General features: G+C 53.1%; 11 non-coding genes across 11 annotated transcripts; 7 read left to right on the top strand and 4 right to left on the bottom strand.

Moving 5' to 3' along the window:
• Positions 1-18,510: 18,510 nt before the first annotated feature.
• On the top strand, positions 18,511-18,675 carry LOC120389516. The gene has a single exon (XR_005590988.1). It is a non-coding gene; the product is annotated as a U1 spliceosomal RNA (small nuclear RNA).
• A 10,381-nt stretch (positions 18,676-29,056) lies between these two features.
• TRNAN-GUU lies at positions 29,057-29,130 on the top strand. The gene has a single exon. It is a non-coding gene; the product is annotated as a tRNA-Asn (tRNA).
• Positions 29,131-29,893: 763 nt separating this feature from the next.
• On the bottom strand, positions 29,894-29,965 carry TRNAI-UAU. Its single transcript has one exon. It is a non-coding gene; the product is annotated as a tRNA-Ile (tRNA).
• Positions 29,966-37,039: 7,074 nt separating this feature from the next.
• Positions 37,040-37,179, bottom strand: LOC120389446. The gene has a single exon (XR_005590924.1). It is a non-coding gene; the product is annotated as a U4 spliceosomal RNA (small nuclear RNA).
• Positions 37,180-42,136: 4,957 nt separating this feature from the next.
• On the top strand, positions 42,137-42,218 carry TRNAS-UGA. The gene has a single exon. It is a non-coding gene; the product is annotated as a tRNA-Ser (tRNA).
• A 3,028-nt stretch (positions 42,219-45,246) lies between these two features.
• On the top strand, positions 45,247-45,319 carry TRNAR-CCU. Its single transcript has one exon. It is a non-coding gene; the product is annotated as a tRNA-Arg (tRNA).
• A 2,320-nt stretch (positions 45,320-47,639) lies between these two features.
• On the top strand, positions 47,640-47,711 carry TRNAQ-UUG. The gene has a single exon. It is a non-coding gene; the product is annotated as a tRNA-Gln (tRNA).
• Positions 47,712-59,825: 12,114 nt separating this feature from the next.
• TRNAS-UGA lies at positions 59,826-59,907 on the bottom strand. The gene has a single exon. It is a non-coding gene; the product is annotated as a tRNA-Ser (tRNA).
• Positions 59,908-63,040: 3,133 nt separating this feature from the next.
• Positions 63,041-63,122, bottom strand: TRNAS-AGA. The gene has a single exon. It is a non-coding gene; the product is annotated as a tRNA-Ser (tRNA).
• A 1,389-nt stretch (positions 63,123-64,511) lies between these two features.
• On the top strand, positions 64,512-64,583 carry TRNAC-GCA. Its single transcript has one exon. It is a non-coding gene; the product is annotated as a tRNA-Cys (tRNA).
• Positions 64,584-65,955: 1,372 nt separating this feature from the next.
• Positions 65,956-66,027, top strand: TRNAE-UUC. The gene has a single exon. It is a non-coding gene; the product is annotated as a tRNA-Glu (tRNA).
• The last annotated feature ends 3,823 nt before the right edge of the window (positions 66,028-69,850 follow it).

Raw genomic sequence — 69,850 nt, 5'->3', positions numbered from 1 at the left:
GCACATAGTGTTGCTCCTCGCTCCCCCCACCCTCTGTGGGGCCACGGAGGAGCACTGGGGCAGGGAGAGCAGTGAGCACCTTTGCACTGGCACACGGTGCCCTTTGACCCCTGGAGCCCTGGGCGGCTGCCGGGGGGCCCCACCCCTAAGGCCGGCCAGGCTCCCCAGCACGAACAGCAGAGACACAGGGAGACTGGCCACCCACTGAGCAGAGGTAGCCTGGGCGGCTCATAATGGAGGCTCGGGGGGCTCAGCCTCCCCAAACCTTGCGTCGCCCAGGGGGCAGTGGGGCCCATGACTAGGGGCCCTGGCCAAACTGGGCCCCCTGGAAAACTCTCTCCCATGTCGGCCCCAGGAGTGGAGGAGCTCCCACTCCCTGCTACGGCCCGGGGGCTGCAGCAGGGGCACAGAGCATCTCTGGTCTCGGGGCCACAGCAGGGCAGGGGTAAAGGAGTGACAGGGTGGGGCCAGTGGGGGAAGGGGTGGAACAGAGGTGACAGTGGGTGGGGCTGTGGGTGGAAGGGGTGGAAGGGGGCAGAGCCACAGACAGTAACGGGGGGTCATGGTTCCAGTGCTGGGGCCCCGCACTTGTTCTCCCTTCCCTGGGCTTTGGCATCACTAGCCCCTGCTTAGCGAGTAGGGTTCAGTGGTCCCCAAAATGTGGGGCATGACTCCTAGGGGGACACAGAGGAACATTCATGGGGGCACCTCAGGGCCTGAGCCAGCCCCCATGGAGGGAGCAGCGCTCAGCCCCACTCTGTCCCAGCTCTTCCCCAACCCCACCCTCAGCCTGGGCCTCTGGCTCCCTCCTTGGCCTCGACCCCCTTACCCCTGTCTGCACCTCTCTCCCCAGCAAGCAACAGCCCCACTCCCAGCCCCAGCCTCGACCCACTTACCACTTACCCGTTTCTCAACCGTGGCTTCTGAAGGTATGATGCTGCCCCGCGCAGGAACGTGCTGCGCCGCTTCACCCCTTCCCCCCCCCCCCTGCACAAAGCGGCTGGTCGGGGCGGGGGCCGGGGGGGAAGCTCCTGCCGCCGAAATGCCCCACCCCCGGCACAGGGCAGGTCTGTGCGGGGCGGGTCCGGGCCGGGTCTGGCTCTGTCCGGGGACTCGATCCCTGTGTCCACCCCGCGGGGATGTTCCCGGCGCCCCTTGTTCGCTGGGGCTGTAACCCACCCCCCCTGCATCTGGGTGTGAGTGGGTCTGGGTGGGTCCGCCGGGCCCAGGCACCGGCCGCGTGTCACCCCCCGACTCCCGCTGCCCCCAGCCCCGCCCCCTCCCCGGGGGAGCCCGGCTGTAAACACCCGCAGACAGACTTGGCCTTCCCGCAAAGCCCTGCCCTGCCCCCCGCCTTCCCGGGCCCGGCGCCCCCCAACCCCCCAAGGGGGGGGGCGGGCCCCCCCCCCCGGGGGCCGGGCCCCCCCCCGCGCGGGGGCACCAGCGCTGTGCCGGGTCGTGATGGGAAATTGTCCAAGCTGGCCCAGGAGAGACGTGTGTGTCCCTGCTGTCCCCTGCTGGTGGGGCTGAGCCCTGCTCTGTGTGTGAGGTGGCTTTGCAGGATTTTGTATCCTGCAGCAAGTGACACACACACACACACACATTGACGCACAAAGGGACTCACACAATCCCAAGAACACTCACACACAACACACCCAGAGGGGCATGCTAGCCCAACCCCCAGAGAGAGAAACAATCACACCCCACAGCCGCACTCACAATCACAAACACACACACCAGAATATTCGCAATCGTGCACAGAGACACAACTGCACACAGTTCACGCCCACTGCTCCCAACACAAGGACCTCCTGCCCCACACAGCCTGTGCCGAGGCCTGTGGAACTCACTGCCACTGGACAGCTACCCATGAGAATGATCCCCTCCTGCTGGACCATCTGCTTGGCCCCCCAATCCCTCTCGGGACGTGTGTGGCGTGGCTGGGGATTGTGCAATGGCCCAGCACCAGGCAATGCAGAACAGACACCACACACCCTGCTCAGCCTCACCTGAGCTGCTCTCCAGGTGCATTGGAGCCCAGCACCCCACACCGTGGCACTCCTGCCCCACAGGGGGTGAGCTGCAGCCTCTGCCAGACTTCACAGAGGGGAGAAGGGTCAGGCCAGCCCTTGTAAGATGGGGAAATCACCATCAGGGTCGATGGTATGGGGGCTGTGACATACAGAGAAACGGTTGTCACGCCAGCAGAGGGCAGCAGAGCATGCGCACACACACACAATTGCAAACATACACAAACACATGCATGAATCCAGCCACACACACACAATTGCTAATATACACAAACACCCGCACAAATCCAGCCAACACCAACACAAGCCTGGGAGCTAGGGGAGGAGAGCAGGTTGGGGCTAGGTCACTCCACGTGACCTAATGGATAAGGCATCTGACTTCAGATCAGACAATTGAGGGGTCAAGTCCCTTCGTGGTTGTGCTTGTGCAGTTTTACCTTTGTGCTGCAAGTCCTGCTCCCTTCAGGGCTGGAACCTCTTCTTGGCTGCTCAGGCCAATGCTCTGGCTTCAGCTAGAGCCCCGGGAAGGAGTTGGGGGTGGGTGTCACAAAGGCTGGGGCATGAGCCTCAGGTGCTTCCAGTCTCGCCTTTGCCATTCCTGACTTGCCAAAGAAAATGGGCGGCTGCCCGGGCTAGAGTGTGGAGCAGTTTCCCTCTTCCAAGTGTGCGCCTGTCCCTGTGCTGGAGGGGGGTTGCTACATAGCGCCTTGGGAGCCTGGGTGTTTCTCTGCTTCTTGCCAGCTGGGGAAAAGCCTCTTGGGGTAAAATCTCCTGCCCCACTGCCAAAGTGAGCACCTTGAGTGGGAACGGTAAGAGGCCCCACCAGGGGGTCTGGCCCTGCTTTCCTACCATCTTCTGATGTTGGCCACAGAGTATCAGCAGCCGCCCTGCATGCTGGTCAGTGGGTGGCCTTCAGTGGGTGTTTGTCATGGCAGGGAGCAGGCTGGCTGGGTGTTTTTGTGCCTGTCTGAAGGCCACACATAGGCATGGTCCTGCCCTCCTCTGGCCCTGCCCTCAGTTGCTCTGTGGCTTTTAAGCCTTCCCTTGGAGCTGTCAGCACCAGCCGCCTCTGCTCCAGGTGCCCAGAGGAGGAGAGGTGCTGGGCTCCAGCCGGGGAAGCCTGGCCCCGGCCCTGCTTCCTTTAAATGCCATATGGGCAAGAGGAAGAGTGTGGCAGCTGCAGGGACCAAAGTTGTGGGCATCAGGTGAAGCAGCGAGAAACCCAACATCAGGTCAACCCGCAGGAATCTCTAGCCAGACGGTTAAGTTCTAGGACCCCACGCTCTAGCGGCCCAGCTGGACCAAAAACCCATCTCCAGTGGGCACCAGTGACCCAGAAGGAGGAGAAAAGAAAACCACTCTAGTTCAGCCAGGGAGAGGGTAACAAAGCACATTGAGCTACAAGGCTTTGCAGCAAACCAACATACCTGCCAAAGGTCCCACTGAGATTTGAACTCAGATTCAAAGTCCTGAGTGCTGCCCATTACACCATGGGACCTGCTGCTGTTTTGTTTTCTAGACCCCTGTGACTCTTGGCTGCTTTGCACTCTGCACTTATTGCTTCGCACCATCAGTTTCCTCTCGCAGGACTCTGTCTCCTCCTCCAGCGACTGTGGTCCTGCACTACCGGATCCGTGGGTCCTGCCCTGTGTCCCCGCATCCCCCTGCTTTGTCTCCATTCCCTGCAGGCCGCAAAAATGTCCGGGGAGGCCGCCCCTCCCTTCACTCGATGCTCCCACTCATATCGGCCAGCTGCAGCCTCATCTCCTGGAACTCAGTCAGCTGTCGCTTGATCCGGTTGTACAGTCACAAGCTGACTGGCTCCCCTGCCTGGATGCTCTTGTGGAAATCCCACAGGCGACACTGCAGGACTTGGCACTGTTGGTTGCTTTAATGTTGTGGTGTTTCCCCAGCCATCGGAACAAAGCCGCCAACTCCTCCCTCACCGACTCCCAACAATCCCCCTGGTGGCCATAGAACCCTCTGATGCTTTCCCGTTCTGCCAACACCGCCAGGCCTCACCCCCCTGCCCCTTTATCTTGCAAGCTCTGGATGTTCAGCTTCAATATCCTCTGCCCTGGGTCAGGGACAGGGGTGGCTCCAGGCACCAGTGCAGCAAGGTCAGTGGGTGAGGTGAGTTAATTAACTCTTTCTGGCCCTGTCACCTTTCAATGAAATATTATATTACACTCATAACATCACAGGAGGTCAGGAATGGGATGGCAAGGGCTGCGGGTCAGGAGTGAGGAACACCAGCAGAGCTGGAGGGAGTGCAGGGGGCTGTGGATCAGGAGTGAGGGGCACTGTCAGAACTGGAGGGAGAACAGGGGGCTGCGGGTTGGGAGTGAGGGGCACCAGCAGAACTGTGAGTCTGGAGGTCAGAACTGGGATAGCAGGGGCTGCGCGTCAGGAGTGAGGGGCACCAGCTGAGCTGTGAATCTAGAGGTCAGCACTGGATAGCAGGGGCTGCGGGTCGGGAGTGAGGAGCACCAGCAGAGCTGTGAGTCTGGAGTTCAGGACTGGGATGGCAGGGGCTGCGGGTTGGGAGTGAGGGGCACCAGCAGAGCTGTGAATCTGGAGGTCAGGACTGGGATAGCAGGGGCTGCGGGTTGGGAGTGAGGGGCACCAGCAGAGCTGTGAGTCTGGAGGTCAGGACTGGGAAGGCAGGGCCTGCGGGTCGGGAGTGAGGGGCACAGTCAGAGCTGGAGGGAGCGCGGGGGCTGCGCGTCCGGAGTGAGGGGCACCGTCAGAGCTGGAGGGAGCGCAGGGGGCTGCGGGTCGGGAGTGAGGGGCACCAGCAGAACTGTGAGTCTGGAGGTCAGGACTGGGATGGCAGGGGCTGCGGGTTGGGAGTGAGGGGCACCGGTAGAGCTGGGGGGAACCCAGGGGGCTGCGGGTCGGGAGTGAGGGGCACCGTCAGAGCTGTGAATCTGGAGGTCAGGACTGGGATAGCAGGGGCTGCGGGTCGGGAGTGAGGGGTGTCACAGAGTCCCCGGACGATGCTCTGGAACTGCTCCCCACAAAGCCAGGCAGGACTCTGGGGGGCCTCCTCTCCCTTGGTCTTCAGGGCAAGAAGTTCACACGGCTTCACCTCCTGGGTCTCTCCTTGGAGCATTCATCTGGGGAAGCCAGAGGGTCCTGCCCCCCAACTTTGCAGTCAGACGTGACTCTCAGCCAGCCAGTAACACAGAGGTTTATTTAGATGATAGGAACACAGTCCAAAACAGGTCTTGCTAGTACAGACAACAGGACCCCCTTTAGTTAGGTCCATCTGGGTTCCCAGGGAGGCCACAGCACCATTGGGAGGCCCGAGCCCCATGGGGGCTTCCCTCCATTTCCCAGCCAGCTTCCAAAACTGCCAACCCCCATCCAGCCCCTCCTCTCTGGGCTTTGTCTCCTTCCCAGGCCAGGAGGTCACCTGACCACTTTGTTCTCCCCCACCTTTAGCATCCCCTTGCAGGGGGGAAGGGCCTGGCCATTAGTTACCATGGAGACTTCATCACATGACCCACTCTAGACGAAGTGAGGCAGAGTTTGGAACAGCCCACTGAGCCCGGCAGTTTTCTCAAAGTATCTGCTGTCGTAAACCGCATGTCGTGTGGACGTGCGAACCCCAAAGGTATCAAACATGAAAGAAACATAAGGCCAGTTACGGGGAAGTTTCCATGGCCAGGCCTGAGGGTTAAGCAGCTGGGCTCTAACAGTAAAATAACTGGTTGCAAAAATCAATCGTCCTGCATCCATCACCATTTTAAATTCTGACCTCTCCTGCCCGATGTGTCTTTGTTTAGCAACCAAGCGAACTGGGGAACTCTGTGGCTGTTACCCTCTAACTCAGTAGAGGGTTACACATCTTGACTCAAGCAATTTTCCTCTTGAAAAAAATTATTTTAAAGTTTATCAAAATAAATTCCATTTGAAATAGAAATAATTACAGTCTACACTGGGGCTCTATTTTCATACATGCTATTTCTCTCCCATGTTCCCCCACTCTAATTCCTTTGGAGTGAGGTTTTACTTTCAAGATTAGCCACCATTGCCGATATAGTAGGGGGGGGCAGGGAGAGAACTAGAAGAAAACCTGAATTATATTGTAACACTGAAAGTTATCACATAATCAGCCTCTTACTTTACACTAATTAACTTCATGTTTCATTTCATTGTCGCTGGTAACAATTTATTCAAAGATTATAAAATATAAACCTATAGGGCAGTTTTCTCTTAATTCCCATTTCCAGCCAGTGAGCTTTGTGTGAAATCACATTCTGCAATAACCTAGGAGCCTTCCATTTCTGTGAGTTCATTTCACCCTGGGTCTTCTCCCATAAGTGTGGGTGGAAGGGCTCTCATGCTAGTGGGTAGGTTGCATCATGAGAAAACCACCTGTGCTCTATTTCCACACTTTCTAATCTTTCAAAGTAGCAGGAGGTGGAGAAGTGATACAAATGCTTAAGACTTAATAGCAAAACTAAGAGACCAAACCACGGAGTCAGGAGTCAGCATTCATGTATCCTGCGGTCTGAACTCGGAATCTGATACATTCCCTCATTGGCCACCATCATTTGCCCAGCATGGAACTGCTTCTTGTCCAGCAAGTCAGCCAGATTGGGACCCACAGGCATGGAATGGCTCTGAAGGAATCAGCTGTTTCTCTCTGTGCTTCATGAAACTTTGGATCCAAATGGTAAAAGACAGTTGTTCCCAATGTAATCATGGCATCCTTTAGGAGTGTGACCAATGCCACTTAACTAGGGAGCAGTGTTCTAAAAATAGTTTACCTGGGCCACAGGTCACCATAGCTTCCATCTCTAGGGTGAAAATAAATATCTGCAGTTTCTCCCTGAGTTCTTGTTGAATCTTTGACCTTTCTTGGAGTAATTTTACACGTCTCTGGTGTAGAATTCTTCACCAACCACACAACGTATTAATAGTGATAGTGAGGTACAACTCCCCCAACTATGCCCTTTCATTTCTTTAATCTGGTGGCACAGATTTAAATTAGGGACTAAATTCAGGTGCGGCTTAGAATCCTTGTAAAACACCAAATGTCAGGTAGCTATTGAAAACAGGACTCTTTCTGCAGCTATGCCACATTCAACACGGATTTCATTTTCTGCATATTTGCAGCATCTCCTAGGGGTGAGCAGAACAGAAAGATCACTTCCATTTTCCCCATCCCCACCTAGACAGGAATTGCATTTCCCAAATAATAGGCAACACGCACCTGATTAGGAAGGCGATATCTTCAGGAGTCACCTCCTGCAGGGCCCAGGCCACAACGGCTTTGGGGGCCAAATGCAGGGGTATTTTGCTTAGTTCCAAGCCATTTGCTAGGGACTCCTCTTCCCAGCCCTTTAGAAAAAATATTGACCTAACCAAGTGAACAACAGGGGGATTGGGATGCTGATGGGGAATAAAGAACAGGGAGCTGCAAAAGGCAGAAGCAGGCAACTCATATAGGGGAGCTGAGAGACCACGGTGAACATGGTGCAAATGTCACTCTGTAGGAATTCGCAATTGTGATTTTTTAAAAAACAATCTTTGCCCAGCCGGAATCAAGGCATTTCTTACAATTCTCTCATATGTGGATTTTCTTATGTCTAACAAGGTTTGAGCTCCGATTGAAACTTTTCCCACACTCAGAGCACGTGTAGGACGTCTCTCCACTGTGGATTCTCTGATGAGAGAGGAGGGCTGAGATATAACTGAAGCATTCCCCACACTCAGAGCATGTGTAGGGCACCTCCCCTGTGTGGATTCTCTGATGTGTGATCAGGGCAGAGCTCTGCTTAAAACTCTTCCCACACTCAGAGCATATGTAGGACTTCTCTCCCCTGTGGATTCTCTGATGTGTGAGAAGGTCTGAGCTCCCATTGAAGCTTTTCCCACACTCATGCCATGTGTAGCGTGTCTCTTCCAAGTTGATGCTCTCGCGTGTAATAAGGTCTGAGAGGCTACTGAAGTTTTCCTCTGGCCTGTGCTTAGTCTCACAGGTTTTTGTTCTTTCTGGGAGCGCACAACACCTGGAAACATTCCCTTTGGGTCTTCCTGATAACGTCCCATGTGGTTCTACTTGCTCAGCATCTTCCTGCTGGGGTGTCTCCTCATTCTCACTTGCCATCCCACCACCTGATGGGAGACAGAGAGAATCCAGACACAGGTCACTCCCTGTGCCGGAGAGAAAAGGAATCTCAGAGACAGGAATGGAAAAAGGTGTGAACAAACCAAAATATGTGTGGGAGAGATCAAACCTATCAGGAGCTGATTTTCCCCAAACCCTTCCCCAGAGCAGCGAGAGGAAGGGATCCGTTCTGGGTCTGCATCTCACCAGAACTCTCAGGGGAAAGTGAGATTGGGGAGGGACCTGCTGCCAACTGTCAGTCAGGATAGGTGGGAAGCCATGAGTGACATCTGCCTAATGATTCCACATCTGCAGGGAACAGTTCTGAACTTGGAGCGCTTACAACTTGGAGAGTCTTTGTAGGGCATCCCAAATGTTTCCTGTATTCACAGACAGTTGTTGAGATGGTTCACCCAATTCCTCACCTGTGCACACAGCTCTCGGGAGCACTTTTTTCTAGAGCCATAGAGGTCTGAGACCCACGGCTGTTCCCCTCATTCCAGCTGCGAGATCACATCAGGTTTGGAAACTGGAAACCCTGGGAAGGGAAAGAAAACAAGGAAGGTCCATGGAATTTGTGGGATACTTGTCACAAGGAATATTCCATGGTTTTAACCCCAGCTCAATTTTAAGATGTAACACCCCACGGCCGGCTTCCTTGGCTCAAAGTGGCAGAAGAGTTATTATTATAACTCATATTCATGACCTTAGTGCCTAAGAGCCAATGAACCGTGGGCCCCTGTTGTGCTGGGCACAGCACAAACCCAGAATAGAAGATGGCCCAGGCCCTGAAGAATTTACAGTCTAACTAGACAAGACAGACACAGATGAGGGAAGAGGTGGAACCCGCCAGCAGAGTGAACTATGTGAAGGCAGAGGGACAGATCTGATGAACACAGGTATAGATCTTGAGACTATCGTATTTAATGTTATGACTAGGGCCAGTGTTTTCCGGAAATTGCTGCTATTACTGCATTTCCCCCTGAAACTACTCTTCATTTCTGGAATCACCCTTCGTATCCAGAATAGCTGAACAGAAGGTGGTTGGGGATGCAGGGTCACAAACCCCACATTTCTGCCTGGAGACCCCTGACTCCTCCCCAGGGCACAGGGCAGAGGCTGGGGGCTGGCTGCTTTTGAGACTTGCTGCCAATTTCTTCCCTCCTCATACAAGTCTGGGCTCAGAAAAAACACTGGAGCTTCCCCTTGGGAGACGGGGCACTTGGCAGTGGGACGCTGGGCACCCTCATCGTGCTGCAGCGCAGACGGTGCTCACACCTGCTCTCGGCTGCGTCCACAGCACCTCTCCCCTGCTCCTCTCCCCTGCACACAGCTGGTTCATGTCCCGTCTCCCCAGCACACAGCCGGCTCTAGGCTCTCAATGCCCAGTGTCTGGGTCCCACCTTCCCCACACAGCTGGCTCCTGTCCCCTGCCCACAATGCATTTTCATGTTGTAAAGGATTATATATTGCTCATGCTTGTCAATTACTCTGTTTTCGCTGCCAGCAAACACTGGCCCTACTTATGACTGTTATCTGTATCTTTGAGCCAGCCCTTGAAAGCACGAATACTTCACAGACTGTGGTGCTGAGATGGGCCAGATGATACCGGGGAGGCTGAGGGATGGGGGGGATGGGTTTCCTGTGCAATCTGGTGTCACTAAGGCTGGATCTCAAGGCTGGTTATGCAGAACTCCATCTTCTGAAGCTTTGCCCAGCACAAAAAGGGGAAGTGACTGATTTTACCTCTTTCGGGAGACTGAATATGACAGACTTTTTGGAGAGAAACAGTTGAGTTTGAGCTGACTGAGAAGGGCCTTTTTGGGCTACAAACTGCCATGACCTGAGAACCCAGACGTAAGCTTTTAAAGAAGGTTTTTAATACACTTTGGAAATGATCGGGGATTCCCAAGAGGACTGATGGTAAAGAAACATTTTGATGCTTTTCTTGCTTTATATCTTTTCCCCATAAGGCACAATGCCACTGTCATGGATCCACAGGATCGGTGCAATGCCCTGGCTTTTAAACTGTCCTTGGGAGGTGCCCCTTGAGTACACTACACCCCCAAGGGCTCCCACTCTTCCACAAGGACAGGCCATGTAGCTTCAGCACCTGAGACTGAGCCTCTGGCTTCAACACTCCTATTTCAACCTGTGAGCTCTGCCAGCAGGTCCAGCCGAACGACACTCCTGTTCAGAGACTGTTCCTCAGTCAATGCACAGAGCAAGTTTGTGCTGTGACACTGGGCAGACTTTTAAAACATAGCAGGGTTCATTAGTCAACTGAAATACAGCACTGAACGTCTTTAGATTAGCACAGAGAAGCAAAGACGACGATACAGTCCATACTGGCCAATGCCCTTGAGCCAGGCTGCTGTAGAAAACAGTTTGGTTTCCTTTCACTGAGCCTGTCCGTTTGTCTTCGCTCCGGTAGAGCTCCCTGCATCTGCAAACCCAGTTCTTCCTGCTCCCAAGCACATCATGAGTCCATGTGTGCTTCACTCAGCCAAGGGGAGATCCTCCCATGGACAGGTGACAATTAGTCCCTTGTCTCTGTCGGGTATTCCATTGATGTAGGTTGGTCCCAGCCAGTCCTTAATGACCCATTCATATCACCCCGTGACAGCTCCGTGACAAAACACCTCATGTCTCCTGCTCTTTATAATCATGGCAATACCAACCACAGAGGGAAACTGAGGTGTGTATTGGCATCACCAAAATTCCTGCCTCTCTCTCACACACACACACACACACACACACACACACTGCTCACAGCCCTTGGAGAGAAAGCAAAGCACAGGAACTGGATGTTAGTCCAGTGAACACAGTGCAGGACAAGCTGCAATTCTCACACCCTGGTCAAACAGGAGAGGCATGTGGGTCCCCACCCACAGAGAGGGGCTGGCTAGAGGCCTGATACCCGAGAGGCCATTGCTTGAGCACCACATGGAGGCAGGTCAAAGGCTTCGCTACCCTAGAACTGTGACATCGCAAAAGCACATTTTGGGGAATTAGGAAATCTAGTGACTCAGGTGTAATGGGAGGGAGAATTAAACTCCCCCAGTGTGTGGAGAAGGCTGGGGAATTAAACACTAAAATTCAGGAGCAACAGCCCCTAATTCTTCTGAAAAGAAGGAAGTTTGGGGTGGGCTTTAGCAATTAGGTTGCAACACATTCATAGATTGGAATTATTAATTAATAAGTGATGTAAATCATGAGTATTAATGCTTGATGCTTATGGACTTCCCAAAGGCCACGTATGGGTTGGGGCAGCTATTGACATTATTGTAATCAGAGAAAAGGAGCAGATATGGTATATAGCCATCCTAAGGAAGTGGATAAAATACCTCTCCTTGTTGCCAGGTTTTCATTTTGTCGGGTCCCTGAGACAGTGTAAACTGAAGCAGGCTCCCTTCTGATGGGCTCCCTTGCCCGTCGATCTTTCTTTCCAATGGTGTCCGTATCTTGTAAGTATGCACAGTGCAAAACCCTCTTTACTGTACTTACCTTAGTTTAATCGCTACGTGTATTGAGCCTGGCCTATGATTTCAGTTATAACTGTCTGGATTAAATCATGTTTCTGCGTTTCACCAAATTCCATCTTCTCAATTAACTCTGAGTAGCCCTATACAAGGGCAAGTTGTGCCCCAACCTGTAACCTTATAAGTGTAGAAACTGTCCAGGCTACACCACCGCCCTGTGACATCATCAGCCAAGCGCCCATTGGTGCCTGGGAGGTGGCCCTGGTGTGGGAGGGAGGATGCAGCAAGGACTCAGGGTCGGAGGCCGGGGTCACTGTGCATTGAGATGGGGAGGGGGGTAATGAGCGGGAGAGGGAGGTCAAGAGTTATAATAATAATAATAATATTGGGGGGGATGTTTAATGAAGTGAAACTGAACAGAAAGAAAACTGGAGTGGAGGCTCTAAAGCAACAAGGCTTGGGTAGGGATTTGGGGTTAAAGGTCTGGGATCCCCCAGGGCTCTGGATCCCCAAACCTCTCCTCCCTCCCACTGACCCACCCAGCCCACTTCCCGGGTGCCCTTCCCCCACACTCCCCTCCGCTTCTTCCCATTACTCTCAGCTGGCACCACCTCCCGGCACCTTGGGAACTTCTTGTGTTCCCTCCTCCTCTCTCACAACCTCCTCCCTCCCTGCTGCTTCTTAGCTCTAACCCTGCACACACCCGCCCCATGTCCTGGCACCCCAGAATTATCTACTCCCCCCCTTCTCCTCCCCTCCCACGGCTTTGTTCTCCCTTCACCCGTGGGCTCCAGAATGGCAACTTTATACACTCTCGTATCAAAAGAGGAGCTCACCTGACTGTCACACAAGCCAGGCATGAGTCATACACCTATTAACTCAATTTAGAATTCTACAGGTGGCATATTTTCCTCCTAAAATGAGGTAACGGCATGAAAGCTACAGTGATTAATGTAGTTATTAAGGTATCCTATAAGGATACATTAAGTACAATTTTCAAATGACTGTTGGCACCAAAAAGGCAAATGTCCAAAAATTATTTTAGTGGGTGGGAGATAAGGCAAAAAAAGGGGGGGAAGGGAACTTGTCAAAACTTGTATGACAATTAAAGGTATAAAGTTATCACTACTCAGGTTTTTTAGAGCCCCCACAGCTTCTAATAACCCAGGGGACAGGACTCCTCACCACCGTCTCATAGTTCTCCTGCATGACATCCCTGTAGAGGGCTCTCTGAGTGGGGTCCAGCAGAGCCCATTCCTCTCTGGTGAAATACACAGCCACCTCCTCGAAGGTCATCGGCCCCTGAAGGAGAAAGAGTCCAACACTCAGTACCTGCTGCCCCTGTCACAACCCCACCACTCATGGGGGAGAGGAGCCAATCAAAGGGAAGCTCTGGCTGGCTCACAGGCAGGAGTCCCACCTCCACCCTGCTCAGAGCAGCCAGGAAACGCCAGGGGGAGGGGACGAAGCGAGAGCCCCTTGTCTCTCTCAGCAGATCCATCACCCCCTACTAGCCACAGACGCACACAGGGGATGGAGCCCCTAGCAGGGCGCAGGGAGAGCTCGCTGGCAGGGAGCCCAGCGCTGTTCTCATTGTGAAGAGCAGGACAGGACCAGACTCAGTGGGGGGCAGACGACATGACGGTCCGGGGGGGCCTTGCTGAGGGGTGTCCTGTCTCTCCTCCCCCCACTTCTCTTCAGCTGTCTGCCCCTGCACCTGTTCCTGCAGCCCTGCCCCGCCCCCCCTTGGAGCTGCCCCGGCCAAGCTGCTCCCAGGAGCCTCCCGTGTGCTGTGTGTGTGTGTGGGGGGGGGGTTGCTGATGTCAGGGTGGCCCCACCCTCCTGCCTCTGCCCAGTCTCTGCTGAGCTGAGCCGGGGGGGACAAGATTCTGTGCTGCTGCCTCTGGGTCAGGAGTGGGAGCTGCTGGCCCCTGCTGCCGTGTGAACGAGCCTTCGGACTAGTGAGTGCCACTGTGCTTGAAGTGACAGCGGGTGTGTCTCACCCCCGCCCCCCCACACTCACCCCACAATAGACACTTCAATTACTGTTATTACTTCTTTTTACTTCCTGTCAAAATGTGCAAAGTGCACATAGTCTCTGTAATTTTATTCTTTCACATTCGGTCAGGATGACAGTGCTGGTATTTTAGCTTTCTAACTGGTCTGTGCATTTCAAAATTTTATTTCCATCTTATGCTTAAATTCAATTCTTTGAGTAATGAGTTCTAAAATGCCTCAGCTGTCCTGGCTGGAGTAATTATCATTATTACTGTTATTACCGTATTGTGCTTTGTCATTCATTATTTAAAATGGTACAGTCAAACAACAGACTCTACATTTTGCATGTACTTATCTTAGCAGGGCTTGTTAAAAAAAAATAGCTAAACTCAAAACTTTAGACACTGTGCAGATGAAGATCACTTATCTGCAGATTGTATTTTTAAATCTGTCTGTAAAGTAAAGTAAAATGTCTATGAAGATAAATACAGTTCCAAGTATGATACTAATAGCAATGATGGAGTGAAATGTTAGTGAGTCACCTACATGAGAGTGACCAGTTAACACAAATGCCAAAATAACTAGAGAAATAAATTCCCTATTCGTAAAAAAGAGAAAAAAACTTTAATCCCCTATGTAAACTAAGTAAATATGTTTTCAGTGGAATGAAAAACAATTGACTAAAATAGAGGAGATAATGGCAGTAACATGGAGCGTGTCTGTTAGAGAAAGTAAGCAGATTTTATTTATTTTTATTTATCTCTACTAAAGATGCGGTAAAAAGCATCAACCTTGTGTTTCTGATACCTGCATTAAAGCTCCAGAACTGATACCTCAAGGCTTGGGATAGGGAATATCTTGCTGTATTGTCTCCTGATTGTTCTAAATTTACTTTTAAATTTAATATGTGGCTGTATTAAGATTATGGGAAAAGAGGTACCAAGTGGTAACAGGGTGAACAATTAGCAGGAAGATTAATTTTAAATAAAAATTTTTTTGTAAAGGCACCTCTGTTTCCAAATGTGCCTTAACCACAGGATACAGGTTGTGTGTCAATGCTAATGAGGTATAATCAGAATCTCATTATAAAAAGGGGGTGCCCAGAGCAGGAAAATTGAGCTCCCTATGGGAAATTCCAGCAGGAACCATCCCTCTACTGATGATCAATCCATGAGAGACACCTCAGACCCTAATACTATTGAACAGGATGTGAGTAGAACTAGAGTTGTAACTTTTGCACAGCTCTTCATAGAATGTCTATATGCCTTGGGTATTCATAACCTTAACTGTAACCTCAATAAAACTTGTAAAACCGACTAGACCTTGTACCTGTGAATGTCTGTGTGGTCACTCCCCTTGGTCTGTGTGTGTTCCTAGAGACTGTGCATTTGAAGCAAGTAGCAGAGGCGACTTTCACTCTGTTAAGCTTGAAACTGTCGCCACCAGAGCCGACCCCGCGGCGGTGTAATGCCATATTACAAACTGCACTTTAAATAAAAGGCTGCACAATACACCACACACCAGGCCACCCTCACTTCTGCGCTGCTGCTGGCGGTGGCATGGCCTTCAGAGCTGGGCGCTCGGCCAGCACCCGCCGCTATCAGGCCGCCCTGCCGGTGCTGAATTTGTGCCATGGCTGAGCTCTGGCACCTCTTTCAATACAAATTAAGCCCTAGAGGGAGGCACCGGGGCCTGGACGTGACGGTGGGGAGCCCATGGGGGCCAGGGGGGATGGGGGGCACCAAAATACAAGTTCACCCAGGGCGCCATTTTCTCTCAGGCCAGCCCTGGAGCTGGGTATGGGGGAGGGGCACATCCCCTCAGGCCGTGGTTCTCAAGCAGGGGTCCCTGGACCTCTGGGGGGCTGCGAGCTGGTTTCAGGGGCTCCTCCAAGCAGGACCAGTGTTAGACTCGCTTGGGCCCAGGGCAGAAAGCCCAAACCTCCCTGCCTGGGGCCATGAGCCCGGCCACCAGGGGCTGAAACCAAAGCTGAAGCAATTAGCTCTGTGGGGGGGCCTGTCACATGGGGCCCCAGGCAATACCCCTGTTTGCTACCCCCTCACACCAGCCCTGGCTTTTCTGTGCAGAAAACCAGGAGTATGCAGGGCAGTGGGGGTTTTATAACATGTTGAGGGGCCTCAGAAAGAAAACAGTTGAGAACCCCTGACTAAGCCTCATTGGTGGGTGCCCCTCTACATCTCACAGCCGCCGCTGGTTAGTCAGGTGAGGCTCCAGCCCTGGGATTCTGCTCCCTTTACCTAGCCCCACCTAGGTGTGTTCTTTGCACTTCCACAAATCAGAGCATTTCCACCTTCTAACCTCATGGGTCTGTTCCTAGAATGGAAGCCACATATTACCCAGATCCCAACAGGTTTGCTACACCCTGGCTTCCTCCCATTCTCCACCCTGTGAATTTCCTGCCCCGCACCAACCTCTAAACCAGACTGCCCAAGCCTCCCTCCTCCTGTGTATCTGCTGTCACTCTCCCTCCTGCAGGAACCCACCAATAACCCCCAATAATCCCTACCTGAACAGGATCCTCTGCAGCCATTTCCCTTCCCTGTCCCATGGGAGGATGGGATGAACCGGAGCGAGACGTGGGCGTCATTCTGCAGCCTGGCAGGATGAGAAGGGCAGTTGTGGATGTTTCAGAACTGGCTTTAGTTCCTTTCACATCACAATTCCCCCAGGCCCTTTCCCTGCAGACAGACATCCTAGACTCTGCCTTGCTGGGAAATGCTCGATCTCTTTATTACAGTGCAGACCTGACCCCTCCTGCCAGGGGTAAATCCACAGACGTTTTTCAGCCTCCGCACTAATAAAGTCTCTGAACAAAATGCTAGAAAGGAGCAGAACCAAAGGGGCTGGGCAGGCTCCATAGGGGACACCGGTTCCTCCTTCCCCACCGGTGCCCCAGCCATGCCCTGTGGCTGGCAGAGAACGGCCACCCCATCTCCACCCCACAGGGAGCTGTGTCTCAGGGCTCCCCCAAACAGCACCCAGGAACCCCCATCCCTTTTGGGGAATGACTCAGGGCAACAATTTCCCACCCAAACAAAGACGAATTGCTGCTAATGAAATGGGGGGTGGGGGGAAGCCCCCCAAATATGAGGAGAATTTAAATTGACATTTGAAAATTATAGAAAAAAAATCAGGAAAAATAAGAGACTAGAGAGTCAACAATTTTAGGAAAAACGAGGGAATCTCCTTGGGTTTGACGGTCCTGTGTGGTGAGGGGAGAGAAAAGGGGGAGAACCAGAGAGACTTGTTACCAGTGCTGGGGAGGGAAGTGGCAGAGACAGGAGAAGGAGGCAGGTATCTCCCCCCCCCCCCAACTCACACACACTCTCCCCCTGGACTTTCCCGGCTGCACAGAGACCGTTCAACCCCCACCTGCCCCACTGCCCTTCCCCCGCCTGCAGCTCCGGCTTCTCCCCTCCCGCCCCGCCAGCCGCACCCCGGGGAGCACCGGGCCCCAGGCTCTGTCCCCACCTGGAGCCCAGCGGGGCCGGGGGCAGATCCTGCTGCAGCTGAGAACAGCGGCTCCGCTCCGGCCCGGGCGGCTCCAGCGCTGCTGGCAGCACGTGGCCACCAGGGAGCAGCTGCTGAGCCCGGGCTCCTGCGTCACAATGTGCCAGAGCCCCGCCCCCAGGAGCTGCCCCGCCCCGGACTGTGTCAGAGCCCCGCCCCCAGGAGCTGCCCCGCCCCGGGCTGTGCCAGAGCCCCGCCCCAGGAGCTGCCCTGCCCCGGGCTGTGCCAGAGCCCCGCCCCAGGAACTGCCCCGCCCCGGCCTGTGCCAGAGCCCCGCCCCAGGAACTGCCCCGCCCCCGGGCCGTGCCAGAGCCCCGCCCCACGGAACTGCCCCGCCCCCGGTCTGTGCCAGAGCCCCGCCCCAGGAGCTGCCCGCCACTGGGCTGTGCCAGAGCCCCGCCCCAGGAACTGCCCCGCCCCGGTCTGTGCCAGAGCCCCGCCCCAGGAGCTGCCCCGCCCCGGTCTGTGCCAGAGCCCCACCCCAGGAGCTGCCCCGTCTGTGCCAGAGCCCCGCCCCAGGAGCTGCCCCCAGGCTGTGCCAGAGCCCCACCCCAGGAGCTGCCCGCCCCGTCTGTGCCAGAGCCCCGCCCCCAGGAGCTGCCCAATGTCCCATCTCTGGGCTTAGTTCTCCTGCCTCCTTGTTCCCAGCACCCACCGCTCCCAGCTGCTCCCTTCCTGTGTCTGCAAACACCCCCCTGCCCCCGGGGCAGCTGCAGCGCTCGCTGGGGCTGTCTCCAGTGGCTGAAGTTGCCTCCATCTCTGCTTCACCTGGGGGGTGTGGGAGAGACAAAGAGAGGAGATGGTCCCAGGGTGTGAAAGCAGAATTAGGGGGCAGGGAAAGAAGGACTGTTTGGAAAGGTGGGTTTTTTGCGAGGGGAGGGGAGGTCAGTCCTGTATTGGACCAACTGCCGGTGGGGGGAGCGAGAGAGAGAGAAGCGACACGCAAGCTGCGCTCTTTACCCAGCAGCAGGTGGGCCACGTCGTCTCTCTGCTGGCCTGGCTTCCCGGGACGGGACCCGGCTACCACTACAGGGCAGGCAAGAGCGGCGGCCCGGGTGGGCAGGGGGCAGGGCCCGAGCGGAGGGGCGGAGCCGCGTGAGCAGGTATGCAGATCTGTGTGCGAGCAGAGCATTGTAGGAGCGGACGCAGGCTGCCAGGCAGGGCCCGACTTTGGCACCGGGAGCTCGGCGTGGAGAAGGGAGGGGCTCCGGGGGACGCGTCGGGGCAGCTGTCGGCAGTGGGGGCCGGTGTGGGCGAGGCTGGCGGGGGGGGGGGGCGCGGCGGTCCGCCCCGTGGGTTATAAGTGCGGGGCGAGCGAGGGCGGGCGGCGGCCGGGCAGCAGGAACTCATACTTACCTGGCAGGGGAGATACCATGATCACAAAAGTGGTTTTCCCAGGATGAAGCTCATCCATTGCACTGCAGGTGTACTGACCCCTGCAATTTCCCCAAATGCGGGAAACTCAACTGCATACTTTGTGGTAGTGGGGGGACTACATTTGCGCTCTCCCCTGGTGATTGGTTTGAGCAACTGACAGTGGGCTGTTTAGGCTTAGTGCACTGCAAAGCAGATTCTCAGGAAAGCAATTGTTATTCTGGGCCTTGGGGAGTGCTCTTTTCCACAGGCCCTGTACTTCTAGGTATCTTTGTCACATGTTCCTCCTTGTAAGCAAAGCTCAGCTCTGAAACTTGGGTCTCTCTGTGTTCTTGGCTTTCCCTGGTCTTTTGCAGCTGATCTGCTCTCTAGTCTGTTTTTGGGGGGCTTGGACTGGTGCCTTCCTTGGCTTTAAGGGGAGCTGCCTGTCTGCCTGCTCTGCTTCTTTCCCTGCTTGTAGCTTCTTGCCCGGCCCTTCTTCTCGGGCTCTTCCTCCTTTGACGGGAGGACGGCCTGTCCAAAACGCCTGTCCCACCTGGTCTCCTTGTCCAACAGGCAGCCTCGCCCCCTGCCCTGGGGCCGCTTTGGCTTTCGCTGTCTGTTCCTGTCTCTTGGTGGCCACCCTGTCTGTGCTACGGAGACTAGGCTGTCACAACCCCATGCTGGAGGAGGGCTTTCCGACGCTTGAGGCCCACCCACCGCCTCCCCGAATGCCCTTTAGCTACGCTGCGGGTTAGGGCGGCGTGGCCGTGTCGCCCAGCAGCGGGTTTTCCCTTTTGCACACCTCTGACGGACGGAGCTGTTTTGACTTAACTGTTCAGCACGCACCGACCCTCGGGCCTGGGCTGCACGGGGAACGTAAATCGGCGCGGCTACATCAGTCCGCGCCTTGGTCGGAAGAATTCTTCCGTCCACCTAGCTCCGCCTTCGGGAGGTGGATGGCCGGCACCAACGAGAAAACCCTCTCCAGGACCCTTCTCCGGGAACAGTGCCCTTCCGTTTGGGGAGATTATGCTGCTTTAAAAAAGAGAAAGTGTTTAACTGCCTTTCTCTGAGGCAAGGTTGACTTTGTATTGCTTCCCTCGTGGCTCCTTATAGCAGTTGTGTTCTGAAATCTTTAGGGTTTGACTTCATTTATGATGAAATCTTGCTGTAACTTTATTCTAATTTTCAATGAGTAACTAGACCTGAGCTGTTTGGTGTGTTAGTGGAGGATTGTTTAAAAACCTGGGATTCCACTTTCGGCTGCCTGTCCATTCCATTTCCTCTGAAAGCCACCGAAAGCCTCCACTTCCCACATAACTCTCTCAAACCTGCAGTCATCAGGCATACAGAAGATGCTTACAGTTTCATACGAGTCCAGTTCCTTGCTGTTTCCTGTCTAACCACTGCACACATATGGTATCCCCTCCCTACCCGGAGCTGCTTCCTGGCTTTTGCGCTCAGGACAGGAAAACAAGAATGGAGAGGTAAGCTGTGCAGGGAACTCTTCCTCAGCTCGCACTCCACCCCCCAAGGGCCTTTCGAGGTCTTCTACGGACTTCAGGTTTCATTTGATTTCCAAGGTTTATGGGCTCATTAATTAGCCATCTCTCCTAATGCAGGGATCCCACGGGTCAGACCAAAGATTGATGGCCCAAAAGAGCTAAGAAACAGAAATAAAGGTGAGCGCTAGGCGTTACATTCAGATGAGCATCCAGAATCTGAGTGTGCCCTGGCATGTTCAACGCTGCCGAAAAGAAGGAGCTCGTCAGGTCCCTCTGCTAGCACCCAAATCTGGTGGCTAGTCAGTCTGCTGGGAAATAAGGAAAAGGAAATGAATAAAGGAGTCAGGCAATAACAAGGAAATGAAGAGGTTTGTCGAACGGGTTCTGTCTGATTTACCATCTTCCCAGCTACCCGTCCAAGTTAAAGACCTAGCCCAGTATCCTGTCTGCTGACAGCGGCCAATGCCAGGTGCCCCAGAGGGAATGAACAGAACAGGGAATCATCAAGTGCTCCATCCCCTGTCGCCCATGCCCCGCTTCTGGCAAACAGGGATACCTAGCTAGGGATACCGCTGGCAAAGCGCCATAGATGGACCTATCCTCCATGAATTTATCTGGTGCTTTTTTGAACCCTGTTATAGTCTTGGCCTTCACAACATCCTCTGGCAAAGAGTTCCACAGGTTGACTGTGTGGTGCGTGAAGCAAGACTTCCTTTTGTTTGTTTTAAAGCTGCTGCCTATTAATTTGATTTGGTGACCCCTAGTTCGTGTGTTATGAGAAGGAGTAAATAACTCTTCCTTATTTACTTGCTCCATGCCGGTCATGGATTTATAGACCTCCCTCGTATCCCCCTTTAGTCGTCTCGTTTCCAAGATGAAAAGTCCCAATCTTATGAATCTCTTCTTAGATGGAGGCTGGTCCATATCCCCTCATCATCTTTGTTGTCCGTTTCTGACTCTTTCCCATTCCCATATATCTTTTTTGAGGTTGGGGCGACCGCATCAGCACGCAGTATTCAAGATGTGGGCGTACCATGGATTGATATTAAGGCGATATGATAGTTTCTGTCTTATTACCTGTCCCTTTCTTAATTATTCCCAACGCTCCGCTGCACATTGAGTGGATTTTTTCAGAGAACTATCCACAATGACTCCCAGATCTCTTTCTCGAGTGGTAACAGCTAATTTAGACCCCATCGTTTTACAGGGATAGTTGGGATTATGTTTGCTAATGTGCATTACTTTGCACTTATGAGCACCGACGTTCATCTGCCATTCGGTTGTCCCATCACCCAGTTTTGTGAGATCTCTTTGTGGCTCTTGGCAGTCTGCCTGGGACTTAACTCTCTTGAGCAATTTTGTATCATCTGCAAATTTTGCTACCTCACTGTTTAGCCCTTTCCCCAGATCATTTATGAATAAGTTGAACAGTACTGCTCCCAGTACAGACACCTGGGGATAAGAGAGGGCAGATCCTCTTCTGACACTGGCAGACCAGGTGCTAGCTCATGCTAAGGCCCCTAGGCCTTACTGAAAAGTGACAAATGCATGGCTGGAAACTAGTCTTGCTCACCTGTTTGTTAGTGTTGTTAAAACAGGCATTAGCTTTATAAAAACGTGTTTAGAGTTTATGACAAGCTCGTGAGTTGCTGCATGCATTATTCTCACCTATAATAGCCATAGCCCATGTTGTAAGGTGATATATAAGCATTGGCACTAAACCCCACCACCAATCAGGAGAGAAGCATTACCAAGAGACAGCCCTGACTGAGACCAGAACCGCAGTGGTGCGGGCACATGACTTTTGCAGGACATGCACCAGCTTTGTAACTAACATTTGCTATCTCACTCCATAACACCACACACAGACCAATCTTTTACCTCTAAGAACCAAAATACACTGAAAAAAAATCTAACAGCATAAGCTTATGATGAAGAACTGCAGCATTAACAACAATTTTAAAAGTTTTAAAACTACCTCTGTTTTTCTACATCAAGAACACCAGCAGGACCATCAACCAAACCAGGACATACAGATTTTTACCTCTCAGCATGTTTTGCTGTTAGGAACCCATACCCCTTATTGGTGAGTACTTTTCAGGCGAGGGTGACGCTCTCAGGCCTCAAATGCCAGGTACAGTTACTCTGTCCTTGATCCAAGATCAACAGGAAAATACACTGGATTACTCCTGCCGCAATAAGAAAGAGACTGGGGATCCCACAGCAACTGAAATGGCCATTTGGACAGGCAACCCCATCATGCAATCCGGGGTGGGTGTAACCATGCAAATGACATCAGCCCCAAAAAGGCCTTGACAACAGATCACCAACAGATGGCAGGGTAGACTTCATACTGACCCTGCTTCAACTAGATTGTGGTAATTAGTGTTTGTCAATAGTACAGACGCCATGGTGGACTCTAGGCTCTGCTTGAGGGATCCTGGCACAGGGGCAGAAAGGATTGTAGATTCTGACCTGAGCTCTGGAGAGGAGGTAATAATGGAAGGGGGCATTATTGACTCCCTTCCTTCTCAGGGTTCCCTGGGCTGGAATTCTACATTCCACAGGGCCAAATGAGAGGGTGATGCTATGTTGTTAATGAAAACCAGTGCTACAGGTAAGGTTTGAACTCACAATCTCAGCATAGCTCCTCTCAGTACTGCATGCTAACCAACTGTGCCACTGTAGCACCTGTCAAGCAGTGTTTTCTGAGACCCCCTAAGCTGATAAAGCCAAGGAGTGGCCCCAAAACATTCTCAGTGGGGTTGAGAGCAGGTAGCAACAAGTGATGGTACTTGGTGGGGTGGATTCTTCTTAAGGGTTCCAGGCCCCATTTGACCCTTTTGTTCTTCCCTGTGTAATAACCGAGCTGGTTAAGACTCAATGGAGAGTCTTGCTGCAGACCAACAGGTCTGAAATCACTGATAACCAGCTCTAAGCATTAGTCCTGCTTTGGGACAGTGTCTCTCATGCAAGGAACTGCCCAGTCTGCGCTCGCAGTGAGGCTCCCTCACTAACAGCTGAAATCAGGGAGAGCTGTGTGAAGTGCAGGGCCCCAGGGGTGCCTGAACAGGGGGGAACAACACCCCAGGGCTTTAAAAATGGGAGGGCTCTGCCTTGCCACTTTGTAATGACAGTAAGGGCTAATGATGCGGGGAGGGGACGGAGACCAGTGAGCTGGAGGAGGGGTCTTGGGGGATGAGGCAGCGCAGGAGTGGGGCCTTGGGGAGAAGGGGTGGGGCAGGGGCGTGGCCTCGAGTGGAAGGGGTGGGGCTACTGTTTGGGCTCTGGTGGCCGCTACTTTTAGGCAGGGCCACCCTGGTGGGGCAAGTGGGGCAATTTGCCCAAGGCCCCGGACCCCGCAGGGGCCCCACAAACTCTGGCCAAGAATCCTTTCCCTGGCAGCACTCCGGGTCTTCGGATGCACTTCTGTGGTGGGTCCTTCAGTGCTGCTGAAGACGCAGAGCAAGTGAAGGACCTGCTGCTACTGAAGACTCGGACGCCGCCCAGTGAGTACAAGAGCCGCAGCAGGTGGCACCTTTTTTTATGTCCGCTCCCCCGCTTTGCCCCAGACCCCCGAATCCTCTGGGCGGCCCTGCTTTTAGGGAGCCTTTTCCACTCCTGGTGGGACCACAAGACATCCCAGAGCAGAGAGGGTGGCCAGCAGAGCAGTGACTGGGTGGAACGGCAAGTGGCCGGCAATGTGGCCAGACAGCGGAGGGAGAAAGGGGCTTTCCCCCCGGGAGGTGAGAGGTGAACTCTGGGTTTTCATTGACCCAGGACAGCAGCTGTGGGTGAGGTGCAGTGAAGGGAGAGGCACATCCACAGAGCTTCTGGGGTCTTGATTTAAGAGCCGGAGGCAAAAGGTCACTGCCCAGCACACTGTGGGGGGTGTTTTGCTCATAGTGTTGTGTTATGAATCCTGATTGTGGTGTTTTCCCAAGTTAACACAAGGTGATTTTCCTCCTTTTTATTAAAGTTTCTCTTCTACACTCAGTGGTTGTGAGTGGGGAAAGTTTCGCCTCTTAGAGGCACCCAGTGGCCAGGGTTAGTTTCCCCAGGTTACTGGGTGGGGGCTTAAGCAGACTGTGTGTTGTATTGTTGAAGAGGATCCCCAAGCACCCAAACAGGGAATTGTAACTTCAACCTTCAGAGTAAGAGCCAGAGGTGCTGCCAGCTGAGCTAGCCAGGCCGCCTAAACGTATTAACCCCTTTCACCGCCAGAGCAAACACCGGGTACTTCTGTGCTTCTCAGCAGCTGGGAAAAAGCCTCTTGGTGGAAATAACTCCTGCCCCACTGCCAAAAGGAGCCCCTGGAGTGGGAACGGTCAGAGGCCCCACTCGGAGGCTGGCCCTGCTTTCCAACCACCTTGTGATGCTGGCCGCAGACCGAATGCTGGTCTGTGAGTGGCCTTCAGTGGGGGGTTGGCATGGCAGGGAGCAGGTTGGCCAGGTGTCTTTGTGGCTGTCTGCTGGCCACGCATAGGCATGGTTCTCCCCTCCTCTTGCCCTGCCCTCAGCTGCTCTGTGGCTTTTAAGCCTTCCCTTGGAGCTGTCAGCACCAGCTGCCTCTGCTGCAGGTGCCCAGAGGAGGAGAGGTGTGCTGGGCTCCAGCCTGGGACTCTGCCTCCCTCCTGCCTAGCCCTGACTATGAAGCCTGGCCCTGGAACTCCTTCCTTTAAATGCCATGTGGGCAAGAGGAAAAGTGTGGCAGCTGCAGGGAACAAAGTTGAGGACTTCAGGTGAAGCAGCGAGAAACAACCATATGGTCAAACCACAGGACTCTCTAGCCAGACTGTTAAGTTCTAGGACCCCAATCTATAGCAGCCAGCCCATTGAACCAGCCAGACCAAAGACCTATCTCCAGTGGCCCTCAGTCACCCAGCATGAGGGAAAGAATTCACTCTAGTTCACCCTGAGAGAGGGTAGCCAAGCACATTGAGCTCCAGGGCTTTGCAGCAAGCTAACATATCTCCAGCAGGTCCTACTGAGATTTGAACTCAGATTCCAGAATTCAGAGTCCTGCCCATTACATCGTAGGACCTGCTGCTGTTTCATTTTCTAGACCCCTGTGACTCTCAGCTGGCTGGTTTGCACTCTGCACTTATTGCTTCCCACCAGCGGCTTCCTCTCGCAGGACTCTCTCTCCTCCTCCAGCGACTGTGGTCCTGCTCTACCAGATCCGTGGGTCCTGCCCTGAGACCCCACATCCCCCTGCTTTGTCTCCATTCCCTGCAGGCCACAAAAATGTCAGGGGAGGCCACCCCTCCCTTCACTCGGTGCTCCCGCTCATATCAGCCAGCTGCAGCCTCATCTCCTGGAACTCGGGCAGCTGTTGCTTGATCCGGTTGTACAGTCACACGCTGACTGGCTCCCCTGCCTGGATGCTCTTGTGGAAATCCCACAGGCGATGCTGCAGGACTTGGCACCATTGGTTTCTTAAATGTTGTGGTGTTTGCCCGACTGCCACAACAAAGCCGCCAACTCCTCCCTCACTGACTCCCACCAATCCCCCTGGTTGCCATAGAACCCTCTGATGCTTTTCCGTTCTGCCAACACCATCAGGCCTCCCTCTCTGCTCCTTTATCTTGCAAGCTCTGGATGTTCAGCTTCCAATATCCTCTGCCCTGGGTCAGGGAATTGAAATCCTGATCAACACCAAACAGTCTAGAGGAAGGGAGCCAGTTCCTTCATAGAACTTTCCTTTCACGCCTTAACTGGGGGCCATACACACTAATATAGCCAGAACCAGTGCTACAGAGCACAAAGCCCACCAGTAATGCCCTCCCTGGTTGGAGCTCCAGCACCTTCTGTACTCGCACCATGAATGTGAAGAACAAGACTCCAACCCCATCATTCTTCACTGGCCTGGAGGACCAGAGAGATGGGCCCTTCCACCAATCACCCTCTGCCCATCAAGCTACCCTAGAGTTGTTAATGTGCATTTCCTGAACACCCACCATGTCCAAGCCCAGCTGCTCCAAGGCAATGAACATCAAGTGCCTCCTCCTGGGCCCCCAAATCCCTTCCACCTTCCAAATGGCCATTTTCACAGATGCCCCTTCCAGGGCACTGCCCTTGCTCAGCTGCACAGAGAACTTTTCATCCCCAATCCCTGCCCGGCACCCCCTCTGGCACCATTCCTGAGGGCCACCCTGCCTCACTCTCTTCCTGCCATATTGGGTCCACCAATAACTCATGTAGGAGAGACAGCTCCCATCCCTCATTGGAAAAGGTCAGGCCAACAGCACAGAGTTGTTTTTTTTTTCCTATTGCAGAGCCCAAGCTCAGAGACTCACCTTGGAGTGCAGGCACCCCTGTGCTCCCAGAAGACAAACCACCACTGTACAAAAAGGGATGAAAGGGCCTGCCAAAGGCTGGGATTGAACAAACAACCTTGAGATCTTCAGCCTAACACTCTCCCAAGTGAGCTACTTTGGCAGCTATGTTGCTATATTTTGGCCTGTTGCTTCTCTTTCCGGGAGTTTTTTGCAGCCGTTGCACACAAAAAGGACGTCATTGGGAGGTGCCCATGAAGACAAGACTCGCTTTTGCCTGCCTTGCTCAGCTTGACTTGCTGCCTCACCCGGTTCCTGCCCTAGTGCCCGGGTTGACCTGGTGGTGGAAGGGGACTGGGGGCCAGTGGCACGGGGAGGAAGTTGAGCTGGACCCTGAGCTAGACTAGACCCTGGCAGTGAGAGTCTGGCCACCACTTGCTGCCCCACCCTATTGTCCTGGCTTCCCCCACTGGGCGTCATGTCGGGAGGGAAGTGGGGCTTCTGCCTCCCCTCCCCGATTTTCACACCGCAGAGGAGTGCAAACAGGAAAACGAACGGCTGCTCCACATCCCCACTGGAGGAACCCGACGCCCTTAGCTGTGGGGAGTAAGAAGTGGCTGTTGGCTGACAGGGCCTGTCCCCGAGGAGCTGGAGCAGCAGCTGCCACCTCCCCCTCGGCTCCAGGCTGTGGGAAATGCTCATTGCCTGGCTGCATGGGCGGCTGCTGCTCCATGCTCTGGAGAGCGTCTGTATTGCTCTGTCAACCCCCCATCTTCACTGAGCCAGTCTGGTAAGGTCCCAAGTGCCCCCTCCGGCCTGGCAGCTGAGAGTCTGTGCAGACATCAGCCCCCCTGCCAGCCCTACAGGCAGCAGCAGCACCAGCCCCCCAGCACCACAGGGGCACTCAATGCACTTCCTGTGGGGAAATGGCTCCCATGGAGTCGCTGACTTGGCTCCTTTCGCACTCTAGAGAGAGGAGCAGAACCAGGGCTATGGCTGATCTATAGGGCACCAGGTGAGTAGCAGACGGTTCAGGTGCTGAGAGTTTGCCTGACCCCTCAGGGACACAGTGTGAGGTGGTGTCCCAGGCATCTCTATGAAAGGAGCAGAACAGGATTTACTTGGGGTGGGGAGAGAATTGAGAGTGTCTCAGGGGGTTGTACAGAGGTATTGCCCCGGTGAGAGACTGGCTAAAACACAGGCCTCATTGTGAGCAAGATTCCAACCTGCACAGGGGAACCCTATTGGATTTTGACTCCAACACCTTAATCACTCAGCCATCAGCACAGTAATGCCCTAATGCCAGAGAATCACAATGCCCAGGTGTGAAGTCATCTGAACTACAGAATTCCCACAGCAAACCTGGCCCCCAAAGCACAGGGGGGATTGGGGGCTCATTCTCTTTGCTTAGCCATGTGCAGTCGCACAGCAGGATGCGGCTGGTGGGACAGGGATACTGAATGCTCAAGGGTCAGACCCAGGAAGGTTGAAGCTGCATAAGCTTCTTGCCCTGCAGACAGCCTGCTCAGAGAAAGGAAACTCCTGCAGAATCCGGACTGGCTGTGTATAGAGCACTTCCACCGCATTGCCCAGCGCCCCAGCGACAAGCCAGAGCTGTGGTCTGGGAGTGAGAGGCACAGGCAGAGCGCTGACTGGTAGCTCAGGGCTGGGATAGCAGGGGCTGCGGGCAGGAGTCAGGGGCACCGGCAGAGCATTTAATTGAACCGATTTAAATCTCAGGTTTGATCATTCCTGGGACTGGACCTGGCTAGGACTCTCGGGCATCACTGAAGTGTTCTTGAAATCAGGTTCCAGCTTTGTCCGGCCCCCTCCTTTTCTGAGCTGGGCTGCAGCCCCTGACGCAGCCGCCCGCCCGCCTGCCGCGCAGAGCGGGCCCAGCAGAGGCCCCAGCAGGGACCGGGCGGCACTTCGGCAAGGGTCCCTGGTGGGGCTGGCGGCCGGGCTCTCAGCGCAGAAGAGCCCGGGCTGGCCAGGGGAGTGCACCAGGCAGGGGTAGGGGCCAGACTGGAGGGCTGGAGCCGCGTGAGCAAGTGTGCAAGCAGAGCATCGTGGGAGAGGAAGCAGGAGTAATCCAGTGTATTTTCCTGTTTAGTTTGCATCAAGGACAGAGTAACTGTACCTGACATTTGAGGCCTGAAAGCTTCACCCTCACCTGAAAAGTACTCACCATTAAGGGGTCTGGGTTCCAAACAGCAAAATGTTGTGGGAGATAGAAATTGATGTATGTTTTGTTCTTGCATTTGTTATTCCTGGTGTGTAAAGACAGAGGCATTTTTAATTTTTTTAGAATTCTTGTTAATACTGCAGTGTTGAAATCACTTGCCCTAAGCTTATGCCATGCAATCTCTTTCATGGTATATTTTGGCCCTGAAAGGTAAAAGGCTGCTCTGGGGGTAGTGTTATGAAGTGAGGTAGCAAATGTTTGTTGCAGAGATGGTGCGTGTGCCACAAAAGTCATTCCCCCCCCTGACCCTGCTCTGGTTCCAGAGTCCAGGATTTGCAGAAACCCACCCACTGACCTGTGACTAACAATCTCGCCCTGCTAACTGTTCCAGCAAAACAGGCCAAAGAAAGTGTATGCGAGCGCTGTACCACAGCCCTGTTGCTCCTTTCGGTTCCTTCCCACAGAACTTTTGCTCCATACCAGTCCAGTTCCTTGCTGTTGCTTGGCTAACCACTGCATGCATGTGCTATACCGTACCCTGAGCTGAGCTTTTGTGCTCAATGCAGGCGTGTCTCTGTGGCGCAATGGGTCAGCGTGTTCGGCTGTTAACCGAAAGGATGGTGGTTCGAGCTCACCCAGGGACGATGCTAAGCCCGTGCTACTTCCTTGCTTCCCCGAGGCCTGTGGGGGAGCCTCAAAGGTCCCATTTGGCTGCCTCTTGGCCTCAGTGCTTTCAGCTGGTGGTCCAAAGAGCGGGCTGGATGCTATTCAGAAACCCATCTGCTAGCAGCCGTGCCGGAGGCTCAGGCTTAATCCTCAAGGCCGAGCACAGAAACTTTCAGCCGGGAACATTTCGCTCCCTTCCCGCCTCCGCCCAAGCGGCAAGGGAGAAGCGGAGGAGACACGCCGGCTCAAAGACGCCTCCCTCCCACTTCCCTGTACGCTGTGCAAAGCTCTTGGCCTGCCTCATGCCTCGTCAGGAAAGCACGGCCATGCGGCCCAAGCCTGAGTCACGTCCGCAGCCTGGCCCACCCGGCTGACGGCCGCAGAGCCACGCGCGAGTCAATGGCAGGTCGAGTCCGGAGCCTCGGCTCTTTCCCCTGACAGCCACACACACAGCGCTGCCTAGCGCCCCCAGAGCCTCCCTCGTGTTCTCCCGCAGCAGCCGCCTGCCGGGGTGGTGGGAAAAGGGGACCAGGAAGCACTGCAGCCTCATTCCAGGACAGGAGGCCCTCACCACGCCTAGGCCTGCCTCTTGCCTTCAGCCCAGGCAGCCAGAGGTGCCGGGGAGCTCCCTGGCAGGCCGCTTCGCCTCAGCCACCTCTTGCCTCATGGCCTAGGCTCTTGGTGCTCTGCTGGTCACCGGCTCGCTGGAAGGCCCAGAGGGAAAAGAAACAAGCGCATGCGTAGCAGAGGATGGTTTTGATCCATCGACCTCTGGGTTATAGGCCCAGCACGCTCCCGCTGCGCCACTCTGCTGGCTCTTTACACCCTCCCCTGCCACCTAGCCACCACTATCCGGATTAGTGCCTTACACGCTCTCGTGCTGGGAGGCAGATGCGCAGGCTGCTAGGCAGCTGCCCTGGTCACAGGATTTTACAGCTTCTACAGGGTAAAAAGGATCTATTTGGGGTTTGGACCCCATTGGGAGCTGGGTAGCTGAGTGCCAGAGACGGGAGCACTTCTTAAACTGTTTTCAGTTAAGCTTTCAAGCTTGTGAGGGATGAGGTTCAGCCTTGGACCCGTGTCTGCAGCAGGCAAGCGCGTCTGGCTCAATCGCCCCCCCGCTGTATTAGCAGACTAAAACACGCAGCGAACGCACACGCCTTGCAAAGGAACAGGAGCCGGGATCTCGAACAAAAGTCAACATTTTATTAAGATAACGTTCAAAGAAAAAAAAAGTTTACAGTACAGAGTTTCGGCGTAGAATTTCTGGTGCTCAGGGAACAACGTACAGCTTACCCAAGGGGTGCGAAGTTCGGTTTAAGATCGGGTGGCATAAGGAATACATAATCTACAATAGCCCTGACTGGGGGGTAAAAGGTTAACGTACAGACACTGAGTTAGGAGGGCATGTTGTCCATATGAGGGCTACGTTCGGGTGTGGAGTATAACGAGCGGTTACGACGATGAGGATGGATTGACCCGCGTTTGGTGAGTTTTAACGTTCGGTGTTTTGGAATCTTTGCCACAATCTAATTGAAGCAGGGTCAGTATGAAGTCTGCCCTGCCATCTGTTGGTGATGTGTTGTCAAGGCCTTTTGGGGCTGATGTCATTTGCATGGTTACACCCACCCCGGATTGCATGATGGGAGTGCTTGTCCAAACGGTCATTTCAGCTGCTGCGATATCCCCAGTCTGTTATTGGGGCAGGAGTAATCCAGTGTATTTTCCTGTTGATTTTGGATCAAGGACAGAGTAACTGTACCTGGCATTTGAGGCCTGAGAGCGTCACCCTCTCCTGAAAAGTACTCACCATTTAGGGGTATGGGTTCCTAACGGCTGCTCGTGGAGGGAGGTAGAAATGGATATTTGTTGGTGTCTTGCAGGTGCTGATGATGTCCTTTCTGCTGTCCCTGGTGTGGAAAGACAGAGGCAGAGGCGGTTTTGAATCTCTTCAAATTGTTGTTAGTGCTGCAGTTGCTCACCCTAAGCTTATGCCGTTAGATCTCTTTCACGGTGTATTTTGGTCCTGAGAGCTAAAAGGTGTGTTGTTAGGGAGTGAGGTAGCAAACATTAGTTGCAGAGGTGGTGCATGTGCCACAGAAGTCGTGTGCCCCCCCCCCTGCCCCCGCTCCCGTCCAAGAGTCCAGTATTTCCATAAACCCACCCACTGACCTGTGACTAACAATTTCGCTCTGCTAACTCTTCCAGCAAAACTTTTCTACCAGGTTCTTATGCAGCGGTATATTTCTACCAACTTTAGCTTTTAAGTACCATCAAAGACAACCTGTTTAAGTATAACTAAAATTCCTGCTTCTGCATTGAAGATTTTCAGTGTATGCTATAACACATTATTTAAAAAAGAGTAATAATTAATTCTATTTTTAAACTAAAGAGAAGAAAACCATAAGATATGTGTTTAGAGATTGCTAAAAAATCCCATGGTGCAAAACACAAATATTGATCTCTTTTAACTTGCTATTGTTTGGAACCCATGTGTCTTGTCTAAAGATTTTTATGTTGGTTTGGGTGAGTTCTGAAATCAAGAACTGCTAAGTACCGTTCTACTGTTCTTGATTCATGTCACCAGGATTACTACACTTAATTACTCTTGCCCTAATAAGAAAGAGTTTGGGGATCCCACAGCAGCCAAAATCACCATTTGGACAAGCACCCCCATCATGCAATGCGGGGTGGGTGTGACCATGCACATCAGCAACTAAATGCCTTTGCATCACATCACCAACAGATGGCAGGGTAGAGTTCATTCTGACCCTGCTTACACCCTCCCCCCCAGCCAAGAATTGGTGGTCCTGATACATCACACTCCCTGTTATACCAACTCATTGGTATTGAATGCTGAAGTTATGGCTAGCAAAAGTAGCCACCCATCTCTGCCCTGTAGCATCCAGCTTAGCCCTTGTTAACACAGAAGTCAGTGGATTGTTCTCTGTCCATAGCTGAAACTGAGCACCGGACAAGTAGTCTGGAAATTTCTCAGTCATGGCCCATTTCAAGGCCAAGAACTGCAGCTGGTGGATGGGATAGCGAGTTTCGCTATCAGACAGTCCTCAGTTGGCAAAGGCCATAGATTTACATTTACCTTCCACTTCCTGGTAGGCGAGTGCTCCCAGACCCTCCAAACTGGCATCAGCATGCAGGATAAACCGTTCGTTTGGGTCAGCAAGGACTAGGACTGGCACATGAATCAGGCAAATAATGATTTCCCATAAAGCCCTGTCACATCTCTCATCCCACCATGTCCCCAATGGAGAGGAGAGGCCCCTCCTGTCCCAGGCCAGGCACACCAGATCTGTGCGGGAGGTGTCCATGGCCCAGCCCAGGCGTGCTGGAGCTGCTGGGGAGAGAAGATCCTTCCTCAGCCCAAGCCCACCAGAGTTGATGTTGCAGTCGGGGAGAGGTATCTCTCATCTGGTTTTTAGATGCTCTGATGAGAGGGAGCAGGAGAAAGATTTTTCTTCTCCTTGCATTTCAAACCCTTCACCCCCCCCAACCACTTTCTGCTCTAGCCTGATCTCTCTCTCATGTCTTCAGGGCCATCATTAGCCATAAGCAGCTGCCTAGGGCACCACTAGGTCTGGGGGCACCGCTCTGGTGGGAGCCCGGACAGACGGGAAGCAGTGGAGCATGTAAGAGCAGGGCTGCTGGGTCCTAGAGAGAGCCGAATGCAGCACAGTCTGAGGGAGGGGATTGGCTGCTGGGGTCTCTGGGAAGGGGAGGGGTTGGGGAGGGAGCTCACCTGTGAGTGTGACTCTTTCCCCCGGCTGAGGTGAGGTGAGGCAGGCTCTGCAGCTCTGGAACCAGTATCCTTTGTTGTCCCCCATAACATCCATTCTTCTCCCCCCCCCGCCCCATGGAGCACCCCCTCCTTTCTCCCTCCTCCTCAGGAGGATCCCTCTCTCTCTCCTCCCTCCCCTCCGTCAGGGCTGGGTTGGGTGAGGTGCTGGGGGGTAGGTGTGGGGGAGGAGGCTGGCTGGCTGCCTGCTGAGGAATGACAGTGAAAGTAACTCACTTCCTGGGCAGTGAGCCAGGATTGGAATGTCACACGGGGCTGGGATGGGGTTAGCCAGATGTGTGAAAAATCAGGACAGGGGGTTGGGGTAGGGTGAGCAGATATCCCTATTTTATAGGACCAGGCCCAATTTTGGGGTCTTTTTCTTATATAGGCTCCTTTTACCCCCCACCCCCACCCCCTGTCCTGATTTTTCACACTTGCTGTCTGGTCACTCTGGGTGGGGGTAATTGGTGCCTATATAAGACAAAGCCCCAAATATCGGGACTGGCCCTATAAAATCAGGGCATCTGGATCTGGTCACCCTAGCTGGGGAGCGCCTCTCCCCCGGGCTTGCAGCTGCCAGCGATCCATCTCATCTGGGGGGAACTGCACAGGGCAGGATGAGCTGCTGTGGCTCCATGGGTGACCTGTCCCTGAGATCAGATGCTGGGCTAACTTCACCATGGTCCGTAAGGCTGGTGGTGGTGCCCATTGGCGTGTGATTGGACCTGAGGGTTTGCTGCTGCTGTTGCCACTCTGCACCCCAAGAGGTGGATTTTGGGGTCTACTGCAGCTGTTGGACCAGCAGGCTGGGGCGTGAGCCAAGCATGAAAGCAGTGCTGTGTTGCCATTTAGATTGTCATTTAGCAAGTTTGTTTGCCAAAAATTCTTGCTAACAATCCTGAATTCAATTTCAATATTTAAAGAAAAAATAATCAATCTCTTAGCCAAAAACAGAAAATTAAGTTGTTGACAATTATTAGTGACAGGTTTGGTTTGAGGCAGGGAGTAGGCCAGTTTTCATCAGAGAAACAAAAAATGTCAACTGACTTTCCTATAGCCTGTTACTCCTGATAAGAGCCCTCCAACAACTGTAATATGCTCATCTCCTTACTAGCGTATAAAGCAGAGGTCGGCAACCTACGGCACACGCACCAAAGGTGGCAGGTGAGCTGATTTTTGATGGTACACAGCGGCAGGCTGAGTGGCTCAGCCCATCACTGCTCTGGGGTCCCGGCTGCTGCCCTATTGCCAGCTGGGATACCGGCCGCCGGCCCCACTCAGCACCTGCTGCTGGCCTGGGGACCCCCAAGGAACCCCAGGCTGGCAGCGGGCTGAGCAGGCCGGCTGAACCACTCAACTTGCTGTCAGCCTGGGGTTCCATTCACTCAGCCGGCAGCGGGCTGAGTGGGCTGGTGGCAGGCTGAGCAGGGCTGGTGGGGGGTTGAGTGGCTCAGTCTGCGGCCAGTCTGGGGTGCCGGCAGCACTCAGCCTGCTGCTACTCCGGGGTTCCGGCTGCCGGCCCCTTGCCAGTCAGGAGCCCAGCCGCCGGCCCCACTCTGCCTCCTGCCAGCCTGGGTGAGCAGAATCCCAGGCTGGTAGCAGGCTGAGGGGGGTTGGCGGCCGGGATCCTGGCTGGCAGGAGTTGGTGGTCAGAACCCCAGACCAGCAGCGGGCTGAGCGGGTCTGGGGTTTCATTTACTCAGCTGGCAGTGGCCTGAGCAGGACCGGTGGCCGGGACCTCAGATAATAACAATAGTTTATTTATATAATATAGAGATAGAGAGAGACCTTCTACAAATGTTAAAATGTATTACTGGCACGAGAAACCTTAAATTACAGTGAACTTGGCACACCACTTCTGAAAGGTTGCCGACCCCTGGTGTAGACTGACCATATGTTGTACTAAGATTCTCCTGCTTTTTTTTTTTATCCTGTGAGTCAGTATAGCCTTTGCCAGCCCAGAAGTTGGGCAGCCAATGTTTTACGTTTTCACAATGTTTTCTCCAACTTTCATAAAGTAATTACATAGTTAATATGAGTTAAAAAGGCCAGGGACACTTCCTTGTGAAGAATCTGTACAGCAGATCATGCTAGAGCTGTGAAAATGTCAGTTTTTGATGGAACTTTAGAGGCAGTGATTTATCATGTATTTTATCATGTGAATGTGCTGCTATTGCTAATCTCTTTCCAAACAAAATAAGGCACAATAGGACTTCTGTAACATTTCTGTGCTACCTTAATCTAGATGAGATGATGCTGTGCTGACTTCATTTTGTTCACTTTGTCCTTTACCTAGCAGTAAAACTAGGGTTATATTTTCCCACTATTTGGAGACCCAGCTTATTAAACTGATTTTGCAGCCAAAAAAGCCAGAAAGATTGCTTTTAATTAAAAACAAATCTTTGTTTCAATACCTCTTCATATAAATTTCCAATAAAATTTTGACAAAATTGAAAAAATTATATTATTTGCATCATTCTGTCAAATCAGAATTTTTCTATAGTGCTACTTCTTTAGTGCTAGTGCATCAGCATTACAGTGTGCTTCATTAAGTTAAACTGGTTTTAATAACGTGAATGTGGCGAGTTTTCCAATACTGTATGCTTATATTTGTGTTGCTAAGAGCAGATCAGGCACAGGGGCACCAGTTTCATAATCTCGCCTAGGGCACCATAAATCCTAAGGACGGCCCTGCATGCCTCAATTCTCTTTTTCCTGGCCTTGTTCCAGAGCCCTCACAGCCCAATTCTCTGCCCTAACATTGAGCCCTCTACTGCACCCTGAACCTCTCATTCCACCCCCACCCCAAAGCCTGCACCCCCGAGCCAGTGCTCTCATCCCCCTGCACTCCAACTCTCTGTCCCATGTAGCCTGATTTAGGGTGTACTAATAATATTAATTTGGAAAATATGATGAAAATTTAATTTATTAGCTTACATTTTATTTAATTTAATTGAGTTATAAAGTTACAGTTGCATTACTGCTATTCAAAAGATACATATGGCATTATATGCAACAAAGTTTTGGTTAATATACTCACACCCTTCCTTGATAACCTGGTGGTAAGAGACACAGAACCAGCCTTGCAGTTCAGGTTTCTCAATTCTTGAGTGAAAGATGCAGTGCTTAGAAAAAGCTAATGTTACTTTGGGTTTACTTGAATAAGTTAAACTTAAAATCAAATCCTAATAAACAAAGAATAAAAACTTAGGGAAACCGAGGTTAGCAGAGTTACTTTGAAACTTAAAGTTTAAGAACAAGTACAGCCTACTGATAGTAGATAGAGAGAGTGAAGGAAGTTAGTCAGAATGATAGAGCGACGTGCTCTAGCGAGGTGGGTTACCTCTTTTATAGGGCACAAGTGCCGGAAATCCTTCCTCCTATGCCCAAATTTCTTTCCTTACCCACAAAACGTTAGGGTACGCTTACTTCATAGGCTAGTATGTTTGTGCGTGTTGATGACATGTACATATGCACATAAGTTCCCTTGTGGTGTATGTATTAATTCTGTGGGTACAACACTGAAAAACCCCTTATGCCATTCTCCATTGTCGATTGGTCTAGGTAAAGGTCTAGACAGGCGTGGGTACTTCTCTCTTTATTTAACAAGATAAAGGTCAATTTTCCTTTCTGAGTAAAAGGTCACACTATAGAGATGCTAACTTTGCCTTAGCTTAACATACAGGATATGGCCTGTAGGTCCTCTTAAGTCATGTGCCCCAGTCCCCTAGTCATTTTTATTGCCCTCTGCTGGTCTTTCTCCAGTTTGTGCACATCCCTTCTCATGTGGGTCCCAACCCCAAAAGTACTCACATTTCACCCCAATGGCTCCAAAATGTACATGGGGTGCTGCCATGGTCAAGTCACTCTCGAGCTCTCCAGTGGAGCCTGCTAGCAGAGAACAAGATGAAAATTAGCCAGGACGTTGCTCAGTCAATTCCCTCTGCTCCCAGCAGGTGGTATCGGAAACCTCCAAGATCACACACTTCCCTTTCTCTCATCAGCTTCAGGCCCCAGGGTTACAAATGTACAAACCAGTTGAGATTCTCCCCTGGGCTCAGGGTGTGGGGCTGCTCTGAGGGGATGGACTTGCACATTTGGGATATTAGTGCAAAGATACAATTTCAGTTTCTCATAGAGAAAACTGAGGGCATTGGAAGAAGTTTTCAACTAGCAATAATCACGCCTCGGATTAACCTCATTGGCTATGATACTGCCACTTCTTATTTAGTGAAAGGAAAACTGCAGTGACAGCCTGGTTACTGAGATGCAAAACACTTTCCTCCTGGGAGAAACAAGAAGTTAGAATTAGAAATTTACATAGTTTGTTCCAATGTTGGCACAGGTTTAATTTTGCTTCTGTGTAGGTTTGTTTCAGGCTGTGACTGTTTTGGTTTATTGGGTTGTTTTGTTTTTTTTAATTGGAATGGAGCTTTTAATTGACATTTTCTGGATTCGAATGGCTGACATGCAACACCAGTTTTGACATAGTTCTGCATATTTTATACAGATTTGGCCAGTATTCAAGGATGTGATTCCTTTATGGGAGGTTTTAGTGGTCAGGCTTATTTATTTTATGTTATTTTCTCATCCTGCTGTAGCACACCTTTTTGATAAAATGTTGAAATTATTAATTTATGGCATTTGTTAGTTTTATTTTTAAAAACAAAGTTTTTCTTAATGTTTGGGTTTTAAATTAAGCATTGTTTTTTGTTTCAATTTTTCATTTAGGTTTTCGTTGTTGATGGGATCTTTAAGAACTTTGGATTTAAATAATATTTTTATCTCAAGGTTCCAAAGACTCAGACAAGGTTTTCATCTCGAGGCCAAAAGACCAAAAACATCAAGACACTTGATCATGTCCTTGGATAGACCAAGAGACGACTCACACTTGATCTGAGCTCATAGTATTAAAATTTGGACAGATTTAGATTATTAAAGTAAACCCTGTTTACTATTTTATTTTAATAAAGGTTGTATTGCTCCCATAAAGGATGGAGCCTGCCCCCCAATTTTTTTTTGTCTAGCCCATCTCAGTCCCCCACCAAACGAGAAGAGTCTGATGCCACCTGCTGGTCATTGGGTGTCACTGCTGCTCCATGGGAAACACAATCTGTGCTTTACTGTGACCGGTCCCTGGGTGTCACTGCTCCTAGACGGCAGACACACGCTGTGCATTACGCCACCTGGCCACTGGGTGTCACTGCTGTATCAAGGGAAACACCTTCTGTGCATTACCCTGAATGACCACGAGGTGTCACTGCTGCGCCAACGGAGACACCTTCTGTGCATTACTCTGACTGCCCACTGGGTGTCACTGCTGCACCAAGGGAGACATAAGAACGGCCAGACTGGGTCAGACGCAAAGTCCATCTAGCCCAGTATCCTCCTGTCTCCTGCCAGCGGCCAGTGCCAGGGGCCCCAGGGGAATGAACAGAGCAGGGAATCATCCAGTGATCCATCCCCTGTCGCCCATTCCCAGCTTCTGGCAAACAGAGGCTACAGGCACCATCCCTGCCCACCCTGGCTAATAGCCACTGATGGACCTGTCCTCTATTAATTTAGCCAGTTCTTTTTTTTTTTTTGAACCCTGTTATACTCTTGGCCTTCACAACATCCTGTGGCAAGGAGTTCCACAAGTTAACTATGCAACTGCCCTGAGTTTACCCTCCTCACATACCCTGGGTTGTATCTGGAAAAGAGGATGAGGCTGAGGAGAGCCATGATGTGTCTGTCACTGGCTGGTGCCTCAGTTTCCTCTAGGCAGCAGTGCTGCAGGCTCCTTTGGTCAGTTTCCATGCAGCTGTGTCGGGGGAAGGGGGAGTAGAGGCTCATGCTCCCCAGCCCCACGCCCCTCCCCCAGCAGCTGGGGAATCCAGGCCAAATGTAACCCTGGTAGCTGGGCCGGGATTAGCCTGGGCCAGGGTAGGGCTGGGGAGGAATTGTGGGGGAGACAGATGCACCCGCTGTGAGGGGAGATCCTCCCATTCCCTGCCAACCCCCCTCACTCCTTGCAGCACGGCGCCCCCTAGCACTTCTTTCTCTGTCGTGGGGGTGTCTGCTGCCTGCTTCTCCCTTAGCATCATCTCTCCCCTGAGGCACTGGTGTTGCCCGTCCTGTGCAAACAGGCAGGCCCTAGTGTGCCCCATGGTGCTGCCCTGCAATTGCGGGGGCAGCTGTTGGGTGGAATATGGGGGTGGACAAGGCTGGGGACCAGGACTCCTGGGTTCTCCCCCCAAATCTGGGAGGGGAGGGGGGTTAGTGGGTAGAGTGGGGGAGGGGCAGGGCTGGGATCCAGGGCTCCTGCTTTTTCTGGTTTTCTCCACCTCCTGCAGCTGCCTTGGTCCTTTCAGTGCATTTCCTGTTCCAGATTCATTTGCTGACTTGTGCAACTCACCCCAGAGGTGGCTGCATCTCAGTGTTGGGTGAGGCACCCTTGGCTGCATCACCTCCTAACTGCGTCTCTCTCTCCCTGCAGGTGACCCTGCAGCACTCGGCAAACATCCGCACGAGCGGGGGGCGCTTTGAGCCTTGGGCAGGCAGGGGCTAGGCGCCCCCCCAGAGAATGGGACCCAGCCCCCCCTTACTTTTTCCAGGGATTAAAGAGGGGCAAAGGGGGGAAAATCAGAGGAGGGGGGTGGCCAGGGTCCGAGCCGGGGGTCGAACTTGACGGGTCGGGGGGTCAAGCTGCTGGAGGCCGAGGTAGGAGAGGGGCTGAAGTGCAAAGTCAGGGAGGGGGGAAGGAGCCGGGTTAAGCCCAGGGGGAGGCGCTGCCAGAGGGTTAAACCCCGGCACAGGCAGGGCAGAGGGGTAACAGTTACCCCGGGGGCTGAGACTCCAGTGTTTGCAAAAACAGGGTGCGGGGAGCAGAGGGGCTTTTCTATTTCCCCTCCCACAGGCAGCACCTCTCAGCATGGGCTTCCCAGGGCTGGGCTCTTAAAGGCACAGGCATCCCACTGCCTAGACACTGCAGCTCCTCTCTGATGTAACCTACTGAGGTGCTGCAGTAGGAGACTCAATTCAGTGAAACCAGCATTTCCTATATGCCCCCCAGCCAGGGGGCTGTGCACCCCTCCCCCGAATTTCCCCAACGCCCCCCAGTGGTCAGGTAGTTACATGCAGCGCTGCCAATGTTGTCACTGGCTGCAAATCTGAATGGAAATTGAAACGTTAACACACAGTTTAAAAGCAGATCCAACGTATGAAAAATACTTGTACCTGAGAAAGTAAAATAGGTTTGAGAAGTCTGGACAAAGTCGGGTTTCCTCACCCAGCTGTTGTGTTTGCTGACAATTTTGGTGCATTGGCTTCGGCAATGTTGGCCAACCTCAGAATTTCAAATGATGATTTGGAAGCAAGGTGTGGATGAGCTCTAGCCTGAGAGCTAGTGATGAGCCAGGGTTGGGGGAGGCTTTGGGACCAGATTGTATTTACATGAACTCACCTACTCTGCCGAGGTGTCCAGCAGACAGAGCTGTGCTGCCTCTGCTCTAGGTGCCCAGAGGAGGAGGGAAGGTGTGTGGGGCTCCAGCCTGGGAATCTTCTTCCCTCCTGCCAAGCCCTGACTATCAATCCCAGCCCTGACCCTCCTTTCTTCAAGCGCCATGTGGGCCCCAGGAAAAGTGTGGCAGGAAGCACAAGGGCCAAACTGGTGGGCATCAGGTGAAGCAGCAAGAATCCCAACCACCAGGGTAGCAAGTTCTAGAGCCCCAACCCATTGTGGCCACCCCAGCCAGAGACCTGGCTCTAGGAGGTGTGAGTCACCCAGCAGGAGGGGGGAGACTGGCTCTTGCACAGCTGGAGACAGGGAAGTTGAGCACTGTGAGCTACAGGGATTTACCACAAGGTCCCATTGAGATATGAACTCAGATTGCAGGATTCAGAGTCCTGAGTGCTGCCTGTTACACCATGGGACCAGCTCATGCAGCCTTTTCTGCACACCAGCCTTCTCTAAGGAAAAGGATAAATGGACACAAATCAGATATTAGGAATGGCAATATACAAAAACCTGTAGGAGAACACTTCAACCTCCCTGGCCACACAATAGCAGATCTTAAGGTGGCCATCCTGCAGCAAAAAAACTTCAGGACCAGACTTCAAAGAGAAACTGCTGAGCTCCAGTTCATCTGCAAATTTGACACCATCAGCTCAGGATTAAACAAAGACTGTGAATGGCTTGCCAATTACAAAACCAGTTTCTCCTCCCTTGGTTTTCACACCTCAACTGCTAGAACAGGGCCTCATCCTCCCTGATTGAACTAACCTCGTTATCTCTAGCTTGCTTCTTGCTTGCATATATAAACCTGCCCCTGGAAATTTCCACCACTTGCATCTGAAGAAGTGGGTATTCACCCACGAAAGCTCATGCTGCAAAACATCTGTTAGTCTATAAGGTGCCACAGGATTCTTTGTTACTTTTACAGATCCAGACTAACACGGCTACCCCTCTGATACTCTGCACATCAGTGACCCACATGGGGCTGGCTTGTGTAAGGGGGCTCTTGGCCCTTTCCTACAACTTAGTGTGTGGGGGGGGGGGCGGGGGAGTTGGGTGGCTAGTTCCCAGTCCCAATAGAAGGGGGAAGGGCCACTGGGAAATCAGGCCCCTGAGACTGACAGTCCCCAGGGGCAATGGGGAGAGGCCAAAGCTCCAAGTTAGCTGCACTGACAGGCCAGGCAGTGTAATGAGGGAGTCACCAGGCCAGGGGGTCCCATCCTCCGTGGGAGCTGGAACTGCCTGGGCCAGAGTGGGGCGGAGCTAAGGAGAGAGCAGGAGCCCGAGAAGAGCCGGGGAGCAGAGCTGCGCAGGTGTAGTGCCAGAAACTGCTACCTGTAGCAGTTACTGAGACCTGAGGTTGTTCTTATTTGCTGACTTGTCCTAATTGGCTAAAACTTGACAGTGGTTTCTCTAGCAAAGGCCAGTCCCTGGCCCCTTGGTCCAGACATCCTCATTCACATCAGGCTTCAAGTTGAGAATCATTTCCCATTCCCGCTCTGTGGGAGGGGAGACTTTTAAACGCGCTCTCTGTGCGACTGCACCTGGCTAAGCAAAGGGAACAAACCCCCAATCCCCCCTGTGCTTTGGGAGCCAGGTTTGCGGTGGGAATTCTGTAGTTCAGATGACTTCATGCCTGGGCATTGGGATTCTTTACCAGTTTCTCTGGCATTGGGGCAGTTTTGTGCTCACAGCTGTGATGGCTGAGTGGTTAAGGTGTTGGAGTTGAAATCCAATAGGGTTCTCCTGCGCATGTTCAAATCCTGCTCACAGCGAGGCCTGTGTTTTAGCCAGTCTCTCACCGGGGCAATACCTCTGTACAACCCCCTGAGACACTCTCAATTCTCTCCCTACCCCAAGTAAATCCTGTTCTGCTCCTTTCATAGAGATCCCTGGGACACCACCTCACACTGTGTCCCTGAGGGGTCAGGCAAACTCTCAGCGCCTGAAGCCTCTGCCACTCACCTAGTGCCCCATAGATTAGCCATGTTGATGTGCTCTCCTTCACGTAAATCCTGTCAGTGCGACTCCTGGCCTGTCCCCGCAGAAAGGTGTATCCCCTCTGCGGCTGGTGTGAGCTCGGGTCAGAGGAATAGGAGGCTACCGCCCACTCTCCACTGGTTCTGCTACAGAGAAACACGTCCTCTAAGCCGACCTCACTACAGACCTGCCCCAGGTAGTGCTCATTGTAAAAACGTTTCCTCTGAAGGTCGAGAAAACGGGACCAGCGGTTCTCAAGCCGGCTGACACAATTAAAATCCGCCCCAACACCAAACACCATGTGGTCCAGAGGAAGGGAGCCAGTTCCTACCATGGATCTTTCCTTTCACACCTTAACATCAAGTGCCTCCTCTTGGGTCTCTGAATCCCTGCCACATTCCACATGCCAGATGCCCCTTCCCCAGTACTGTCGTCACTCAGCTTTGCAGAGGAGCTTCCCTCCCAAGTCCCTGCCCCCTCTGGCGCCATCTCCAAGGGCCGTCCTGCCTCACTCTGTTCCCGCCATTTTGGGTGACGAATAAGTCATGTGGGAAAGACAGGTCCCATCTCTCATCCTTATAGGTCAGGGGGGCCAACTAGGGGGAGAAGCCCATTGACATAAACAGATAGTTACGGGTTAATGTCTCTTTTACCTGTAAAGGGTTAAGAAGCTCAGGAAACCTGGCTGACACCTGACCAGAGGACCAATAGGGGGACAAGATACTTTCAAATCTTCGTGGAGGGAAGGCTTTGTTTTGTGTTCTTTGTTTTGGGGGTTGTTCGTTCTTGGGACTGAGAGGGACCAGACGTCCATCCAGGCTCTCCAAATCTTTCTGAATCAGTCTCTCATGTTTCAAAATTGTAAGTAATAGCCAGGCAAGGCGTGTTAGTCTTATGTTTGTTTTCTCAGTTTGTGAATGTTTCTTTTGCTGGAAGGATTTTTACCTCTGTTTGCTGTAACTTTGAATCTAATGCTGGGGGGGAGGGGGGTCCCTCTGGTCTCTATGAATCTGAGTACCCTGTAAAGTATTTTCCATCCTGATTTTACAGAGCTAATTTTTACCTTTTCTTTCTTTAATTAAAAGCTTTCTTTTTAAGAACCTGATTGATTTTTCCTTGTTTTAAGACCCAAGGGGATTGGGTCTGAAATAACCAGGGATTGGTGTGGGAAAAAAGGAGGGGGGATGGTTAATTCCTCTTTGTTTTAAGATCCAAGGAGTTTGGATCTGTGTGAAGCCTCTCAAGGCAACCCAGGGAGGGGAAAGTCTGGGGGGAAAGTTAAATTCTCCTTGTTTTAAGATCCAAGGAGTTTGGATCTATGTTCCCCAGGGAAGGTTTTGGGGAAACAGAAAGTGTGCCAGACACTGATCTCTGGCTGGTGGCAGTGTTACCAGATCTAAGCTAGGAATTAAACTTAGAAGGGTCCATGCAGGTCCCCACATCTGTACACTAAAGTTCAGAGTGGGGGAGGAAACCTTGACACCCATGATCTCTGTTATCCTGCTGGGGAGCTCAAAATCAGGTACTTGCCTCAGATAAAGGTGATGCTGCCTTCCCAGAGGACAAGCCACCCCTGCACAAAGAGGGATAAAAGGGCCTGCCAAAGCCCAGGATTGAACCAGCGACCTTTAGATCTTCAATCTAATGCTCACCTAACTGAGCTACTTTGGCAGCTATAAAATAGCATTTTGGCCTGTTGCTGCTCTGCCCGGGATGTTTTTGCAGCAGTTGCACACAAAAAGGACGTCATTGTGAGCGGCCCATGAAGACAAGACTCGCTTTTGCCTGCCTTGCTCAGCTTGACTTGCTGCCTCACCCCGTTCCTGCCCTAGTGCCCGGGTTGACCTGGTGGTGGAAGGGGACTGGGGGCCAGTGGCACGGGGAGGAAGTTGAGCTGGACCCTGAGCTAGACTAGACCCTGGCGGTGAGAGTCTGGCCACCACTTGCCGCCCCCCTCTGTTGTCCTGGCTTCCCCCACTGGGCGCCATTTCGGGAGGGACGTGGGGCTTCTGCCTCCCTTCCCTGATTTTCACATCGCAGAGGAGTGTGAACAGGAAAACGAACGGCTGCTCCACACCCCCACCGGAGGAACCCGACGCCCTTAGCTGCTCCCCTCGCTCCCCCCGAGCTATGCTACTGAGTGGAAGCGTCCTGTGCCCATCACACAGAGGTCGATTAATCAAAACCCTCTTCTGCCAGCACCGGGCCTCCTTGTTCTTACACTGGGCCTGCAAGTGAGGGGGCGGCTGGCACAGCGCCAAGAGTCTAACCTGTGAGGCAGGAGGCGGCTGATGCCCGCAGCCTGCTGGGAGCTCCCAGAAGTTATTAAGGGACAGAGACTCCTCAATGCCCTTAGTAACAAGGGTTTGGGGCTCACCGAGGCCAGTAAGGGGTCACTATGTCGGCCCTATAACCCTGGGTGTCAGGTCGCTGTGCAGCTTTGATCTAGAGCTCGGATCCCAACAACCGACCAGCAGCCCACAGCCTCCCCCTGGGTCAGCCCCACCTGGTTCCTCCTTACAGGCCGACCTTACCCCCCTTCCAGCCCCGGATTCACCCCCTAATCATCCTACTGCCACTCAGAGCCACAGCCGTAGAGGTGCTGAAGGAGGGAGGGGTGACTCTAGGGTGGGGTTCTTCTCTAAAGATGGCTGGCAGAAAGGTGGTGCTCAGCTCTGTCAGGGACCTGCCCAGTAACCTCGCTGCCAGGGGATGCAGACGTTTCTGTAAGGCCATTAAATGGGGTATTTGGCTTCTGAATGAATATGAGGAATGTGCAATCCTGAGAGGGAATTTCCATCCCTCTTTCCGGTACTTTTCAGGGCCCCAGTGGCCTAATGGATAAGGCATTGGCTTCCTAAGCCAGAGATTGTGGGTTCAAGTCCCATCTTGGGTGGAAAAACTCCTCCCTTCTTGTATATTGCAACAAAGCCTTGGTGTTATTTTCCCCAAGGAAGCTGGGAGACGTTTGAACCCAAAGTACTGGATCTTGGGAACAATCCCCCAGAAATGGCATCTTCTACTTCACAAACGCTTTCTAGACCCATCAGTAGCAAACACTTAATACTAGTGTTTGTCTGAGAATAGAAGGAAGGGGAGTGTTTACTCCAACACCTCAGTGAGTGAAACAGACAGAAAGAGCAAGGCTGTCCTGAAAGAGAATGGATCTGTCTGGAGACAAAGCAGAACCTGAGAATGAGCAACAGTGTGAAAAGAAGAACTTCAAATGTGTGTTAGGTGTTAGATAGGTTGGTCTGACAAATTTCAAGAAAATACCAATGCTCGTACACTGATGCGGACACTGGCTGCTTCTGGTGTTTTACTGAGAGTTCATTGAGAAATATTTTCCTTAACTATGTTATGGAATATTGGGTGGGCTATAAAGGCACCATTTCTCCTGCTTTTGCCCTTCAAGACAACACGGCTACATGGCATGCGGCCAATGCTCACCTTCCAGTCAACTGCTAGAGAAGACAACACAGACAGGGATGGCAGCAGGGCAGACTGGAGCTCCACGGAGATGGTGGGACCAGGTCTCATCAATGGGGAGGTGGCCACCCCACCATGCACAAGGCTGAGCCAGTAAGTGCGGCGTGTGCTCCACGGTGCCCCTACTCCCTGCATGTGGTGGGGGGGGGCAGTTACTGAGTTCGGTTGGTCTGGCAAATTTAGAGCTTGGCTACACTTGCAGATGTAGAGCACTGGGAATTAAACCACAGAAGGGAAACCGCTGCCGTGTGTTCACACTGACAGCTGCAAGCGCACTGGAGTAGCCACATTAGCAGCTCTGGCAATGCCACAGAGAGCAGTGCACTGTGGTAGCTATCCCAGTGTGCAAGTGGCTGCAATGTGCTTTTCAAATGGGGGACGGGAGTGGAGTGTGACAGGGAGTGTGTTGTGTGTACGTGGGGGGAGCGACAGTGTGTTTGGGGGGACTGAGAGTGTGTCAGCATGCTGTCTTGTGTGTTCGGACAGCAGCAGACCCCCCCTCTCTCACACACACTCACAGCAGCAGCATTCCACACTAATGGTTGCTTTGTCCCAGAGCAGATAAGCAGCCGGCTGTCGGAAACGGAGCTTTGAAAGGGGATATCCGCATGCCTGCAGCCGATTTCAAAACAATGATCAGAGTGGGCACTTGACTTCAGGGGATTATGGGACATTTCCTGAGGCCAAACACAGTGCAGTGATGCAACACGTCATCCACACCGATGCCCGGGTATTTCAGCAGGGCTCAGCGAGCTTTATACTTCTCATGGAGGTGGATTACCAGGAGCGCTCCACCTACAGAGCCCAGGCGCTCCATGTGCCTTGCCAGTGTTGACACCTCAGGAGTTAGGGCACCCGGGGCTGCTTTAATGGGCTCTAACTTGCAAGTGTAGCCAAGTCCTTAGACTATGTCACTTGTGTGACTTACTTGGGCTATTGTAATAAATACAATAGACGTGCAATGGTCAGAAATTGCACCAGCAGAAAAGTATATTGCAGGGAAACTATAAGGAAATTAAGAGTTTAAATTATCCTCCACATGTCCCACATCCCACTAAAATGAATCCAACCCACAGGGCACGTGGGCAGAAGTATCAGTATCAGGATGCTACATTGTTAGCACAGTAAATGAAGCTGCAAAATAAATGATGTTTAAATGACCTCACTCTATTTTTTACAATCCGGTGTTAAGAGGTAATAGATACAGATGGACACCAGGCAGGGTCGTTTGGAGGACGAAGCCTTTATGCTTCCATCCCCCACCACTGTCAAGTTTTAGCCAATTAGGACAAGTCAGCAAATAAGAACAACCTCAGGTATCAGTAACTGCTGCAGGTAACAAAGTCCTACAGGGAGCAGTTTCTGGCACTACACCTGCGCAGCTCTGCTCCCCGGTTCTTCTCAGGCTCCTCCTCTCTCCTTAGCTCTGCCCCACTCTGGCCCAGGCAGTTCCAGCTCCTACAGAGGATGGGACCCCCTGGCCTTGTGACTCCCTCATTACACTGCCTGGCCTGTCAGTGCGGCTAACTTGGAGCTTTGGCCTCTCCCCATTGCCCCAGGGGACTGTCAGTCTCAGGGTCCTGATTTCCCATTGGCCCTTCCCCCTTCTATTGGGACTGGGAACTAGCCAACCAAACCCCCCACTAAGCTTTAGTAAGGGGCCAACAGTCCCTTACTCGAGCAGGTCCCATGAGGGTCACTGATGGCCAGAGAAGGGAGCATGAGCTGGTCCCATGGTGTAACGGGCAGCACTCAGGACTTTGAATCCTGCAATCTGAGTTCAAATCTCAGTGGGACCTTGTGGTAAAGCCCTGGAGCTCTCGCTGCTCCACTTCCCTGTCTCCAGCTGTGCAAGCACCATTTTTTTCCCCTCCTGCTGGATGGGTCAGGGCTCTAGAACTGACACCTGAAGGTTGGGATTCTCACGGCTTCACCTGGTGCCCACAAGTCTGGCACTTGCCACTGTGCTTTCCCTCTTGCCCACCTGGCGCTTGAAAGAAGCAGGGCCAGGGCCAGGCTTCATACTCAGGGCTGGGCAGGCGGAAGCCCAGCACCTCTCCTCCTCTGGGCACCTGGAGCAGAGGCGGCTGGTGCTGACAGCTCCAAGGGAAGGTTTAAAAGCCACAGAGGCCAGGGCAAGAGGAGGAGAGGGTGAAGGAATAAGCCCTCTAACACTGTCATTTGTTGCTCTAGGCTCCATTCACATCCCACTTCTGACACAATCACTGTCTTCTATCTGATGAAATAGCTTAATTTCAACCTCTCCTGTAACATTACACCACCAACTATTTAGCATTTGTATGAGAGAAGTTGGAGGGAATTCAAACATCTTCAAAAGTGGTGCGTGTAGAGCCCCTCGCTGGGTAAATTCCAAGCTCCTTACCCAGAAGAGTCTTGGCGTGGCTTGAGGGGGGCAGGCTTGGCTGGTCAATATAGAGCGGGAGGGAGAAGGGTACATTGACAGTGTAGAATGTGAGACTCATAAGCTGTGGTTATGTGCTCTGAGAGTTATCCCCTTGCTTTCCATTTAAGGTCAGGGAGGGATATTATAACCAAGTGTTCTGGCAAAACTTTTCCCCCGGCCTGGTCAGTGAATCCTACGGTGAGAAACTTTCTGTGCATTTCAGTTTCTTGTATTGTTGCATGGGGCCTGAGGTGCTGGAAGGGAAATGTCCATGGAAAACTTGGACATCACTGTTGTCCGAAAAAAGGCAGGTGTTAGACACAATCGCTTCTCGTATTCCCGTGGAATCCGAGTCTAGCTAAAGAATTTCTGTCTATCCTAGAGAGAATCATTCCATTGTAAATACAAATGAAATGAGATCTTCAGGTCGAGTCAGCGCCTTTTAAAAATATTTACTGAGAAAAAAGCCATTCTTTGCCTTGTTGATATGGACAAGAAGCCCTCTTTTCCTTTCCATTTCAAATGCGAAATGAATGGAGATTTTCATTGAAAAACTTCTGGTTTTTAAAGGAATTGAACCCAGGCCATGGCTGTTAAAACACCAAAACCTACTGCTTAAAGTACCAGGAAGGGCTGTTTTTTTTTTGACAGCCAGTGTTGTTTTTCTCAGCCTCCTACTTCACCAATGTCAGACTCTGAGTGCAGTTAAGCTCTGGAATAGGCTCCCAAAGGCGTCTGTGGTGTCTCTGTCCTCAGAGGTTTTTAAGAACAGGTTGAACAAACCTCTGTCGCGGATACTCTGCATATACTTGGTCCCATAGACAACCTGCTCTGGCTCTATCTGCTACCTTCATCGTGTTTGGATGTAAAGGTGGGAAATGATGGGGAAATTGGCCCCAGTTCAAGTTTAAATGTTGTAACTTCTACATCTAGACCGGGGTGGCCAACCTGAGACAATGTAACTGCCAAACGTGCACCTTTGTATGCAACTACTGAGTCAGTTGTGAACCTTGCTACCATTATCATTATCCCTTTGAAATGATGATGGTGATGGACACTTGGCTGTATATCCCAGAGTGCCCTGGACGTCTACAGGCTGCATTAGCCAATCCAACCATTTGGCACTTACAGATGGGCACCTCTGTATTGTGCCTGAGTCTTGTACAGCTATGAATGGCTGGTAGATGCCGATATTTTCCCGTCTTTTTAACCAGCACTAATACCCAGCCAGGCCAGGGCTGGGAAGAGAGAGAGAGCAGCAGGTTTCCCCTATTGTGGCCATCTCGCTTTTTCTTGAATAGCTTCACCTCTGCACCAACTTGTACTTTTCCTATGTGAGCCTGGCTAGCTCAGTTGGCAGAGCATCAGACTTTTAATCTGAGGGTCCAGGGTTCAAGTCCCTGGTCAAGTGAAAAACTTCTCACTGTGATTATAAAAACCTGTCTTTCTGGAGTCTTGTTCAGTGTTATGCTTTCTCTCCAGGATTTTGCCTTTCCTAAGAAGGGCCTTTCTCGGGGGGGATTGAAGGAGCAACTCCTTGACATCCCCTCTGTCCTTGCAGGCTGGAGGAATAAAGTCCTCTGGCCATATAGCATGTTCCTCCCCTGCAGACACAAACACACAGAATATCCATAAGGAATTAGAATTAGAATCCACCACATTCCTTGGGAGCTTGTTCCTGTCGTGAATCATCCTCGCTGTTGAATATTTGTGCCTTAGTAGTAATATGAATTTGTCTCTTTTCACCTTCCAGCCATTGGGTCTTGTTATGCCTTTCTCTGCTCAATTAAAGAGCCCTTTCATACCCAATCTTTTGTCTCCATTAATGCCCTTCAACACTTCAATGAAATCACCTTTCAATCTTCTTTTGATAAGCTAAACAGGTTGAGCTCGTTCAATAGCAAAGAGCCACCAAATGTTCTGAGGGCTGGAGAAAAATGTCTTCTAGGGAAAGTGGTGGATTCTCCATCTCTTGATATCATTTAATGAAGACTAGACGCCTTTCTGGAATGTGTTTGCCCCAAAAGTAGCTATTGTGTCATACAGGAGGCCTGTGATATGCAGGGGGTCAAATAAGATGCTCTAGTTGTCTCTTCTGGCCATAAAGTCGACTAATTTCTGAAAAACTGAGTGTAGCATTGGGAGCAGCGTCTGATGTTTTCCTGTCTAGCCGGCTTGCTGCCTAGAACGAATGCTCCTTGAGTGGGGTGATCCACAGGGAGTAGCTCAAACCTCCAAAGTGCCTGCCCAGGGGCAGGACATTAGCACAGCAAGGGAAGGGTGTGGCAGTGACATCACAAAGGCTTTTTGCAGGACCTCAGACTATTGGTCCAAGGTGTTGGGGAGGTGGTGACCTCACAGAGAGATGCTGACATCAGCCAGGCAGGACAGGGGCGAGGGGCCAGGGAAACCTCAGAGACCCCTGTGGCTTTGCTTCAGCAAGTCTCCTTCTCCAGGTCTCTCTTTGAGGACTGAGAGAGTATTCGGGTTCAGGCATGTGAGCGCCAGGAGGAACCTCTTTCGAGTTTTCTCCTTCCCTTTTAGTGATTTTACTAGTAAACAGAAGTCCCTGTTTAGAAGGTAAGAGCCTCCTCGAGGTTTGAAACCTGTTCAGTCTGATCCATCTGGTGACCACTGAATTCTAGGCATGGAAAACACGAGCTTAAGGAGGCAGAATTTTATTCCGAACCTGGGATTTTGTCCCTTAGAATCACTGGGGACATTAGGGTTTGTCCTTTTGGTTTCACCTTTTCCTCCATCCATCCCTCCCTCCTTTCTCTTTGTCTCTTGCTTCTTTTGTCTTTTCTCCTGTTCCCCTCCCAACACCAGGAAGGCATTTTTCTCCAGCCCTCAGAACACTTCGTGGCTCTTTGGTCATCAGACTCCTGAACTGCAGCTGGATGTGGTTCTTGTTCTTCTGCACAACATAGGCCCTGGAGAAGAGGGATCTGCAAATGTACATTCGTATGATACCTTTGTTTAACTGATGAAAACATAAATTGACACTTTGAGGATTGAAACTGATTTCAGCTGATGGACAGCTTTGCTAGGTTTTTATGCATTTGGACAGCGAAATATTGAGTGTTTACATTGATATCAAGCACTCCTGTATAGAGGAGCCCCTGAACATAATGGAGAATGGAAATGAAAATGTTTTCCTTTTTTTTTAAAAAAAGAAAGAGGGTTATAAGAGAACACAGAGGTTTGAACTGAGGACTACTTAAACTACAGTCAAGCACTTTAACACTGAGTAATATCCCCCATGACAACAGGACTATGGAATCATGATGTCCAGCACTTTGAAGGACAGACCCTGCTTCATCGAGGTCCTTTGCCATTCCCAGACCACAGGTGGTTTTAAAAATGGGGTTTGATTAAACTTCTTAAATGTGGCAAACACCACAGCTTGCACACCCACCGATATAGCTTCTCCCACTGACATAGCTGCCACCTCTTGGGAAGTGGATTAACTGCACCCACAGGAAAACTCTCTCTCCTCAGCATAGAGCAGTGGTTCTCAAACTGTGGGTCAGGACCCCAAAGTGGGTCATAACCCTGTTTTAATGGGGTCACCAGGGCTGGCATTAGACTTGTTGGTGCCTGAGGCTGAAGCCAAAAGTCTGAGCCCCACCACCCAGGGCTGAATCCCTCAAGCTCTGGTTTTGCCCTCCCCTAACTGGGGCAGGGCTCAGGCTTTGTCTCCCCTGCCTCTCCCCAGTGTGGAGGGGCTTGGTGCGTCTTTCTAGGGTCAGGTAGTAAGTTGTTTTTTTTTTGGCAGAAGGGGGTTGCAGTGAAAGGAAGTTTGAGAAACCCTGGCACAGAGCCTCTGAGTATGTCTAGACTTGGCTCCCTGTGGCAGATCAGACACTGAAAGTGCAGCCATGGAGACACCACACCCCAGCCTTGCCCAGCAGGCAAGAATCAAACATCCACAGACAAATGCCTGTAGCTTTTTAACCCATCTCCCTAAGCCCTCAGCCCCCACCATTTAACAAAGGGGCTTTTCTACACTATGGTTCTGGTCTCACTGAAGGGTCATTTCCAATTGTTTGCTCAGAGCAGCATTATGGGAAATGGTGCCCTGGGCAAAGCTTGTACTTTGGCACTTCCCCATTGCCCCTGGACGATCCTTACTCCCCCTTTACCGCTAGCTCCTGCACTCCCAACCCTTGTGCCTCCTTCACCCCTAACTCCTGCCCCCTCCTGTGCCCCATTTGCCCTTAATTCCCTGGGCCACCAGCCATTGCCCCTCTCCTGCAGCCCCTTCACATAGCTCCAGTGCTGGGGTCCCCGCACTTGTTCTCCCTTTCCCTGGGCTTTGGCATCACTAGCCCCTGATTAGCAAGTAGGGTTCAGTGGTCCCCAAAAAGTGGGGCATGACTCCTAGGGGGACACAGAGGAACATTCATGGAGTCAATGAAATCAATTGAGTTTCTTCAGTCTCTTGCTGTAGACATTTCCCTTGTTTTTAAAGGCAAAAATCCTGATCTTTCCAATGGGAGCTGCTGCTTCAATGTTCAGTTTGGGGAGGGATCTGGCTGCACTCAGAGATCTGACCCTCGCTGTGCAGCAGGAGGCAGAGGGAAGCTGATTGTCAGGGCTCAGGGCAGAACCCTGCCATGCTGAGCCGGTGTCTGTGCTAAGCTCGTCATCAATCAGGTGATTCTGGGAAGTTCGGGGTACCCGGGCTCCCACAGGAGGGTGAAGCAGGTCACCCCTTGAGCAGGTTAAAGCTGCAGGGTGACAGTGGGGTTGCTGCCCCTGTGAACAGCTGCTGTAGCACCACCGGGGCAGGACAGGGAGAGCCAGATATACCCCCCCCACAGCCTGTATCGGGGGATGGGAGCACTCACACCCTGGGGACCCACCCACCAGAGATCTGCTGGGGGGGGGGAGTGGCACCCACACACCCAGGATGTTTTAGGGGGGGACAAGGGCATCCACACTCTGGGATCCTCTGCAGAGGGACGGACACCCACACATCCAGGATTCTGTATGGGGGGCAGAGGTACCCGGACACCTGGGCGGGGGAAGGGGGCACCGAAACAGCCGGGATCTTACCTGGGAGGACAGCGGCGCCTGCAGCTCGACATGAGACGGGGGCGAGGGGAGAAGGAGCATTTCCCAGTTCCAGGCTGTCCCCGTCTGGCCAAGGCACAGAGCTCACAAGCAGAGTTTAAAGCTCCAGCTGCCAGGCTGCAAAACAAGCTGGGCTCCATGGCTGGTGCCTGTGATCCCAGAGCCTGGGGCGGCTGAGGCTGGCGGATCGCTGGAGTTCTGGGCTGCAGGAGGCTGTGCTGATCAGGTGTCCGCACTAAGTTCAGCATCAATATGGTGATCCTGGGGAAGCTGGGGGTCCCCAGTTTGCCTAAGCAGGGGTGAACTGGCCCAGGTTGGAAATGGAGCAGGTCAAAACTCCTCTGCTGATCAGTAGTGGGATCGCACCTGTGAATAGCCCCTGCAGCGTAGCCTGGGCAAGACAGTGAGACATGGTCTCTTTTTAGACCTCCCTCTCCCCCCCCCCCCCCGCAGAGCCTGCATGGGGGGATGGGAGCACCCACACGCTGGGGATTCTGACTTGGGGGGAGGGACACCCCCCTGCAACACAGATCTTGAAAAGAGGAACAGAGACACCCACACACCACAGAGCCTGGATGGGGGCAGGGGAACCACACACGGGAGCTAGTTCATGGGGTGGGGGACACACCCATATGCTCCGTTGCACCATTCTTAATGAGAAGAACGGGGGCATCCACACAACACGGATCCTTAATGGGCGGGGGGACACCCACACACTCCACTATTAAGCAGGAGGGACAGGGGCACCAGACACCCACAGTAGCTTGGAGAACACCCACATCCACCGGATCCCTCATGGGGGGTAAGACAGAGGGGATTGTAATGGGGCCCAGCGCACCCACGCACCGGGGATTGTTAAGCGTTGAAGGGACAGGGACACCCACACACACTGAGATCACATCCTTGGAGGAACGCAAACCCTCCACAGAAGGACCTGGTTTGTTCCGTGATGGCAGCCCAGCCTGGGTGAGTCAAAGTCTCTTTTTATACAGGCACGCCACAGCGATCCTGACTAGGGGGAGAGAGACACCCACCCACCAGAGATCCTTAATGGTCTAGGGTGCACCCACACACCAGGGATTCTTATGGGTGGGAGGAATGGAGACAGCCAGACACACTGAGATCACTTCCTCCAAGGAGCCTGGGCCAGACAGGGAGACACAGTCCCCCTTTACAGATCTGCCAGACAACCTGCCTCCCACCCCCTCCACACAATGTTCTTATCTGGAGGTGAAGCCAGGGAAACCACATGGAGGATTCATATCTGGGGAATGGGGGGGACCCACTTACCACCAGGGATTCTTAAGGGCAGGAGGAACAGGGACTCCCACCTCTGTGGCATGGGGGTGGGTCGCTTGCTGGGATCATCTGGGCATATTTCACCTCGTCAGCTCCCTGCCATTGCCTTGGGGCCCCCTTGTTCGCTGCCTCTGGTACCCAGTTTAGCCTCCTTCCTGAGGGCTGAGACGCTTTGATCTATCTAAGGTCTGTGGGATCAGTGTGTGTCATGGTGTAATTCTGTGTTATTCGGGGGTCAGACTAGCTGAGCTAATGGCCCCTTCTGCCCTTAAACACCATGAAAACATTTCCCTGGTTCCTCCTTGCGCCTGACAGACACCACGGTGAGGGGCCCAAGAGAAGATCCTGGACACAGCGCTCTGGCTCTTACTTTACTTGGGGACGTCAGCGCTTTCCTAGCAAAGCTGCTGCTAAAGCGCTGGATTTGGGGAATGGTTCGGCTCCGATTCAGAGATCTGCCTGCGGGGTGTGAACCTGCCACGAGGCGGGAACGCAACCAGCAACGGAGGCGTTGGCTGAGCTCCAGGCTGCCCCCGTGTGGCCAAAGCTTAGAACTGAGCAGCGGAGTTTAAAGCTGGCGCTGGGAGGGACCTGAACACGTGGGGCACGAAGGCTCCTGCGTGTAATGCTTGTTGGGTGGGCAGCTGAGTGTAGCTGATTGCGGGAGTTCAGGGCTGCACCCCGGGGTACTGAGCATGTGTCTGTGCTCAGGTTGGCCTTGCTATGATGGTTTCTGAGAAATTTGGGGTTGCCAGTTCCCCCTAGGGAGAGGGGAGCCAGCCCAGGAAAGGAGGCTTTCAAAACTCTGGTACCAATAGACAGTGGGACTGACCCTGTGAAGAGCCGTTGCAGCCCCGCCAGGGAGAGCCGGTCTCTCTTTATGCAGCCCCCCCCCATTCCTCAGGACGAGGGTTGTGCTCAAAGATCTGTGCCCCGTGTTTTCACCTCCATGTGAAACGCACAGTGCAAATAACCCTCAGCGCATCAGCTCAGTTCCAGGCTCCACTTCCACCCGCTCAGAGCGCAGAGCTCCCAGGCTGAGCCTGAAGTTGGAAGCGGGAGACAATGTAACCAGCCGGGCCCCGTGGCTGGTGCCTGTGATCCCAGCTCCTGGGGAGGCTGAGGCCGGCGGGTCGCTTGAGCTCAGGAGTTCTGCGCTGCAGGGGGCTGTGCCGATCAGGTGTCCACACTAAGTTTGGCATCAATATGGTGATCCTGGGGAAGCTTGGGGTCCCCAGGTTGCCTAAGGAGGGGTGAACCGGCCCAGGTCGGAAACGGAGCAGGTCAAAACTCCTGTGCTGATCAGTAGTGGGATCGCGCCTGTGAATAGCCCCTGCAGTGTAGCCTGGGCAAGACAGTGAGACACGATCTCTTTTTATACAGACACCCCCCGCAGAGCCTGGATGGGAGGATGGGAGCACCGACACGCTGGGGATTCTGACTTGCGGGGAGGGATGCCCCCTTGCCACATGGATCTGAAAAGGGGAACAGAGACACCCACAGATCCCAGATGGGGGCAGGCAGGGGAAACCACACACTGGAGCTAGTTCATGGGGTGGGGGACAGAGACACCCACCGGAGATCCTGGATGGGATCACCCACATGATGGGGATCTTGAACTGGGAGGAGGGAAGCACCATGTACCAGAGGTTCTGAAGGGGGAACAGGGACACCCACACACCAGGTGTCTCGCAGCAAGAGCTGCGGTCTTCATTTACACACAGCAGTGATGGGGAATTAACCACGTCCCTTGCGGAGATTGTTCCACTAGATGATTAGCCTCATTGAAGTACCCAGACCTTTTAACAATAAGAAGTGAAATGAAATGGCCACATGATGGCAACAGAACCTAAGAAACGTGTTAGTGTCTAAGGTGCCACGGTGTGGGTGGGAAAAAGGGACCAGGAAGCAGTGCGGCCTCATTACGGGTCAGGAGGCCCTCACCACACCCAGGCCTGCCTCTTGCCTTCAGCCCAGGCAGCCAGAGGTGCCAGGGAGCTCTCTGGCAGGCCGCCGCCTCAGCCAGGAAATAAGGAAAAGGCGATGAATGACGAAGTCAGGAAATAACAAGGAAATGAAGAGGTTTGTTGAATGGGTTTCTGCCCGATTTACCATCTTCTCAGCTACCGCTCAAAGTTAAAGACCTAAAGTCAACCTATTGGCATAAGTATAGATGGTTGGATCGGAATTAAAAGGAGCTGCTGTCACAAGTGTTAGGTGCCTGCAAGCAGCATGCAGACTGTTTAAAACCGCCGCAATTAGAGGCTCAGATGAAACGTTTGCCCTAAATCAGAAACGACAATAGGAGGACCAGCAGAACGCCACTCTAGGTTCATGGCAGAGTAATGGAGGCTGTTAGAGGCAAAAAGTCATTCCTCAAAATTTGGAAATCAGATCCTAGTGAGGATAATAGGAAGGTGCACAAACTCTGGCCTGTTAAGTGTCAAAGTGTAAGAAGTCAGGCCAAGAAAGAATCTGAGAAGCAACACGCTAAAGACACAAAAGCTAAGCATAAATCCGGTCAAAGCGAGTCCTGGTCTGTCCCCGCAGAAAGGTGAACCCCCTCTGTGGCTGGAGTGAGCTCCTCTAAGCCGACCTCACTACAGACCTGTGCCAGGTAGTGCTCATTGTAAAAATGTTTCCTCTGATGGTTGGGAAAACAGGACCAGCGGGCCTCAGGCCGGCTGACACAATTAAAATCCCCCCCAACACCAAACATCATGCAGTCCAGAGGAAAGGAGCCTTTGATCTTTCCTCTCATGCCTTAACTGGGGACCATACACACTAATATAGCAGTAACCAGTGCCACAGAGCACAAAGCCCACCAGTAATGCCCTCCCTGGTTGGAGCTCCAGCCCCTTCTGTACTCGCACCACCAACGTGAAGAACAAGACTCCAGCTCCATCATTCTTCCCTGGCCAGGAGGCCCTTCCTCCAATCACCCTCTGCCCATCAAGCTACCCTAGAGTTGTTAATGTGCATTTCCTGAACACCCACCATGGCCAAGTCCAGCTGCTCCAAGGCAATGAACATCAAGTGCCACCTCCTGGGCCCCCAAATCCCTTCCACCTTCCCACTTTCACAGACGCCCCTTCCCTGATACTGCCCTCACTCAGCTGCACAGAGGAGCTTCCATCCCAATCCCTTTCTGTCACTGCCCAGCACCCCCTGTGGCACCATTCCTGAGGGTCCCCCTGCCTCACTCTCTTCCTGCCATGTTGGGAAAGACAGCTCCCATCTCTCCTTGTTAAAGGTCAGGTGGGCCAACTAGGGGCAGAAGCCCATTCTATGTTTTCCTACTGCAGAGCCCAAGATCAGAGACTCACCTTCAGTGCCACCCAGAGGGGAGGCAAGTGGGGCAATTTGCCCCAGGCCCCAGGAGAATACAGTATTGCACCTTTTTTTTAATGGAAGGGGCCCCCAAAATTGCTTTGTTCCAGACCCCCTAAGTCCTCTAGGGCAACCCTGCTCATCTTGGGTGCAGACACAACTGTGTTCCCAGAGAACAAGCCACCACTGCACAAGGATGGAAGAAAAGACTTGCCAAACCCTGGGATTGAACCAGAGACCTTTAGATCTTCAGTCTAACGCGCTCCCAACTGAGCTACTTCAACAGCAATGTAGGGACATTTTGGCCTATTGCTTCTCTGCCTGGGAGGTTTTTGCAGCAGTTGCACACAAAAAGGACGTCATTGTGAGCGGCCCATGAAGACAAGACTTGCTTTTGCCTGCCTTGCTCAGCTTGACTTGCTGCCTCACCCCGTTCCTGCCCTAGTGCCCGTGTTGACCTGGTGGTGGAAGGGGACTGGGGGCCAGTGGCGCGGGGAGGAAGTTGAGCTGGACCCTGAGCTAGACTAGACCCTGGCAGTGAGAGTCTGGCCACCACTTGCCACCCCACCCTGTTGTCCTGGCTTCCCCCACTGGCGTCATTTCGGGAGGGAAGTGGGGCTTCTGCCTCCCCTCCCCGATTTTCACACCACAGAGGAGTGCGAACAGGAAAACGAACGGCTGCTCCACACCCCCACAGGAGGAACCCGACGCCCTTAGCTGTGGGGAGTAAGAAGTGGCTGTTGGATGACAGGGCCTGTCCCCGAGGAGCTGGAACAGCAGCTGCCGCCTCCCCCTTGGCTCCAGGCTGTGGGAAATGCTCATTGCCTGGCTGCATGGGCGGCTGCTGCTCCGTGCTCTGGAGAGCGTCTGTATTGCTCTGTCAACCCCCCGTCTTCACTGAGCCAGTCTGGTAAGGTCCCAAGTGCCCCCTCCGGCCTGGCAGCTGAGAGTCTGTGCAGACATCAGCCCCCCTGCCAGCCCCACAGGCAGCAGCAGCACCAGCCCCCCATCACCACAGGGGCACTCAATGCACTTCCTGTGGGGAAATGGCTCCTAGGCGTCCAGCTGCTAGAGTGAGAGCCAGGGGAGAGCAGTGTCTGGCTCACCGTGGGGGAGAGAAGAGACCTGGTGAGTGCGGATCTCCCTCAGCCTCCCTCGCAATGCTGGTCAGTTTTATTGTCACTGTGATAGTCGGTGCTTCCCTTCAGGGCCGGCCCTAGAGGGATCCGGGGTATGGGACAAATCCCCCCTTTCCTCCCCAGGCCCTGCCCCCCACTCCACCCTTTCCCCCAAGCCCCCACCCCTCTCCCACCTCTTCCCGCCCTGCACCTTCCTGCCCCATTCCTTTCCCTCTCCCACTCTCCCTGCTCCTCCCCCTCCCTCCCAGTGCCTCGTGCACCCCACTGAACAGCTGATCACTGGCAAGTGTGAGGAGCTTGTCAGCAAGGCCCGTAGTGGGTGGGGGGAGCTGGCTGCCAGTGGGCACTGAGCACCTTTTTTTCTCTGTTGGTTCTGCAGCCCCGTAGCTCCCATGGAGTCACTGACTTGGCTCCTTTCACACTCTAGAGAGAGGAGCAGAACCGGGGCTATGGCTGATCTATGGGGCACCAGGTGAGTGGCAGAGGCTTCAGGTGCTGAGAGTTTGCCCAACCCCTCAACAACACAGTGTGAGGTGGTGTCCCAGGGATCTCGATGAAAGGAGCAGAACAGAATTTACTTGGGGTGGGGAGAGAATTGAGAGTGTCTTAGGGGGTTATACAGAGGTATTGCCCGGGTGAGAGACTGGCTAAAATGCAGGCCTTGCTGTGAGCAGGATTTGAACCTGCACAGGGAAACCCTATTGGATTTCAAATCCAACGCCTTAACCACTCGGCCATCACAGCTGTGAGCACAAAACTGCCCCAATGCCAGAGAAATTGGTAAATAATCCCAATGCCCAGGTGTGAAGTCATCTGAACTACAGGATTCCCACAGCAAACCTGGCTCCCAAAGCACAGGGGGGATTTGGGGTTTGTTCTGTGTACTTAGCCAGGTGCCACAGAAGTCTTTGCTGCTTTTACAAATCCAGACTAACACGGCCCCTCTGATACTCCTAGTGACACTCTCCAATGGATCCCCATCCTCCACCCACCTTGAGCTAGGTAGGAGCGGATCATCATTATCCCTACTTGAGAGAGGGAGAAGCTGAGGCTGAGAAAGGAGAATTGACTTGTCTTAGGTCACACAGCCAGCCAGTGGCAGAGTTGGGAATAGGACCCAAGAGCCCTGATTTTGAAACTAACCATCAGATCGTGAATTTCAAACACTGAATGACCTGAATAAAGTGCTCTCAGATGAGCTCCAGACCAACAACAGTTCACAGTAATTATTCAGCAAGTATTTGAGGAGAACTGCAATGTTAGAGAGAATCATGAACTGCTCAGAGACAATTAATGCAGAGAAGCAGCAAAATTTATCAAACATAGCAGGGGTGGCTCTACCTTTTTGGCCGTCCCAAGCAGTCATGCGCGGGAGGCGCCGCGAGAGCAGCGGACTTCCCGCGGGCATGACTGCAGAGGGACCGCTGGTCCCGCGTGGCTCGGCTGGACCTCCCGTGGCTGCGGACGGTTCGCGGGTCCGGTGGCTCCGCTTGAGCTGCCGCAGTCATGCCTGCGGGAGGTCCAGCCGAGCCGCGGGACGAGCGCCCCCTCCTCAGTCATGCCTGCGGCAGGTCCGGTCCTCCCGGGGCTCCGGTGGACCTCCCGCAGGCATGACTGCGGCAGGTCCGCCGGCCCAGCATGCCGCCCCACCTCCCGGCGGCAGGGGACGGGCCGCTCCTCAGCTCGCAGCGGCAGGATGAGCTGGGGCCCCAGCCTTTTGCCGCCCCCTAGATTTTGCCGACCTAGGAACCAGCTTGTTTTGCTGGTGCCTAGAGCCGCCCCTGAAACATAGAACTGGTTCTGACTTATTTCCTTGGTCTTAAAAGAGAACAACAAGGACCCGAGTCTCCTCCCTGTCAATAACCCCCTGCTCAGCCAGGGCCAGCTCCAGACCCCAGTGTGCCAAGCGCGCGCTTGGGGCGGCATTTTGCCGGCAGGGCGGCAGGCGGCTCCGGCGGACCTTTCACAGTCATGCCTGCGGGAGGTCCACCGGAGCCCTGGGACCAGCAGACCCTCCGCAGGCACGTCTGCAAGAGGTACCCTGGAGCCTCGGGACCGGCGACCGGCAGCGCGCCCCCAGCGGCACGCCGGCCTGCTTGGGGCAGCCAAAATCCTAGAGCCACCCCTGTGCTCAGCAAATCAGGGTAGAGATTGAGGACGAGAAGCTGAGGGTTCTCACCAGAGAGCCCAAAGGATGGCCCAGGTCACCAGTGGGGATCACTGCCCGAGCACTATTTCAGCCCCACATTTTTGGGTGGACCTCCCAGAGTGGGAGCTGCTGAGCACTCATCCGCAACACACACACAGACACACACACACACACACAACTCCTGATGTTGGGAGGGGAACAGGAGAAAGGACAAAAGAAGCAAGAGACAAAGAGAAAGGAGGAAGGGATGGATGGAGGAAAAGGTGAAACAAAAAGGACAAACCCTAATGTCCCCAGTGATTCTAAGGGACAAAATCCCAGGTGCGGAATAAAATTCTGCCTCCTTAAGATCGTGTTTTCCGTGCCTAGAATTCAACTGTCACCAGATGGATCAGACTGAACAGGTTTCAAACCTCGAGGAGGCTCTTACCTTCTAAATAGGGACGTCTGTTTTCTAGTAAAATCAGGAAAAGGGAGGGAGAAAATTCAAAAGAGGTTCCTCCTGGCGCTCACGTCCATGAACCCGAATACTCTCTCAGTCCTCAAAGAGAGACCTGGAGAAGGAGACTTGCTGAAGCAAAGCCACAGGGTCTCTGAGGTTTCCCTGGCCCCTCACCCCTGTCCTGCCTGGTTGATGTCAGCATCTCTCTGTGAGGTCACCACCTCCCCACCACCTTTGACCAATAGCCTGAGGTCCTGCAAAAGGCCTTTGTGATGTCACTGCCACACCCCTCCCTTGCTGTGCTAATGTCCTGCCCCTGGCCAGGCACTTTGGAGGTTTGAGCTACTCCCTGTGGTCACCCCACTCAAGGAGCGTTCGTTCTAGGCAGCAAGCCGGTAGTTTTGGATCATCGGCACATTTTGTCAGCTCACTGTTTAGCAGGTCGTTTATGAATATGTTGACTTATCCTGGTCCCAATACAGACACCACCAGTTACCTGTTTCCATCCTGAAAACTGACCATTTATTCCTACCCTTTGCTTCTTGTCTTTTAACCAGTTATTGATCCACGTGAGGATCTTCCGGAGGTGAAAGTAAGCCAGTATGTTACCGTATGGGGTACCGGCAAGAGCCGGTACGCTGTGCCAGCCCGGCCCGGCTTCCCCAGGCTGGTGATTTAAAGGGCCCAGGGCTCCCTGCAGTGGCCGGAGCCCTGGGCCCTTTAAATCTCCTCCCGATCCCCACTGCCGGAGCCCCAGGGAGCAAATCACTGCCGTGGGTGCTGCTCTCTCCCGCTCTGCGAACACAGAGCAGGGGCGGCAGAAGCTTCCTTACAGTGGGGGGGGGGGCACCGTTGTCCGAACTGTGGCACCCCCATGACACCCCTTCCCTAAGGACCCCCACTCACACCACCTCTCCCCCTGAGGCCACACCCACAGACGCCTCTTCCCCAAGACTGCAACCTCCCCCCCCCATCATTTGTCCTAACAGCCAGTAAAGAGTGGTGGGACCATGGCTCTCAATGCCCCTGAGGCATTGCAAACCCTTCCCAAAGCACCCTGCAGCCAGCTGCACAGTGGGATAGCTACCCACAGTGCACTGCTCTCTGTGGTGATCCAAGAGATGCTAGCATGGATGTGCTCTGGTGACACAGGGGAATAGGGTGGACATGCAACAGCTGTTCAATTAAAACACTTTAACTTAAGCCACATTATTCTTTCATGTAGACATAACTGAAGAGTGAGACAAGACCCAGCTCCATTGAAACTAAAGAACCACAACTTCCTGCGTAGTTGGCAGGATTTGAACCTGTGCAGGGAGACCCCAATGGATTTCTAGTCCATCGCCTTAACCACTCGGCCACAACTACTTGCTTGATATGTGGCTTTCACTGCACTCTAGTTCTGTTCTCACTGAGTGATCAACTCCAGTTGTTTCCTGAGACCAGCTTCCACAACACACACACTGCTGTGCCCTTGTGTAAGTGTGTCCATGGCTGAACTGTAAGAATTCCTGCTCCTTTCCCGTCTGGCTAGAGCACGAGGAGAGTGTGTTTGTAGTTAATGATGTTGCTGTAGATTTTTGGCCATATCCTGCCTCGATTATTCAGACAGTCCCTTTCCCGTCATATCCCCAGTACATCAGTGATTGTGATAGCAGGGGGCAGGTTTTCTCTGGGGCACTGAGCTTTGCCAGGGGGTTGATGGCTCCTTTCTTTCCTCACCCTGGAGTAAACTCGCTTTTTATTCCATCCTTGATGTTTCAAGGAATAACAAGAGATGATCAAAGAAAGAGGTGGACAGGGTAGGTCTCAGGGGAGGGGCAGAGAGGTGTGGGCAATGGTTAGGGTAGGTCTCAGGGGAGGGGCGGGGGGGGCAGCAGGCAGACCTTGGGGTATGGGGTGGAGAGGCGCGAGGAGGCCTTGCGGGAGGAGAGGAGCGAGCGATCAGCAGGCCTCAGCCAAAGAGCAGGGGTGGGAAGTGGCCAAATGGGAGTGAGGGTGGAGCACAGGGGGGGCCTCGGAGGGAGGAGAACGAGGGAAGGGGGTGGAGGGGGGGACAGCACCACGGTCTGGGAAGGGGCCGCCCACAGGATTCAGGGGGCCTGGGGCAAAACAATTTCAGGGGCCCCTTCCATAAAAAAAAGTTGCAATACTATAGAATCCTGTATTCTCTTGGGGGCCCTGGGGCAAATTGACCCCCCCACCCCCCTCTGGGCAGCCCTGCCTTCAGCCTCTCCCTGTAAGTCCCCTGCCCCCTAGACTCTGTCCAATTTGTTTCTGTAGTGTGTGTGTGTGTATGTGGGAAATGGACGCAATGCTCCAGATGTGGCCTCAGCAGTGCTGACTAGAGGGGAATAATCACTTCCCTCCATCTGCTGGCAACGCTCCTACTAATCCAGCCCAATATGACCAGTTACCCATATTGAATGCAGACACAGCAATATCTGATACATTGGTTCCTGTCCATTCAGGAGGTTATTTCCCACCTATTCATAAATAATGAAGCTGCTCTAAGCGGAGGGGAGAGAGCTGTCCCGTCTGTGCAGTTAACCCATCTCCCGGAGAGGTGGTAGCTATGTCAGCAGGGGGAAGTTATGTTGGTGGGTGTGCAAGCTGTGGTGTCTACATGTGTATATAAAGTTTAATCAAACCCCATTTTTTAAACCCCTGTGGTCTGGGAATAGAAAAGGAGCTCTCTGAGGCAGAGCCCGTCCTTCAAAATCCTTAAGATCACAGACTTGCCTATGTAAATGTCAGGGGGGTAGAGCTCAGTGGTAGAGTGTTTGACTGCAGATTAAGTGGTCCTTGGTTCAAATCCAAGTGCCCCCTTACAAGCCTGTTTTTTCAATAAAAATAATTCCATTTCTAGTATGCTCAGGAGCTCCACTATATAGGGATTCCTGAAATGAATGGACACACTTACTGTTTTCCTGTGCAAATGCATAAACACCTAGCAAACGTCCCCCAGCAGAAATCACTTTCAATCCTCTGAGTGTCTTGGTTTGTTTTCATGAATGAAACAAAGACACATGAAGAGACAGGTCCTTGGCCTCCATGGGTTACAATGTGCAGAAGAACAAGAACCACATCCACGTGGGAGGCATGGACTAGTCTGTATTACATTTGGTAAGTAAGTTGCCATTGGGACTGAAAACTCTACTGGGGGTGGACAGGAGCCTGTTACAAAACTAAAATAACCAAGATTTACCAAACTCCCTGTTACTCATTCAATCCTCTCTTTGTGCACACGGCATCAACTGGGGCTCTAATAACTGGCAGCCTTCCTTTAACACAGATCGTTGTTCCTTGTGACATCCAGATACATTCGAATGGCAGCTGTTCAGAGGTCATGTGCTGCTAGTTCATGAGCAGCAGCAGAGTCTCTGTACGTTTACCAGCCGTAGAGCTGGGTGTGTCTGCATCCAAGTAACTGCAGAGTCAGTGTAGTACAGACAGTTAATTGCACAGTCTCACTTTCTGGTCTCATTGATCATTTGGGTAGAAACAGCAACGGTTTGGTGGGGTTTGTTTGTTTTTTCTCCCTTCGTTTTCTCCGAAGGAATGTGTGATCTTGAGCATGTTAGTTTCAGTTCCCTGTGGGTCAGGAAAATTCCATCTCCTTGAACTAGCTGGGAAGTGACCTGTTTGTATCACCTAGAATAAAGGAGCTTTTGTAAAGCAGTTTAATCTTTAAATACGCAGGATAAAAATAGTAAACAGTAAATTCCACAGCCAGACACCAGGCCAGGATCAAGTCATCCCACATAAAAGAACCATGTTGTGGTACATACTGGCCCCATCACGTGGCCATGGCCTTTCCCTCCTCCTCCAGAGTCAGAATGTGATCAGCTCCCACTGAGGGGGTGCAACACCCCTCCCTTGGTCTCTATGCCAGAGCTCCTATCAGCTCAGCGTCCTTCCCACAAGAGTCGGCTGCTGAGAGGGCTGTGATGGGGTAAATGAAGGCAGAGGAGGATTGTTCCTGATGGGTTTTCCATTGTGTTGCTCTGTGATCCTGCTGGAGGAAGCATCATTTGAGTTTGTTTCAGTGTCTTGGGTTGGGCTGAGGTTGTGACCCTGAGCACAGAGGTTCTCTGCTCTTAGCCCTTCAGGGAATGGACAATGGAACAGCTTCAGAAATTGGATAGAAAGTAGCCTAAGAAAGTGTAGCATAAGTGAGAGGAAAAACAATATAATTACCTCCCTGGTGGTCTAGTGGTTAGGATTTGGTACTTTCATTGCCACAGTCTGGGTTCAATTCCCTGTCAGGGAAAAATGACTTTAAACCAAAACTACTCTAGTTTTTCTTCACTTACAATATAAACAAATCCATGCTATTTTCCTGATTCCCCCCATCTTCCCAGTGTCTCTATGGCAGGGCTGGTTCCAGGCACCAGCACAGCAAGCAGGTCCCTGGGGTGGTCAATGGAAAGGGGAGGCTTCAGTGGCAATTCGTCCCTCTCAGAGGGAAGGACTGGATGCCAAAAGCAGCAGAGGTAGAGCTGCAGTTGATTGCAGCTTTTTTTTTTCCACTTGGGGTGGCAAAAACGCTGGATCTGGCCCTGCTCCAGGGAAGACAATTTGTTAAATCCCAGATGAGTGCAGTTCTATCAGTTCTCAGCCTGAGTCCTTAGGTCTTAATCCTGAGGATATTGTCCCACCATGGGGCCATTTCCCGCCTCTCTTTCCTAGGGAAGCACAATTTTCCTTGCACAGACACAGGAACAGCAAGATCTTTCTCTGTCCCTTGTGCAAAGCAGGGGGCCAAATTCCAGGGAAACAATGGACAAGCAGGGGGCCCTGGGCACATCCAGCCCTGGCCTTGAGATGTTCCCTCCCCTTTTCTTTGTGCCCCTGTTGTTATTTCATGGATTGTCTGGGATGGGGGAAAAGCTGATTTCACTCCAGGTGGAGGGTAAAAAGGACCCTGAAAATCTCAGGACCCAACCCCTGCTACCAGGATCACCGAGGTGCTGGGGATTTGAGTAGGAAAGGGACTGTGTGAATTGTCAAGGTGGGGAATGAATAACAGTCTAGAACTAGATCCACCTCATTAACCACTGACACAGGCTAATCCTGCTGCTGATAGAAGGGAAACTGGGAGCGATTCTTTGCTGCTCAGCCATGGAAACAGTGACCCAATTGCAGCACAGTGAATGTGCTGGGGAAAGCTGGACTTCATAGGCAGGTGGAAAGAGCAGACCCTAGAAACACCTGGAGCTTCCCACACCACTTCTGCCACCAGATCAGGTGTTGAGTGGCTCACAGTGCCCCTCCCCTCCCATTACCTTCCAGCAGGGGGTGGCAGCACCCTCCACCCAATGCAGGGGAGAGGGTTGAGTGCATCTCTGCACCCTGAGTCCAGGGCACCCACTCTCTCTGCCCCACACATCGAATCTGGCCCTGCTGCAAAGTGACCCCTAAGAACCAGCAGCCTCAAGGACCGCAGGTTTGGCCCTCAGAGCAGGGAATGTGCAGCCCGGTCTTCGGCGGTAATTCGGCGGCGGGGTCCCCCACCGCAGGTCTTTGGGGCACTTCGGCAGCGGGTCCCGGAACGGAAGGGGCTCCCCGCCGCTGAATTACCGCCGAAGACCGGGTTGCGCTTCGGCGGCGGCCCCCGCCCCCAACCTCTTACCCCCGGCTCCCTCCTCGCCCAGAGTCTCAGCGCCTCGCCGGAACAGCCACAGCGTGTGGCCGGCGGGGCCTGAGCTCCATCCCGCTCAGAGCCACGTGGGGAGGGGGCGGGGCTGGGAGCTCCACGCCGAGCGGAGGGAGCAGAGCTCAGCCCAGAGCTCCCAGTCCCGTCCCCTGACGACGCGGCTCGGAGCGGGGCGGGGCTCAGGGGCCCCGGCGGAGACTCGGCGTTTGATGCGCTGAGGCTCCAGGAGAGGGGCGGAGGCGGGAGCCCCCGCTGTTCTCTTGGGGGCCCCTGCGGAGCCCGGGGCAAATTGCCCTCTTTGCCCCCCCCCTGGGCGGCCCTGGCTCAGATGCCCCAGTTATTGCACCCTGGCCTGTCACAGAGTGAGAAAAGACACAGCGGGACCCAGCCACCCTACAGTGATCCCATGGACAAGAACCTGGCTCGGAGTGCGGTGAAAGCTCCCTCTGGGCAAAGGGCAGCTGAAATCCCTCAGTGTCCTGGAATTTAAGCAATAGAAGCTTCAAACCCTGCAGGGGTGTGGGCTGAGGTGCATCAGCAGAAGGTTGGGCTGGACAGGGGCGGCAGGTTTGGATAATTTTTGGTGGTGCCCAGAATGGGACCAAGTCCTGCCACAGCCCACCCCACCCCCACACAGGGCCAGCTTTAGGCCGATTCTCCCGATTCCCCTGAATTGGGCCCCACTCCTAAGAGGGCCCCGTGCCCAAGCCCTGGTTCTGCGTACTGGCAAGAGCTGGTGTGCTGTACCAGGGTGGCCCGGCTTCCCCAGGGGGCAATTTAAAGGGCCTGGGGCTCCCAGCAGGGGCTGGGATAGGGCTGGGGTAGGGCTGTGGGACGCTGGGGGCTATTTAAAAGGTCCAGGGTTCCCATTGCTTCTACCGCCCCGGCCCTTTAAATAGCCCCCAGAGCCCCGCCGCTTCCCCAGGGCTCCCAGAGCTATTTAAAGGGCCGGGGCGGTAGAAGCAGGGGAGCCCTGGGCCCTTTAAATAGCCCCCGAATCCCAGGCTGCTGCTGCTATCCCAGTGGGAGAGGGAGGAGGAGGGAGCACTTACCGTACAGGGTGGGCTGTACCCTCTGTACCCGCACCCCCTGACTGCAGCCAGCCCCTGCTGCACCCCCTGCCCTGCCTCCAGCCCCTCACCCCTTGCCCTGCCTGCAACATCCCCTGCCTCCAGCCAGCCCCACACCCCCTACCTGCAGCCAGCCCATTTCCAGCCAGCCCTGCACCCCCTGCCCTGCCTGCACCAGCCCATCTCCAGCCAGCCCTGCATCTCCTGCTCGCAGCCAGTCCCTGTTGCACCCCCTGCCTTGCCTCCAGCCCCTCACCCCCTGCCCTGCCTGCACCAGCCCCTGCCTCCAGCCAGCCCCACACCCCCTGCCTGCACCAGCCCATCTCCAGCCAGCCCTGCACCCCCTGCCCTGCCTCCAGCCCCTCACCCCCTGCCCTGCCTACACCAGCCCCTGCCCACAGCCAGCCCCACACCTCCTGCCCACAGCCAGTCCATCTCCAGCCAGCCCTGCACCCCCTGCCCTGCCCACAGCCAGCCCCTGTCTCCAGCCAGCCCTGCACCTCCTGCTCACAGCCAGCCCCTGCTGCACACCCTGCCTGCACCAGCCCCGCACCCACTGCAGCCAGCCCTGCACCCCGTGCCCTGTCTCCAGCCAACCCCTGTCATACCTCCTGCATCTCTGCCTGAAGCCAGCCAGCTCCCCACACTCCCCTGCCCGCACCAGCCCTACACCACCGGCCCCGCACCTCCTGCCTTGTCTCCAGCCAACCCCTGCTGCACCCCCCTGCCTGAAGCCAGCCAGTCCCGCACACCCCATCTCCAGCCAGCCCCGCACCCCTTGCCCTGCCTGCAGCCAGACCCTACTTCCAGTCAGCCCCTGCCCTGCCTCCAGCCAGCCCCATGTCCACTGGTGCCCTGCAGTTCCCAGGGCAGTAACCCTGCACACCTGCTTCAATGAGGGGGGCAGGGAGCAGCTGGGACCCACACATGTGCACACCCTAGGGTGACCAGACAGCAAGTGTGAAAAATCGGGATGGGGGTGGGGGTTATTAGGATCCTATATAAGAAAAAGTCCCAAAAATTGGGACTGTCCCTATAAAATCAGGACATCTGGTCACCCTAGCACAGCCCCAGGGAGTGGCGGGGACCCACACATGTAAAACGGAATTCGTTTCTGGTTCAGGCCCATCTTTTTAAAAAAGAACTTTAGGTAGGATTAACATACACACGTATTTTCCTGGACATGTCAGGCTTTTTGGTTCTTAAATCACTGTCTGGGAGGAATTTTAAAAATTTAAAAATTTAAAAATTCCTCCTGGGAAAATACGGACGCATGGTAACGCTATTGGTACAAAAAATACATACTGTGGCACATCCCTTAAATCAGAACTTTTTATAGGGAACCGGTTCCTAAGAAATGAAAGTCT

This window comes from Mauremys reevesii, linkage group 23 (genome assembly GCF_016161935.1).
Source record: "Mauremys reevesii isolate NIE-2019 linkage group 23, ASM1616193v1, whole genome shotgun sequence".
In the NCBI taxonomy this organism is placed as follows: Eukaryota; Metazoa; Chordata; order Testudines; family Geoemydidae; genus Mauremys; species Mauremys reevesii.
The sequence above is the reverse complement of the archived record's forward strand: the minus strand, read 5'-3'. Positions and strand labels throughout refer to the sequence as shown.